The sequence below is a fragment of the Sceloporus occidentalis genome, unplaced genomic scaffold (genome assembly GCF_023333645.1).
Source record: "Sceloporus occidentalis isolate IW3139 unplaced genomic scaffold, rSceOcc1.0.p SCAF_454, whole genome shotgun sequence".
Taxonomy (NCBI): domain Eukaryota; kingdom Metazoa; phylum Chordata; class Lepidosauria; order Squamata; family Phrynosomatidae; genus Sceloporus; species Sceloporus occidentalis.
In genome coordinates this window covers 77,865-138,812 of record NW_028317434.1, presented here as the reverse complement: position 1 = coordinate 138,812, position 60,948 = coordinate 77,865, and the positions used below count along the sequence as shown (strand labels likewise).

The following is a 60,948-nucleotide window of genomic DNA, read 5'->3' as shown; positions in this document are numbered from 1 at the left end:
TAGGGGGGGCCATGGCCCCCCCTGCCGACGCCACTGCTGGCTCCCAATCTCCATTCCAGTTCATCCCAAAGGTGTTTGATGGGGTTGAGGTCAGGGCTTTGTGCAGACCAGCCAAGTTCTTCCACACTGGGGAGGGAAGGAAGGGGTCGCATTTCCCTCCAGGGAGTGCGACCCCCAAAGGTTTCTATTGTGGCCTCAAAAAAGTATTTTGGCACTGCTGGACTTTGTACGTATGTATATGTATCTATATATAATGATGTAGTGTGTTGCTGTGATTTCTGAATCCTCATAGAACAGCGTAGCAGTCTCTATGTACCAGTTAAAAATGCCACACAATGTCCTAACACAAAATTCTGCCCCACTCCATGCACATATCATTTAGGGCCTAAATACCACTTTTTTTTGTAGTGTGAACCTGTTACGCCTTGTTATGCGCAATTATGCCAAAAGTGCCACGTTTATGTAACATAAGTCAGTTATAGGGCACCAAATACATTACATTGCACATGGCTACAAGCAACAAACTAACAGGAGTGTCACCAATGCCCCCTCCAACTGCCTCACGTGGTATGAAAAGCCCTTAAAAACCCTCATGATGCAAGCGCAGACGCAAACTCCCACATTACATACACCACTGGCAGCCACATTTGCTACTGGCGAATCTCAACGAGGCTACTTATATTTACAGAGAGAAGGCAGAACCCGCCATACCGCTGTACAACAACAAGCCCCTTACATATTACACTCCGCATGCGCAGCGTTTCGAACAACTACATAAAACGAAAGCGTTGGCCAGTCGCATTTAACTGCTCCCGCATTCACTGATTGGTTGGCTTGGCATACTGGGCGGCTCTGCAAATCCTGTCACTGTTACCATAGTGTCGGACGCTAGAGCTGTGGCGATCGTCGTAAGTCTGGTTGTGCAGCTGCTTCGTTTGCGACCCCCCGAGTCTGGTGAAATACCAGTTAAAAAAGGTACTTTTATAAGTTAGCGTTATAAATGTGAACTTTTATGTGCTCTTGGATCATTGCTGAGGTAAGAACACCGGCTGCCGGGAAATCAAATCAACGCACTCAGTGTAATCCGCTTTGTTGACATAGTCTATGTATAAACAATTCAGACATTCAGTTTTCAGTATGACATTTCAGTTATTGTTAGTTTATGCCACATACATATATACATATACATATATATATTATTTTTATTTTTTTGCTATAATTAACCATATGACAGTTTTCAGGGAAAATGGCTTCCATACAGAATAACTATGTCAGGTGAGTCAGTCCGCTACCTGGGTCAGCATTTACCACAGAAAATACCCTCAATGTGTAACAGTCAATCGAGAGGCTTCCGTTGCACCCGTCACGTTCCAGACTGTGTGAGGGATGTATACAGGAAAGCCATGTATACATTGGTTGGCGTTCTACTTGTAGAAAAAACCCATGGAGTGTACATGTGTCGGCCAACACATTGGATATAGTACAGATAGGTTGTTAGCAAGTGGCCGGAATAGAGCATTAACTCTACTCCCTCCGAAAGAATGTTCTCTATTAGGATACCCTAAAAAGCTGTTCTTTGATGAGGTGGCCTAAAAACTGGGACCACGGCGTTACTGTTGCTTTGGTTGCAACAGCAGATAACGTAATTCATTAGGCAACTCTTTTATGAGCCAAATAGCTTACTTTCCATTTACGATGCTAACAATTTCTATGACTCTTTATAAACCAAAAATGAAAACTGTTAACTCAACGTAAATATTTCACAGCAAAATAATAGGCATGATCCTGCATAGTATGGTTGAGTTAGCCAGAGTGGGCTTTAGATGCCGCCCTTGGTGTGGTGAAAGAGAGTGGAAGTCGAATCTGATGTTTACATAAACTATTGGGAATTTTTTAGTTGTGAACTTTGTTTGAAGTACACTTTTTTCATTTTGACAGAGAAATTGATAAAAAACAGATCATTTTCAACAATGTGTTAGCCATTGATTAAAATATGTTTATCTGCCATTTTCAGATTTTTTAAATATAATCCATGGTTATGTAAGATTCCATAATGCAATAGAGTAGCATACATGTGCCTCCACAACATTTGTTAATCAACTTGCTCACCAGATCTGTTTGATCTATACTTTCCCTAGACCTTTTGGTAACACTATGTTCTCGATATGTAAAGTAGGTCTGATATCTGAGGATATGGATTACAGTACATTAATTTATATAGCGCCAGCAGATTCTGTATCACTTATACTTTACAGAGAGGGTGGTAAGTGAATGAAAAGCCTACCATCACAAGTGGTAGAGATAAATACAGTGAGGGAATTTAAACATGCTTGGCATAGGCATAAAGCTATCCCGAATATATGATAATACCAAGGACTGATTAAGGTCTGAGTCTTACATCAGGAAAAATGGGCACACTAGGTGGGCGGAATGAACAAAAGGTGACCTAGTTCTATGGTACCATGCCATCATGTGGACAATTTTGCCTTGTGAAAATTAAAAAATATAGTATTTTTATGGTTGGGGAATCAATGCAGCTTTTCGTTAATTTTCCATTCGTATTGTTTAGAAAGATGAGCACCTATGAAGAACAATCAAGTAATTCTTCAGCCGAAGAGGATGATGAAATGAAAGATAAACCATTGTGTGCTATTGCTCCAGTAACCATTCAGGAAGAAAGCCCTACGGATGTTTTCTCAAGTCCTGCTTTTCAATGTCTGGATGAGGTAAGGGGATAAAGCACCCTTGCAAGAAGTTTTTGCTCATATAGTGAAATGATTATGACACAAAGAAATCAATTTTTTTGTTGTAAAAAAGAACACTTTTCAAAAGTTACTTTATCCCCACAGCAACCACATAGCTGCCAACAGCCCACCAATGCCCAGGCTGGCTGTCCTATTGAATGTCCCATTTATAGAGATTCATGGCAACTTAGCATTTATAGAAAAGAGAGAGAAGACAGGTTCTGTGGTGCAGAATGGCAGCTATGTAACAGGTCAAATGATCTAATCAACTGGAACACTCCTTACGGTTCAGATTACTTTTAAAACATCACTTGCAAGTTTTTTTTTTAGCATCAGTAGCCTTAAATGTTTCTTGTCAGACCTCACCAACAGTATGTTGTTCAGTTCTGGGGACTGCATCTCCAGAGAGATATTGACATAATATGATTTACTGGAGAGAGTACAGAGGAAGGCTACTAAAATGGCAGAATATAAATTATTGGGAAAGACCAAAGGATTTTAATATTTATAGCTTGGAAGAAAGAAGAGAGAAAGGGTGATAGAAACATTTTATACATAAAAGGGTTTAACAAAGTAAGGAGAAAAATGTTAGAACACAAATCTAAAATTAGAATGCGGAAGGCTTAGATGTAATGCAAGGAACTTTTACTTTACATAGAGTGTGGTAGATAAGTACAACAGCCTCCCAGCAGAAGTGGTAGAGGCTAACACAATGAGCATGGAATAGGCATATGTGCATATGATGATCCTAAATGTTTAAAGTTTGAGTAATTACTACAGGAAAGATGGTTGGACTAGATGGGCCATATGATTTGTATCTGTCATCAAATTCTGTGTTTCTATGTAAACCAGCAGATGGGGCTAGCAGAATTTACATTTGCAACTAGAGAATTCTAAATGTATGCAAGTGTTTACCTAGCAGACATTCTTAAAAACTCCTGAACAAAATCTAAAACTCAATATGGAAAAAAGTGAGCGTGCATATATACACTCACTGGCCACTTTATTAGGTACACCTTGCTAGTACCGGGTTGGATCCTCTTTTGCCAAGAAAATGCCCCCCACACCATGACACCATCACCACCAGCCTGAACCGTTGATACAAGGCAGGTTGGATCCATGTTGTTTACGCCAAAGTCTGACCCTCATCAGACCAGGCAACGATCTTCCAGTCTTCCATTGTCCAATTTTTTTCAGCCTGTGAGAATTGTAACCTCAGTTTCCTGTTCAAGGTTTGACGTGTTGTGCGTTCAGAGATGGTATTCTGCATAACTTGGTTGTAATGAGTGGTTATTTGACTTACTTGGTATTTGCCTTTCTGTCATCTGGAACCAGTCTGCCCATTCTCCTCAGACCTCTGACATCAACAAGGCATTTTCATCCACACCACTGCCGCTCACTGGATATTTTATCTTTTTCGGACCATACTCAAGTGGCCAGTGAGTGTATATATATATATATATATATATATATATATATATATATATATATATATATATATATATATATACATATATAGACACCAGGGAGTCTGGGGATGCATTTGTAAGTCAGGGGCGGAGCGGAGTGGCATATCTGGGGGGCATAAAGCATGTCAGGGGAGCAGAGTGGCATGTCAGGGGAGCAGAGTGGCAGATCTGGGGGGGCAGAGTGGCAGACCTGGGGGGCATAAAGCATATCTGGGGTCAGAGGGGCATATCTGTAAGTAAGGTGCATTATGAATTAAGGGGGGCCTTAAAATGGCTATTGGTTTTACAAATTTCAGTTTGTTTATAACCTATCCTGACTAACTGCATAATAGATACCAAAATTGTTAAAATACATGTGTTCTTAGATAAAAAAAACTGTTTTACAATTCCAGTCATGTGTATTTTTTTTAATTGGATGCAGCCTATAATCGGATGCGGCCTATAATCAAGCCAATACGGTATTTTAAAGAAAGAATAGATTTTTTTTTTTTCAAGTTTATTTTTATGAGCAAGTGCTAAAATTAGCAGTGTATCTTCCCAACAATCCTGACATGGAAAGAGTTAAAATACCAGCATTTCGAATACCCAAGGGGTGTTACATTACGAAATGAATTGTTTGATTGGTTAAATTGAACTGACCGGGTTCAAAGATGTCCCAAATAGGGCATAGGCACAGACTGACCAGATGTCAAAATGAGAAAAATAAAGTACACCTCCCAAATGTGGCCTTTTAGCCCCCAAACAACCTGACACATGCATGGGTGGTATCACTGTACTCAGGGGATGTTGCTTAACACATATTGGGGTGTTATGTGACCAAGGGTTGTAAGTTCATACCTAAAGTACAATGTGTGTATAAAAAAATAAAAAACACAAAAAAGACTACAACAAACTTTGACTAGGGCTGGTCGTAGAATTGGTGTATATAAAGAGTGAAAATACCACCATTTGAAATACCCTGGGGTGTCTAGTTTAAAAAAAATATGGTTTAATTGGGTAAATTGAATTAGTCGGCTTCAAAGATGTCCCTAATAGGACACGGGGGTACCAGATGTCAAAGTTGAAAAATGCGCACTTCCCAAATGTGGTGTTTTTGCCTTACAAACAACCCGACAAACCCATCCATGGTTGGTATCAATGTACTCGGGAGATGTTGCTGAACACATATTGAGGTGTTGTTTGACAGTGACATATACAATGTGTGTGAATTAAAAAAAATACCACCACAAACATTGGCAAAGACTGGTGGTAGAATTAGTGCATGGAAGGGGTTAAAATACCAGCATTTGAAATACCTTTGATGGGGTGAATATAATTGGCTGGCTTCAAAGATGTCCCAAATAGCACCTGGGGCAGAATGGCCAGATTTGGGAAAAAAAGGGTTTTGAAATAGCAAAACGCTACTTTTACTTATTGCCCAATAACTTGCAAAAAAAACGCAAAAACATTGGGTATTCCTAAACTCAGAACAAATAGAAGAAACTCTTTAACAGGTTTTTTTTATTAGCTTTTGTAGGTGAGTAAAAGATTTTTTTCAATTTTTCACAATATTTTATTTTTTTCTATAGGAATTTAGATGATATGATCAAAACAATGGTATCTAAAGAAACCCTTCTTGTTCTGAAAAAACAATATATAACTTATGTGGGTACACTAAATGAGAGAGAAAATTACAGCTTAACATGAGCGCCGCAAAAGTGTTAAAAAAGCCTTGGTCACAAAGGGTACAAAAAAACCAGGGGTAAAGGATGACTGCTTGTTCTCTGAATACCTTTTTTGGGGTTTAATGTCCCCGTGTGCTACTTTACTGGATTAATGGTAAACACAAGGGGTGTTCTTGAGGCTGTGAGCCGTATTTATCCCATGAATACAGGTTTGAGACATGGGTTAGAGCTTGTCTTTGTCTGTGGGACACTGGCCTTTAACCCAGCACAAACCAAAATGAATATCAAACAAACGAAAAACCTGTTTGGAGAATTTACTAAACAGGGCCAAGGCTTCCCTCTGCCTGCTCAGTCTCTAGCTGTAACATGTACTCAGCTAGTCTAAGTACTTAAAACATAACATGCCATTCAGACACCAAAATAAAGTATATTTACATCGGGCCACCTCCAGCCAGCAATAGCAGAGGGTATACTCCTCTCAGGTGACCCACCTAATGCTTTCAAAGCTTCCTCTTGTTAAAATCCCTGACCACACCGTTCCCTTGAATGATAGATTAATCCTCATTTACACCTTAATAATTAGTCACAACCATACCTGAGAACTCTTAGGCTTTGACCAGGAAACGCGTCTTGACAAGCCACACTCCCCTCCCATTTCCCCCTTTTTAAATGTGGGTGTTTCATCAGCGGGAATGCCCCTGACATCATTGGGAAAGCCCCTGACATCAGTGGGAAAGCCCCTGACATCAGTGGGAAAGCCCCTGACATCAGCTGGCAGTCCTGGATGCGTCCCGCAAGGGCAGGCTCCGGGTAGCCCCAGCCCAGAAGTTCTTAGGTATGGTCACAGCTTTATTGTTTTCTTCATATTCAGGTTCTTCCATTAACATTACTTTGTGTTTTATACATACAAACATTGAATATATTAGTTGTACTTAGTGATTATATTGTACCAAGTAGGATGTTGTGCGTATGTTTGTGATAATGCTAAAACATGTCTGCATTGTTCCAGCCAAAAGGCTACCTAATGTATAACTTATTTCAAATAAAATATTTATTTACCTTTTTGTGACTTTAGCCTTGTGTGTGTATATGTGCAGCTGTACCTACACATCTTGCTAGTCTGTAGGTATCGATATTTTTAAGAGTACCTTCTTTTTGACGCATTATTTATACTAGAGTGGACCACTACCCCAGGGTAACAATGAAGGTCTGGAGGGTTTTGGGTCGCTATGAAGGACACTGTAGGGGTAGTTGAATATTTAGCTTAAAATACTCTGTTGGTTTGTCAAGGTGACTATTATATTTTGCACTACGGCTGTAGGAATTAATGATTATAATAAGCTTAACTCAGATGCTCATCTTTTGTCTGGACTTTGTTTTGATCTCTAGTTTATTTAAGCATTGGACTAAATGATAAAAACTCAAAATTATCAACATGAAGTAGTTATGATTTAATATTATACTCCAGGGAAGCAATGTAGCAAACACTATTTTATTTTGCTTCATTTATATTAACAAGTATTTTCAAAATATTTACACCTGTAAAAAGCCACAAAAAGTCACACAAAAAAGCATATCTTGGCAAAATAGAGTTATATCTGACTGTTAATTTACAACCCCACCTGTGCTTAAAGACAAGAGAGAAAAAATCTATACATTTGGAGTATTTGAGCACAGAACTTAAAAGGATTTTTAAGGTGCACTGAAAGTGACAAGATATATAATAATTATTTTGGTCCATCTTTCCAAAGGAGAACAAAGCAACATTTCATCTTGTTGAATTTCAGCTTGCATGGATCCCAAATTACTGAGTAATTAGAAACTTGACTCCCCCCAATTTAAGTTTTACAGCCCAGTTTGAAACTCCTTGATCCTGTGGCTCATAATGTATAATAAACATGTAGTACCTGGGCTTTTGTGTGGAGGATACACAATAACAAAATAAAAAGCATGTTAGAGGAGATGTAGAATACAAGTATGGTACGGCCAATAACATTTTGCATGCTATGGCTCTTAAAAAACACAGCTTTTTCAAAGAAATACTGCCCAGCATAAGAGACATTTAGCATTGCTACCCTTTATATAAGTCAGTAGAAAGCTTGACACAGAATACTCCTTGAGAACACACATTTGTATTATTTTAAAATATTCTTAAATAAGCATTAATGTTTTTCCTGTATGCTCATATATGCTATGTGACAATAATCTCTTCTGAAAAAACATGATATTATTAACATGATACCAGGGTGACATACAAGCAGTTTTGTGATTATTTAGGCAGTAAAAACTTTTGGTCTGATCATCATTTTGACAGATTTAAATGTTTGTCTTAATCCATTCAGGTGCTCATCTGGAATGCTGTGCCAAGTACCCCAGAAAATGCCATTGCGAACACCTTTATAGTCCTTCTCATAGTACTTGCCATTGAGATTGGCAGACATGCATGCATCAAACCACCATCCAGAACTGTAGTAGGCCCCACAATTGCCAGAGGGATATCGATCATTGTCCTTATCTGGGGTAGTAAAGAATTTTTGATCATGGTTATATTGCTTGCTGAAGTGTAGAGCGTCTCCTGCAGTTCCACTGTAGCCCCCAACTGTTAAACGATATTTAAGATATTCATTGGCTACATAAAACTGGTCATATTTAGCGTATTCTTTAATACCCTTAAAGTCTTCCAGCTCAATTCTGAGGATCATATCACTGCTTTTGGTCAAAAGATGCAGCTTGTCATTACCCAGCCAAAACTCTCTGGTCAGATTACCAAAACCATTTTTGTATTCATTCCATGTTCTGTTGAAACTTGTACTGCCATCTTTGCGGACTTGGACAACAGTCCACCCTCCCCCCCAAGACTCCATGTCACAGTATACTTCAAATGTTTTATTCTTGGGGTCGGGTGTGACTCTGTAAATCCCATTTATTCTCTTGCCAAGTTTATAGTAGTCAGAGCAGTCTTTATAGATGAGTTGTATACCTGTTAATACAAATATATTATTACTATTATTTTTATGGCACAATCATATTTTGCATACAACTTGGAAATTGGGGATGCATGTGTTACAAAATAACAAGCTAACTTTACTCATTTAACATTTAGCATGCAACACCCAGTTAATATGAAACTAATCTAAAAAAACAAATTGTGAGTGTCAGAAGTATGTGTGAGATCAAAGACTATTGCTGCACAAGACAACATAAGATATCCAGATTTGCCCAGTGGAGAGGCTTTCAAAGCAAATACCGTATGTGATGTCTGTGCGATGCGCGTAGACAACCTGTGCTGCTGCCCGGCACTTCCGCTAGGGCTTCTATGACAGAGCATCGAAAGGTCATGTGATGCCGGCGCTCCATCATAGAAGTGCCGGCAGTGGCGGAGGTTGTCTGCGCACATCGCCAGAGAGGAGGATCTGGGTCCCCTGCAGCGCTGCGGGAGATCTGGATCTTAGTCTTATAGTCAGACCTCAATTTGAGGTCAGATTATAAAACAACCTCGAATATAAGACGAGAAAAAAAACTTGTCTTATATTTGAGCAAATAGGGTATGTTATTTTCTGACATTATAAAACAAATTTTGTAATATCTTGTAATTTGCCAAAATCTGTTAAATATTTATCAAATAGAATAATTTCTAGGTTCTTTCAAAATGATCTTTAAGATCAAGGACAGATTAAGACCCGAGTTTTACATCAGAAAAATGGGCAGACTAGATGTGCCGAATGATTCTTACCTTCCATCAAATTATATGTTTCTATGTGTCTCTGAGAGTCATGGTATTAAATGATGAGACAAGTGAAGAATGACAGTTGGCATTTACACTAGGAAAAGGGCGGACAATGTAACAGACTCACCAGCTTCCTCTAACATTTATGGATCCATTAACCGGACATATATCTTAGCAGCTGTTTCTTAGAGATAACATGTTTTAAACCTATCACCACTCTCAACCTTCAGTTCCACAGCTTATAAAGGAAACAGAAAAATTACAGAACACTGTGTCCCATAGAAACCATAACAAGTAATATTTCATCCAGCTCTTATTGAGGAAATTCCTGTTAAATGTATATCAGTCTGTTTATTCCCCCACCTCATGATGTATATTAACTGTAGTGACTGGCTATGTGGCCCTGAAGTGCCAAATGTAGCATTTGATAGCTTTTAGATGTATACATAAACTGCGCCTTCTATGGAAACCAGTTTGTAGTTGACTATTTCATATCTATAATAAGACAGACTTGGGTAACTAATTGAGTAATGCAGTATGTCGTTGCATTGTTTTCAAATGAAAGAACTCAGTAACGTCATTTATAAAGCTACATTAACAGAACATTGACCACTTACCATCAATTTTATTGGCATTATGCACTGATTAGCCCTTTAGGCTATATTTGGTGCAATTTTGCAAATGTCAGGTAATATAAATGAAACATAACCTGTAACCGGTGACCATGTTGAATTGGCCCCTCAGATGATGATTTGTCATCTTGAATCAAAGGCAATTTCCAGTACGTTTAAGCTTTGCAATTGAGCATAAACAAAAGACTTTTAAGTAAGGCTGGAATATATTTGTCCCAACCCGTATTTACTTATTGACAATGTATGCCAGGTTTTCTAGAGCTACAGCTGACAAGGCAGTCAAGGTGAACATTCTTCATACTGTCACTCAGGGGGATGCATGGTACCTTTTTTGTTAGAATTACCATTCTGGCCACTAGTACCTCAGTACCACAGGCTTTATTATCTAGTCCAAAAGATAATTTGCATTTCTATATATTTAAGAAGTAGTAATAGAAATCTTTTGCAGGCAGCTGCATTATATTAGACAGTGGAGCATTTGTAGGTGGCTTTAACTATGTTGTTACTGCTTCTGAGTGCTCAATGGTTAACACAAAATGCAAATAATTGCTTAGAATGTTTTATTCCACATGTGTCTACCAGAGGACAGGACAGGGATGTCTGTTATAAAATATTGAAATAAGTTATGTTCAGCTCTATGCTCAGAACTCTACTAGCTGGTTTAAGTTCTGTTCCATCGCTTATCTTCACCCTGAACTGAAGGTCTCTAGAACGTTAATCCACCAGATCTGTAGAGATCTGTATACAGAGACATTATTCCTACTTAAATCCATTGCCAAAAACTTCTTTTGGAAATCACTTCGCATAATGTTCTGCTCTGTTTGCCAGTTTCTGTAGACACCTGTGTCTCTCATATTTAATTTTCTTCCTATGGGTTTTCTGTCCAATGCATGTGCTTTTTATTGACCATTGGTAATCAAGAAAATTTGATTCAACATTATGATCCTTTTAGTAAGAATGATAAATACAGAAATGGTCCTGTTTTAATTTTTTCTTATATGTACTATTTATCAAAGCACGTTACACCAGGCTCTGAAATGCAAAGGAATGTTCTACCCACTCAGCTTTGAGTGCTTGGTGTATTCACAAACACAGAGATGATTTCAATGCAGTTTGCAATTACGTCACCTTGGTCCATGTTTAATATCATCCTGCATCCGTACTCCCCAAGTCAGGCTTTATGCCCTATATTTTTTTAGAAAATTCCCAGAAATTATAATTTCCGAAGCTATCGGTTAACCATGAATATAAAAGAGTCATATTGAAAGAGTTGTCTCAGATCTCCTCTTTATTGTTTTTAAATTACCTTGGTTTTTTATTGCTGAACTAAACTAAGATCAAGCAGTACATATACCTATCCCACAGGTTGTAATTTCTCCTGAGCATTCAGCCTGCAGACATCATGAAGCCCTGCATAGTTAGGGAGTTGAGAATTGTTCTTCTGTGAGACTAACATCTAATATAGGATGTCTCAATTGGCAGGTGCATTGTGGTTGCTACATGACAACTTTAGTTACTTTTAACTCAGTACCAGCATTTAAGGTCCTATTGAGATGTTACACGCAGTGTTCTTTAGACAATGCCTGTAACTAACCTGAATGCCAAAAGGGTTTATGCTACATTTGTCTTCGCAGACTAAAAAATTATTCCAGCTGTTAGATGGTATACACCCTTCTTGTTCCAGTCCGATTCCCCACAGAGCAGTCTATAAGATTTTACTAATCCCTAGAGTAAATTAGCTCTAATACATCAAACTGAAAACTTCTCTCAAGCACCATTGACAAAAAATGATAATGAACATAAACCTATTGTTCTATAACAACCATAACATGAAGTTATTCTACATGTTTACATGTTAATGATGTCCCTGCAGAAAGTTGATCATGTTAGTATAGATATTTTTATCTAAAATCTGCTAGATTGCTAATGAAGAATAGAATGGGTTAATTCAAATGCCATTTCAATTTCATTAATAGTTGATTTTAATGAAACATTTTTTGTATAAATAACAGCATACTTACTTGGATTCGCCTCAAGCAATGGACAGTTACTGGAGCATTTGTTGTCCAAGTTGTTCACCACAAAAGACAGGTTTGCCATCTTTTTGTCCACATAATCCTCCACACTATTCATACTGAGTGGGTTCATCTTCTCAAATTGGCCTTGCAGAGTGTTAATCTGGGACCTGGCATTTTTCAGACTGATGGACATTTTCTTCAACTTGGACTGGAGGTCTTGCATTTGGTCGCCCTCTCCATGTTTAGTATCTAGAAGATCTTTGTTATCTTTTTCCAGGTTGTCATCCGCTTGTAGTTTACAGTCCTGACATGATTTTTTTAAACTGTTTACCATCTCTTTAAGGCTCTGAACCTCCTTTAATTTTTTTTCAAGCAGTTGAAATTGTTTTGGTAGCTGGATCGTCATTGCTGGTAATGTTAGCTGGTAGGGGCAGTTGCCATCTTCGTCACATTTGCCCCCATTTTTCATCTTTATAGGACAGCCATTAACCACTCTTTCTTCTTCTGTTTCAGCAAGTGCAGTTGACAGGGCAACTATACTTGTCCAGTAGAGAAAAGCCTTCATCTTTACAGATCCTGATCAGTGAGAGAGCATGCAGCCCTTTATATAGAAGCTGTGTGATAGGGAAATGTAGCTGTGCACAGAAATGGGTGGGAGTTCTTACGTAATCATTTCACATCTGAGAGAGAAGTTCCTGGCAAATTGACGTTCTTTTACATTGTTTTCACTTTCTATGTTGAACTTCTGCTAAAAATATCCCTGCCAGAAAGGGTTAAGACAAGTGACCTGCAAGATGAAGAGTCTGTGTTCACCAAATTCCGTCAAATATATTCTTAGTCGACCTTGTGTATTTGCATTTTTTCTGGATCTAGAAGTTATATTAATAATTTAACTGACTTCAGCAAAAGTAATTGTACCTTAAATGTGAAGTTATCTCTTGTTTTCTTACTTTGAGACGGACCAAAAACATTTAGCTTATTCTTTAATAATTCTTTTAGCAAACTATAATAATTCACACAGTGATGCTGCTGTTTAACTCCTTTAGTGTCACAAAAGTTTAATTTTGTATGCCCACTGGTGCCCAGACCATTTTTTTGACACCTTGATAATGTTTAAATTAAGTCAATTTATTTAGGCCTACAGATTACCTAAATAAATGTATATATTATTTTTAAGGACATTATTTTTCCAAATATACCCAAATGAGGTCGCTGAGTTTTACTTCTGAATATTTTTTGTCAGTCAGCCCTCAGTCAGTGCCATCTTACTGTTTTAGTTCATATATAAGTATATGGCGAGGCCTGTTCTGAGTGGAACCTGTCCTGTGAAACCGCTGTATTGTCTTGCCCACAGTGCTGCAGCTCAGTTTTAGGGTCTTGGCAATCTTCTTATAGCCTAGGCCATCTTTATGTAGAGCAACAATTCTTTTTTTCAGATCCTCAGAGAGTTCTTTGCCATGAGGAGCCATGTTGAACTTCCAGTGACCAGTATGAGAGAGTGTGAGAGCGATAACATAAAATTTAACTCACCTGCTCCCCATTCACACCTGAGACCTTGTAACACTAATGAGCCACCTGACACCAGGGAGGGGAAATGGCTAATTGGGCCCAATTTGGACATTTCCACTTAGGGGTGTACTCACTTTTGTTGTCAAGGTTTAGACATTAATGGCTGTGTGTTGAGTTATTTTGAGGGGGCAGCAAATTTACACGGTTATCCAGGCTGGTACACTCACTGCTTTACATTGTAGCAGAGTGTCATTTCTTCAGTGTTGTCACATGAAAAGATATAATAAATTATTTACAAAAATGTGAGGGGTGTACTCACTTTTGTGAGATACTGTACATTTACAGGAAGGTTATTGTGGTTCTGTTACCCTGTTGTATATTTGCATCTGATTGTGGCAAGTGATTTGTGACATATCTAATTCAATTTTAGAGGTAGGGTTAGACTAACAAAAGGAGAAAGTAAAACCTTGTTAAGTAGAGATGAAAATAATGCATAATTAGACTATAGAGAGGCTATAGATTGCTGGCTTATGAAATAAGGGGTGATGTTGGATCAAAAGTATTGCATATTGGTAAAAGGAGTATGGGATGGCAAAATTATACATTTAGTTATAAAGAACAAATTGCACATAATGTTTACTCACTAGAGCACTAGCGTTTGAGTAAGTTGAAGTGTACTTACTAAAGTGAGAGTTTTCAGATCATAAGAAGTTTGCCCCAACAGGCATCTGTGTTGTTGAACTTTTTCGGGGGTAGTGTTAGGGGCCAGCCACCGGACAAGAGAAATCTGCTGGAGAGGTGAGGTGCGGAAGGATGAATGGGTAAATGAGTGAGTAAATAATGTAAAAGTGTTTAGGAGTAGAAATGTCATTAGGCAAGCCTTTCAGGGCAGAGGTGCTGCCGGCAGGCTGTTTCAGGAGCAGATGCACATCAAACAGTGTGAGGTATTCCAAAAAAAAGAGGGTAGTAAAAAGACTTGGAACCAAAACACTACTCTAAGTAGATTTACCACATTTATGGCTAACATTTGGCACTGGAAGTGCTGTGCTAAAAATTATGAGATGTGCATTCCACAGCAGGTGCAGTACTAATGATATAAAAGATAACCTCTGGCTCTCCAGTTGTTGAGTACTCGTTTTCCCATGATACTTAAGATACCAGAATGGTTATAGCAAATGTAAACTCAACAGCTGGGGTCTTAACTAACCCTGGCTGCAATACATGTTTGAAAAATATACCTTGTGTCCCTGTCCAGGTGTGGACTCTGTGCCTGTGATTGAGCAGCTGCTAGAGTGAAAGGGAGAAGACCAGCTAGAGAAACATGAAGAGAGCAGATCAGACGGGGGGGGGGGGGGTATGTGTAGAATTAAATAAAACTTTTTTTGCTCCACCCTCCTGACTACCAGGTGTTTTTTCTTCTCTCTATTTCTAGTTAACATACTCTACATACCCAACTGTATAAAATGTTTGCCAAATCTTTGACTTTGATGACACTGCATTCTAAATACATAGACATTAATCTCTTAACGACCAGAGACGTGCCTGGCATGATCTTCAATTGCTTTCTTCACTTAAACTGTGTTGCTGTAATGCCTAGACGTCGAGGCATTTAGCAACACCGAGATCAGCATCATGGGCCCCATGTGGCCCCTCTTCAGGGTGTCAACGTCCGCCATACAATGATTGCCTAAGCTTCAGTGGTGCCACTGAAATACCTCGATAGCGAGGTATTTAGCGACTTTGGAGAGCAGTCACAAGCGCCACTGTGGGAGACTTTGCCTCTCGCAAGATGGTGGGGTTTCTCCAGACCATGAACATGTACTGCATTCAACCATGCAAGTCAATGGAGCCCAGCTTTCTAATCACCATGTGATTGGTAAAATATTTGGGATGAACTGGAATAGAGATAGAGCCTTTTCGTCCAACATTGGTGCCAGGCATCACACATGCTCTAATGGATGAATGGGCAAACATTCTCACAGAAACTAAATTCTTGTGGAAATCTGTTATAGATGTCATCAAGTCTCTGTTGGCGTAATGGTCAGATGTCCCAATACTTTTGTCCATATAGTGTATTTTTACCCAGGGCTGGCCTTTGGGGATATCACCTGTGTGACCGCACAGGACACAACATTTTGAAGGTGTACATCAAATAACTGATTCACGGAAACCCTAACTGAGGAAATGTTATTTTTCATAAACCTGATATGGTATGTGGTGTATAGTGATAAGGGGCAATTTCTCCCCACGGTGGTACAAAATTCTTCTAACAGGGCCGGTCCAAGTCGCAGAGGCAGGAATGCTGTGGGGTCACGTAACACAATGTTACATAACCATGTGGAAATATTGTGTGGCCGCTCGCACAGTGTGCGAACACCAAAAGAAACTGCCCCTGGTGCGATGGTGTTATAATAGAGTGAGGTATGCTAGAGTGAGCATGTTTGAGTGTGTAACATTGTTCTTGCTTCCTCTGTTGTTGCATGATTGCTAAGATTAGAGACAAAACATTGACATCATTATTAAAGAGAAATATTTCCACCTTAAAAACCCCCAAAATAACTTCTAGCAAGGTGTTTTGGGGGGTTTGGAGTAGATGCACTTTGGGCTACAGAAGTCACAGCAGTAGAAATAAAAGGAATTATTATTTCAGATGACTTCAGTAGGCAAATAATGAAGCAAAACAGCATGAAGAACCAGCTGGATATCAATGTGTACTTAAATAGTGAGGAGATGACCTTCAGTCTGAACATTGTGTTCCATTCTGGGCAAGAATAAATAAAGTGAAATGGAAGTCTTAGTAACAAGGAGAAGCGCAATAAAAATGTCTAGAATTTACATGACATTTTATTTATAGAACACCAGCAGATCTCTCGGCACCATTACAGTAGGGATGAACATAATTAACACTAACACGAAAACTGACAATGTAGAAAAGTAACAATAACATAAGCACACGTAATATGAGCGGAGGCACCTGCTCTTGTGAGCTAGCAATCTATGAGAGGAATGAGACAGAAGGGCTGTTTGAGTTTTGGGCTGATCTGGGGTTTGAATGAGCAGGTTATTGTAAGTTAGGTTGGGGTCAGAGGCAGGCAGAACCAGGGTCTTGGTTTTGGCAGGACAGCAAAGGTTCAGCATTGAAAACATTCTAAGACACCATGCAGATAATGTAGGAAATAGTAAACCTTTTTGATAATAATCGCACCGCTAACAGGTAGTTTGCAAAGCCTACCTGAGGAACTCCCACCAACTGGTTTTTTTTTGTGTCAGATTAAAAGTACATTTGAAAAATACTGTTTTTTTAAAAAATTGTTACCCAAAATATGATATGGCTGAAAACAGCCTCCAGGTCTGCAGATATAAGATGTTTAATGGTAGAAAAGGAGACAAAGCCAGGTATTTTTTCAAAGCTGACCAACATTACTGTATACATCACTGCATTTTATGTTCAATGAGAAAAAAATTTATTCCTATGGCACCTACCCGTTTCAAACAAATCTCCTTGAATAACACAGAAAATAGAACCTTCCTTTTTTCTCTGGTCTATATGAGCATTAACGTCGTCATGGGTTCAGAAGGCCGCCTTTTTGGTACTTTTTTGGTGTGTGCGTTTGACAGATTGTTGATTTAACACAGTAAAAGGAAATTGGATTAAACAATGTAAGTTTCTTTTGTGCCCATAATAGGATAGGATGGTGAGAATTAGACGTAGGTTGCTGGCACTTGGGTCTGTGTCAAATAACATAATTTTACATGGTTACTGATTTTTCAAGTTCCACATTACAGCTTCAATAAAATATTACGTATCTCATCATGAGTGCGAGAGAGACCTTTTTAGTGAAATGTTATCATGGGAACTTACATAGTATAAATAGTCGCCATACTGTTATTTTGGGTTTTGTTACAAAAAATGACACTGTGGCACTGCCCTGGATTTCTCAGAATTGCAAAATAATCAAAATATGTTTCTTTTTCGTAGCTTTTCACATCTGGAAAAATCCCTGGAGCCAGAGTAGCCGAGCTGAAGGCAAAGTATAATTTACTGTACGAGACACTGAAAAGGTACTGCTGTATATCATGAAAGGGATAGTGGGTCTTAGGGTACTTATAATGTATAAGGGAATAAGTTATCATTTCAAACATTTGAGAAATAAAAAGATAGATAGACAGTTTGTCCGCTACAAATCATGGAGATATATAGTTTGCAGGCAATAGTTTGCCTGTATAAAACTAAAAAAAAATGTCATTTTAATATTAATAAAAATTTGTATTTAATTTGCAGCTTTCAAGAATCTGAAATACAACTTTTACAAGATGCCAAACGGTTTACCCATGAATTGGAACAACAAAAACAAGAGCTGGAAAAAGCAGAGCAGTTCCCTGAGGGATCCAATACAGAAGTCTCCATGTTAAGGCAACAGCTACTTAAATATAATAATGACCTAATGCAAACTGAAGAAAGGGAATATCATCTCCAGTATAAACTAGACTGGTAAGTATGTCTCAGTGTAATAGTCTTCATGAACATGAGCTGTGGAGAGTCCGGTGACAGCTCCCTGAAACTTAACAACAAGTCCATGTTTAATGAATAAAACGCTAAAGTCTCCTTTGATGGCATACATGAAATTGGGAGGTATTTGTACATCTGGTTTTTTGATCACCTTTACCGGGTTATTGGTAGAACTGAGGTAGTTGTCTCCACCTCTGGCACGTGAAACCTGTAACATGGCAGACTTCACATTAGTATAGTTTCATAACATTAGATGAATATCATTCTTAACAATGGCAATCTCAGTATCGGCAAGCCAACTGGTGCCGCCTCCTGATATGCTCAGTACAGACTCTATCAAACATAAATGTAAATCAAAATCTGCCCTTTTAAAGAAAACCATAAGATACATATACAGTTTATTATAACTTTGGAACGATTTCCTGGTTGGTATTCGTATTTTAGCCTAAAAATCATATGACCTTTGATGATAGCTGGTTCCTCCTCTACGTCAGCCTACTTATTTCACTCAGCTTGGAACTTCTTCAAAGGACCTGTGATGTTGATTCCCTCCGTTCCTCTTATATAGTAAATCCTTTTTTAACTATTTATCTCCCACTGTATTCATTATTTATAAAATGTTAGTATATCTGTATTTTTCAATTAAATAAAATATAAAAATGGAAATATTGTATTGGGATCAATTGCGTAGAGTTTTTGTGAATGATTACAAAAAATATCTAAAACATAAAAGTATATAAAATAGATAAGGTATAATATAAATGTTAGAAATGTATGCAAAGACATCTTTATATATGCGCAAAATTAAGATTGTATAGAAAAAAGTTGAAAGAGCTGTATATCTCCACAATATCTTCACAATATTTTACATAAATTAAAAATAATCAAATCTTACAAATTGGGATATATTAATATATTTACTATGCCTAGTGCAAAATCTTCATTCATAATTTATTACCTTAAAAAATCAGTAGAGGACATAAAACTCTAATATTTATAAAAAAAATTTTTATTTAATTCATATGAATTTAATCCATATGGATGTAAAGAATTGAGAGAAAAAATCCATCTCCTCTACATTTGACCTAATTTTAGTTTTTCTGTGCTTATTTCTTTTTACATGTTCCAATAAATTTAATATGATGTTTGTTTTCTACAATGTCTTTTTATGTTTCTAATATGTTCTTCTATCCTTATATGGAGTGGCCTAGTTGTCCTCCCTAGATCACGTAGATCACTTTCTAAGTATAATAAGTAAATGATTGATTTACTTTAAATTGTTTCTCTTTCTCCACTTGAAAAGTGTCTGTCTTTTTTTTTAGATACAGTTTTCCTGCAAGCTAGGCAAGTGCCACAGACAAAAATAACCTTATGTAGATGAAATAGAGAAATATTTAGCAGGTTCTTCTTTCTTATTAGTTCTACCAATATAGATTTCAGATGTGGTGCTCTCCTAAATATAACTTTAGGTTTTATTGGAACAATTGTTTTAAAACTTGAGTTTTTTTAAAGTATATGCCAGTATCTCTTAGCCCTTTAGTAATGTGTCTACTCTATTTTGTTTTTTTCATCTCATACTGAGAAAAATGTTCTCTCCAAAAAGATAAGTGGGTTGTAATATATGTATATATGTGCACCATCACTTGATTTATATACATTTCATATGCACGGTGGTATTAAAAGTGACATACACCAAGAATGATTATGCACATTTAATAAGTTGTTTCCCATTTGAGAGAGCACCTGCACTAATTCACATTTATTAAAGTTTTGGGGTTTATTAAATGAAAACATGGCTTTACATGTTTGTTGCATTCAGTTCAATCATTTCAACTCTCCAAATTCAATAGGAATTGTGAATGATGAACAACCCGTTTTAAGTAGGAATAGTGCAAGATAAAGCTTGTTCATCAAATGGGTGATGACAAATGCTTGACATTTCAATCTTTGGATCAGATGAAAATTAAGTCCTATGATATTTAAAGAATTTTTGACTTCACTGTCAAACAAGAATGTATTGTAGTATACATGCTTGGTAGAATGAGTCAATTCCTTGTTGTATTTAGATTTAGTGGGCTACACAAATATCAAGCTATGGGTAACATAACGTTGACATCATTTGTGCCACAACACTTTAATGGAGAATGAAGAATATTATTGCGATGACAAAGAGTTTTGTTTGGGGACATTGAGGATGGAGGCTCTTGGTATAATTGCTATCATCCAGAGTTACTTTTACTTTGTGGCCAAAACCATATTGACTGCTTAAGAATATGTCTGTTAATATAGTATAAGACAGAATGGTTCTTACACTATATGATCAAAAGTAAGGGTATACCAGACCATCACACCTGTAATAATAAATGCAACAAGCTTGCTTTACAACCCATTCCAAAAGCATGGGCATTAATAAGGAGTTGGTCCCCTCAACCCTTTGCAGCCATAACAGCCTCCAACCTGGGAAGGCTTTTCACAAGATTTTTGTGTTTGTGGGAATTTGTGCCCATTCAGCCAAGTAATTTGTGAGGTCAGGCACTAATGTTGGACAGGAGGGCCTGGCTCGCAATCGACATTCCATTTTATCCCAAAGGTGTTCAATTCAGTTAAGTTCATGGATCTGTGTGGCCACTCAAGTTCTTCCCCACTAAACTCATCCAACCATGTCTTTATGCACTTTGTGCACTGGGGCACAGGAAAGGACCTTCCCCAACTGGTGCCACAAAGTTGGAACCATAGAATTGCCTGTGATGTCCAATGCTGTTCCAATAACATTAACCTTCCCTGGAACTAAGGAGCCTGGCAAACCCTAAAAAAAGCAGCCCCCGACCATTATCTCTCCTTTACCAAACTTTACTGTAGACACCATGTATTCTGGTGGACAGCGTTCTCCTGGCATCTGGCAAACCTAGATTTATCCTTCAGACTTCCAGATAGAGAAGTGTGATTTATCACTCCAGGGAAGATGTTTCCACTGCTCCAGAGTTCAGTGGGGGTGCTTTACACCACTAGATCCAAGGCTTGGTTTTGCGTATAGTGATGTCTGACTAGTATGAAGCTGCTGATGCACAGTGCTTGTGATAATGTTGCATCCCGAGGCAGTTTGGACTTCTGTAGTGAGTGATGCTGAGGACAGGGAATTTTTTACGTTGCGCACTTCGTCACTTGGTAGCCTCACTCTGTGAGTCTGCATGGGGAGCTGATGTTACTCCACAATAATAGCACTTTTAGCGGACCGGGGCAAATCTAGCAGGGCAGGCGTTTCACAAACTGACTTGTAGTGAAGGTGGCATCCTGTGCCAGGGCCACATTTAGAGGCACTGAGCTCTTCAGTATGACCCATTTTACTGCCAATTGTTGTCTTTGTAAATGGCTGCCTATGTTCCTCATGTTATATGCCTGTAAGCAATGGGTATAGCTGAAGCAACAAACTCAATAATTAGGAGAGGTGTCCACATACATTTGGTCATATAGTGTACCTGTCATTAAATTCTATGCTAAAACTGTTAAGTTCCCAATTTATTCAATCATGTGACCTTATTGTTTTTAGAACCTATTGACTATAGTGTGACACTATCATATTTCTGAGTGTTTTGCACAGTAAATTGATAATGGATATTAAATATTTCATTTGCACGGTGATTGTAGCATATAATATTCAAATGTTTCTGTTTTCAGCACATTTTCATTATCAGTAATTATCCCAATAGCTGTGCTATTCTCCTGCTGTTTCAGTTTTTTTAATCATTCATTTGCCACAAAGATTACATCTTGCTTGGCTTACACACCCATATACTTTATTTGGTAGTGGGGCTGGATAGGGCTTTGGAGTGCCCCTTAATGATCACGAGATTTCTAAACGTAGTTATTTGCCCCAAAAAACAGTATTATTGCCTTAAACACTGTTCTCTAATGTTAACTTTTCTTTGGGGAAATTTATCAGGTTCTTGGTAAATGTTAAAATGTTTCTGTAACCACAACTGTGTCACTTGGTTCTGTAATTCACGCACTTGTGGTTTGTACTTTGGAATTTCTATTATGCTGAAACGACAAAATGTCAGGCACAAAAGTTATAGGTACAACTTTAGAGTGTATGTTGTTATGAGGGCAGGCGGTATATAAACTCTGTAATGTTTAGTAATTAGATAATGTATATATGAACTAATGACGGTTTGGCCAGGACCACCAAAGCATTATATATGGCTGTAGTAAGAATTTTGGATTGTAGTCTGGAGTCTAAATATCAGGTTACGTCCAATTCATGTAGATGCCGATCAGTCAACAGCAAAAATTATTGTGTTATATCTAAATGCACAAACTGGGTGTGCCAACTGCATTTTAATGTTGATAAATGAAAAAAAATGCACTGATTCTGTGAAAAATACTTTAGATATAAAGTATAATTGCTGCCATGGAGCTTAGAACCTAGGAAAACTGATTTGTGAGCAATTATTTCTGATGACATTAAGGTAGACAGGCAATGTAATAAACCTGCAGGTGTATGTTAAGAAGCATTAGTAGTTCAGGGCTTCAATGTTTTTGTTAGCCCGTAGGATATCTCATTCTCCTACGTTTCTCAACAAACCATCTTTCTGAACAGTATTTCATTTTTATTTAGTTTTTGCTAAATATTGTGAAAGAAAAATGAATGCAATCCGTTAGAATCAGTATCAATTTGAGCTAAACACAATTTTCCCTGTGAATGGAGTAAGTCCTAGATGGCATTATTTTGGTTCTGACATCTAAATAATGTTCAAATAAATAAATAAATAATGAGTCAAATAAAATTTAACGCTTTTAAATGACATATGTAATTGCAATGTCTCCTTTTCTAATAGCTATGACACATTAAGCGTTTCCCGAGCCAAATATGCGCTAATTGCTGTGAAAAATTGAGTAATCTAAGCCATTACGATTTCAAAATGAATTTACCCACTTTAATTAGTTGTGAAGATAAAGGTCAAAAATACATCTCCCACTCAGGAACATTCTCGTAAAGCTGCTTTTGCTTGGCATTTCATTAATGGATAAAGTTCATGAACTTACTTGGCTACACAAAAGGGCATTGTGTGTTATCTTCCGTCACAGTAGCCTTACATGTTGCTATGAGCCAAAGCCTCAGTATTTTTGTATTATTCAACCCCTCAATTACTAGTGTAAAACAAATGATGGGTAGCAGGGGTTGAATTATAAGGGTAGGGGTTCACCATTGGACATAGGAATGTAGTGTTTAGAAGCCAGATAGCACATTTTAGGAACCAAGAAGGGGAATGTCTGCAGACAGGAATCTGAAACAGCACAAAATGTTTGTGTTTTTATTATTGAAGCCCTGAGGTTCAGTGGCTCCACTGTAGAGGAGAAAATAAAGTTTTCCTAGTGCCAAAGTGCCATAAGGCCACGGTGATGACCAGGTCCCCCCTCTTCTTTTCTGCCGAGGCCACACACCTGATGGGAAATGCGGCCCCTTCCTTCCCTCTCCACAGCCAGAAGGCCTGCAGGATGGCCAGATCGTCTTAGCCCTTCGAAGCAAGGAAAAGGACCGCTGAAATCATGTTTAGAGTGAAGGCTACCTATCTTCTCCCTCACCAGAAAACTGTGTGCTATTAATTCAAATCCATTTCTTTTTGTTATTTCTAATTCAATGTTTACCATAAAACAAGCAAAATAAAATACATTTATACCGAGATGTGCTTGTGCATAGAAGTGAAAACAATGGTTAAAATACAAAATGATACAGTTCCAAACACAGGTACAAAATTATAGTTTTAACAAATACACAGTAATTATACATTAGAACATATCAAAATGCGGAACAATACAGAGAAACTATAACAGAAGTATAACCACAACATGTTGTGCTTTCTCAAAGGTACCGTATATACAAACAAAAAATAGACATTTTATCTATAAACAAATAAATAAATGCAAATCCTTAAAAATTTTTTTACTTTTTCCCCCCAAATGTTTTTTCCTACAGTCTACAGGAGGAGAAAAGTCTTCTAGAGAGAGAGTATGAACGAATCCCAAAAGCTGGGGTAAGCCGAAAAGACTATATACAGTTACCATAAAACCTAGAACGACAGCCCAGTTAAAAAAATAATGCAACAGAAAAATCATAATACTCCTCACAGTACACAACAAGTTAATATTCAAATATTTTCAAACAGAAAAAATATTTTTCTACAGACGTTGAAGGTTTTATAGTAAAAAGCAACTCGGGTTCAAATATCCTATTGGTTGCCATGGCAGTTGCTCCAGTTTGTGTGGTTAATCATGTTTAGTGAGAGTATACAATTTGCTGAAAATGACTTTTGGGCTTTTTAGGAGCTTGAAAAAAGAGCCAAGTTGCTGAAAGAAAGCAGTGAGGAGTTACAAAAAGAAAATGCCCAGAGGAGGCTGGAAATAAAAGCTCTGAAGGAGGATGTGGAAAATAAACAACGGGAGATCCAGAAAGAACAGAAAGAGCTAGAAAAGAAACTGCAGCAGCAGAAAATTGTAAAAGTAGGAGCAATCTTTTATTTTTACTGACTAGTCATAGTTCTACTTTTGTAGAATAACAGGTAGCTCCTGGTGTAAATACCATATGAACTGTGTATAATACTAACAAGGATGGACAGGTTTTGTGTGGATTTAAAAGGTGGTAAGCACCATTTGTTGAGTGAAGCAAAGTGCTTTTGGTTTTCAGAAAAAATAATATACTCCGCAGACACGGTACTTGAAGTCAGTACACACCATAATGAAACATGTTGTTGAAGGAAGGAACAACAACACCTTTCTGGAGTGAAATTATTATTCTGTATGCAATTTCATAGACTGCTGAAACAACCTCAAGACGTATTCAGGTGCTTCACTTGGTTATAAAAATGTTTGTGGAATAGAGAAGCACATCAGAGCATAGCATACAAATAACCCCCTAAAAGCATCTGCTTTGTGCAAGTAAGCAATAAGCAGTCTTCAGTCTTTAAGCAATATAACGCAGGAAATAATTGCTAAATGTGTGTCGTAAAGAATTTCATCATTTTAAAATTTACGTTATGATTTCCTGCCCAGATTCACCCTCAGCAAAAGTCCCTTAATTTATGATTTAAAGGTCAGAGAATATTAAAGATAGATCAGGTAGGGGAAGTCTCACAGTATGTGATTGTGGGGTGTGGGGATGTGTGAACAGTGTCTGCACTGAATGGTGTATATCCTGGGGTGTATTGTTTTTGTGTAGGATGCATATAGGGTACATGTGTTAATATAATTGAGAATTACTAGACTCACACTACAGATATGATTTGAGTCTTGCTCTACTCCTTATGTCACAAGTTAGCTAAGTAAAATAATTCTGTATACATATAGAATGCGATACAGAAATGGACACAAGTGGACCTGTGATTATAAACACATTCATTTTATCCAATGGAACATTAAAACAACTGTCTATAAGGTTTATTCCTAAAAATCTGAAACAAGTGAAACATTTGTTTTTGAAGTAAAAATCAGACATTATTTTTAGATGATAGGTTGACTTCTTTTGGGTATTGTACAATATTACTGAATAATAATAATGCTACGTTGAGCTTTCATACAATGCTGTAAGAGTCGATGAATGCATTTCCCTCTGCAGCACCAAAAATGAAATTCTTCTTCTACCTAAAGCAAGATTTCACATACGCACAATGTACACAAAGTGTAGTTCGGGATTTACAAAATGGTCGCTTTGACAAAAGCTGATCTCCTAATGCCCGCATACTGCTCTCTGACTCTCTCGCTACCTTCTTCAATTGTACGAAGACTACATTTAGGAACTTGAACATCAAGAAAGAAATAACCCATGGTTTCATCTGGTTTTGACAAAATTCTTCAAAAAAGCTTAAACATATTTTTTTTTTCTTTACTAGGAACCCTATCTCACTTATGTTTTACTGTAATCTTTCAAAGTATTGCACTGTGTTGAATATGTTGACAAAACCATGCACGTTATACATACTACAATGCCATTATCTATTATACTATTATCTTCAAACACGGCAATTAGATAATTTGAAGTGTCTTATATAAAAAAATAATGTTAACACTATATTGTTGAGTATTATCAATCTATAAGTAACAATTGGCGTCATTTCCATACCACATTTGTTGTTACCTGTGCATATTTTCCAGAATAAGTATATGGATACCATGTCTCATGCTGTTTCTTACGATACTGAAATTATTCCCAATGTCATGTAATACACATATATACACATCTATATTGCTACAAAATATACGTCCAGAACAACATTATTGCTATATTTACTCCTGTTACTCATTTAGGTATAATCGCAACCAAAGCCTGTCATTCTGCTCTGTGTTTTCTTTGCCGTACTTGAGTAAGCTTAGTTTCATAAAACCGTTTACTTCTGTATACTGACTTCATTTTGACCTCTATTTCTAGGAGGAACTTGTACAGATCCATAATATACCTGCGCAGCTCGGCAAAGACATGGAGAAGATTAACCGCAAGATAATGTATGGAATTTGGAGGCAATTTGCATTATATAACACAGATGTGCAGTCAATATAATGATAGATAATAGACATAATCTTAATATGTAGTGAATTGTAGATTTGTAGCCATTATGCCTAGATCTGCCTGGATGTTGACTAAGCTTAGTACATGTACTGATTAGAAAGTAAATAGCTTGCATCTCTGTAAAGAATGTATTTTTCTTTTGTTGGTAATTTCCACTAAAATACCTGGCACAAGTGCAGTTATGTATTCCACATATCCGGTTTTACTCAAGGAATCATTTTATTTAGGTGGCTCTGGATTTGATAAAGTGCGAAGAGTTCAAGATCCAGGTTTTGGCCCGTAACTAGCTTATATTACTTCATAAGAGCTCAAAGATTTGATTTTGTTGGAAGAGTAAATATTCCCATATGCTTTGGTTGCTGTGTTTTAGACATTGTTGTGTGTGTATAATAGCCAGGTCTACACATTCTTATTGGGCTTTTGGCTTGTTCGTGTTATTTAACTGGGCTTTTCTTTACTCTAGGGTAACAGAGAAAGAAAAACTACAGCTAGAGGAACAGTGCCAAGACCTAAACCACAGCCTGAAACAGGTAGAGCAGAAAATCAATAAGATAATGGAAGAGAAAGAAGCAGCCATCAAGGAGGTAGATGGGAAAAGGATTTTGTTGGAAAATAAAGAGCGAGAATTCAACCATCTGAAAAAACTGCTTGAGATTTCCAAGGAAGACGAAGCCATGGCTTTGGGAGAAAGGTGAAGAATGTCAATTGTGGGTCATGTGGGTTCACGAGGATTCCTTTCATATGTTGGAATGCTTTTCTCTCGTGCTGTACATAAATATATACGCAGTGAATGCAGATTCTTGGAAAATTGAAATGAATAACCAAACTATGCACTGATGGTATTAATTAAAACATTATATATTAATATATATATATATATATATATATATATATATATATATATTGCCTGCACTTTATAATCAGTGGTGTATTCTGCCATAGGCGAAATAGGGCTAGGGCAACATGACCAGGGGGCAGCAGCTCCTCTACCATATTATGGGTGATCAGGCTTCCTGTAATGCCACTGCTTAAAAGGGAAATTACTGATCTTCTTTACAGGACCATTAACACTATGGAGGGCTGTGCTGAGTCAGCACAGCATCCATAGTTTACTTTTGAACTGCATCATGCATCCTTAAAAGACAAAGAGCAGGGATATGACCTCATATGCTGGTGCTCAGAAGAACGATCGTGGGGCAGATGGGAAGGCTGGTGGTTAGGCTTAATTCAGCACCAAAGATTAATACGCCACATGCGTATATTATGCCACAATCAAACCACCCTCTCGATTGTTTACAAGTTTTCAATTCCCAAAGTGCTTTTTATGCGATAAACCGAAATATATGATCGGACAAAAATAAACAACTCTAGTTTATTAACAATGCCATAACGTTGCTGTGTGGGCTACTTTACACGCTAAATCCCTAGGAAATACAGGAAGATAGATTAACATCCTTTCTTTCTGCATGTGTGATTGGACACTTGACTTTAGGAATCTGACTGTGTGGAAATGGCTGGAAATTCAGCCATTGAGTGGATGATGTAGTGTAACAGGTACAGTGCTTTTTTAATTGTTTTTGTAAGTATCTCCATAAAAATTAATACAGTGAACAGTTTTCATGTACAAAAACGCCTGTATTTTTGCATGTGTTTATGAGCCAATTCGTGTTACGTTTACAGAGCAGCATTAGATCTGAACTTGCGTCACACCTTATTGGAGAAGCAAACGCAGCATGATAACCTCACTTGTAAAAACAGAGAGAAAGACAGGGAGCTGAGGAACATCAAGAAAGCAGAGTTACAGTTCAAGTCAGCAAATGATGCTTTAGCACAAACTCAATCCTTGTATGACAAGATCAAAGCAGAGGTATGTAGTGATATAGCCACTGGAAATATTTCTGTAACCAATAGCTTTATCATAGTGTGTTTTTATGAATTGGTACACTTGGTGGTGTGCGGTAAACGATCACCAGAGCACCAGATGAGTACCCTTACTAATAATAGTACTCTGTGTCGTCCTAAATAATGCTGAGGTAACTTGTAAATATCATATATATGACGTGTTTGCACCCCGAAAGCTATTGTGAGTGATCTCTTTCTGGGTGACTTTAACATTCTCTTAGATATATCTAACAACTCTGCTAGCTCCAAACTCCTCTCCCTGACATCCTCCTCTGGTCTCTCTCAATGGACTAATTCCCCTACGCACACCGAGGGACACTCACTTGACCTGGTTTTCTCCAGATCATGCTCCCTTTCAGACTTCTCCATCTACCCGTTCCCTCTGTCTGACCACCACCTTCTATCCTTTTCTCCAGTGCTAACCCCTAACAAGACATACTTACAGCGCTCACCTCATACTTGTAGGCCATTACCAGACAATACCATTACCCAACTGTCAGCCTCACTTGAACCTCTCTTACCTTCCATGTTAACCCTTTCCTGCCCAGACACAGCTGCCTCTTTTTATAACAACACACTTGCTTGGCATACCAAAACCACACGGTTTCTTCAGAAGTGCTGCCGCACGGCTGAGCGTTACTTCAGAAAATCCAAATCCAGCGAAGACTTTAATCACTATAAATTCATGCTCCACACCTACAACTCTGCCCTCTCTCTCACCAAACAGCTCTACTTCTCCACTCTCATATCCTCTCTTTCTTCCAACCCACGACGCCTTTTTTCTACTTTCAACTCCCTTCTCTGTCCCTCCACACCCACACCACAAACCTCTCTCACTGCCCAAGATCTTGCTACCCACTTCAAAGAGAAGATCGAGACTATTAGAAAAGACCTCTCTTCCTTACAACTCCCTCCTACACCACTCAACACCACTCTCTCCACTCCTACTATACTAACTGCCTTTTCCCCTACAACCGAAGAAGAGATAGCCACTCTTCTTTCTTCCTCTCACCCAACAACCTGTCCCCTCGACCCCATCCCTTCACACCTCACAAAGTCTCTATATCCATCCCTTGGTACATCACTTACCCACCTATTTAATCTTTCTCTATCATCTGGAACTGTACCATCTGCCTTCAAGCATGCGCTAATCACACCAATTCTAAAGAATCCTTCCTCAGATCCCGTCTGTTTGACTAACTACCGCCCTATCTCTCTGCTTCCTTTTATCTCTAAGCTGCTTGAACGGATTGTGTACAACCGCCTCATTAACTTCCTCTCCTCTAATTCCCTCCTTGACCCTCTACAGTCTGGTTTCAAACCCCTTCACTCTACTGAAACAGCTCTAACAAAAGTCTCCAATGACTTGCTCTCTGCCAAAGCAAAAGGTCACTTCTCTATTCTAATTCTACTGGATCTCTCTGCTGCTTTCGATACTGTTGATCACCACCTTCTTCTACACTCACTTACTTCTATAGGCATTCGAGATACAGCTCTCTCCTGGATCTCCTCATATCTGTCTAACCGTTCCTTCTCTGTCAACTTCTCTGGCAAGACATCATCACCCCTTCCACTTTCGGTTGGTGTCCCCCAAGGTTCAGTCCTTGGCCCTCTGCTGTTCTCTCTTTATACTTCCTCTCTTGGCAAACTAATCAACTCATTTGGCCTCCAGTATCACCTATATGCAGATGATACCCAAATCTACCTGTCTTCTCCTGATCTCTCTCCATCTCTCCTGTCCCGTATTACCAATTGCTTGTCTGCTATTTCTTCATGGATGTCACAACACTACCTGAAACTTAATCTTTCTAAAACTGAACTCATTATCTTCCCTCCCTCCATCTCCACTCCACTACCTGAATTCTCTATCACCATTAACAACACGACTCTCTCTCCTACTAACCAGGCCCGATGCCTTGGGGTCATCCTTGACTCAAACCTCTCCTTCATCCCTCACATTCAGTCCCTCGCCAAATCCTGCCACTTGCACCTAAAAAACATCTCTCGTATCCGCCCATTCCTCACCCAAGAATCCACAAAAACCCTGGTTCATTCACTTATCATTTCCCGTCTTGACTACTGCAACACTCTTCTGGTTGGCACTCCACTGTCTCGACTCTCTCCTTTACAGTCTATCCTAAATGCCGCTGCTAGGCTCATCTTCCTTGCACGTCGCTCCTCTTCTGCTTCCCCCCTCTGTGAAACCCTCCACTGGCTCCCAATTACCTTTAGAATTAAATTTAAGATCCTGGTACTGACATATAAGGCCATCCATAATACTGCTCCTCCGTACATTTCTGACCACATTAGCAAATACTCTCCTACTCGATCCCTACGTTCCTCCCATGGGCTAAGGCTCTCCTCCTCACTCATCACCTCTTCCTTTTCCCGTCTACAAGATTTCACTCGAGCTGCCCCATATCTCTGGAATCTACTCCCAAGGAACCTTCAGCATTCACCCTCCCTCCCGACATTCAAGAAACATCTAAAAACCCACTTCTTCAGAGAAGCATACCATCTTAGCTGCTAGAACTTCCTTGTCATCGATACGACCCCCACAATACCTCTCACCCTTTCTCTATGCCTTATGTTTGTCACCCCATTTCCCTCTAGATTGTAAGCTTGCGAGCAGGGCTCTCTCTCCACCAAATGTATCGGTTTGTCTTAGTCTGTCAATTCTTGTCTTGTCATATCCCTTGAATTTATGTATTGTATTAAGCGCTGCGTAAACTGTTGGCGCTATATAAATAAAGGATAATAATAATAATAATAATCTCATTGAACCTTGCTTATGGTTCCGTCAAATACCTGCATGGTTATTTTCTTGTGAAATGAAGCTACAGTATAAAAAACAATCCTTCACATCACTTGTGAGACAAATATAATGTCAATGTATTATGTATTATGAATTCTTCTTCAAGCTCAATAAAATATGAAGGGAAAATTGTTAATTTTAATATCTGCCATTCGTAAGCAGCAGTCTGTCTAATAATTGTGTTCCATTGCTTTATGTTATGCAGCTAGACAATTTTCTGTCACCAGAAAATGGTACGCTTATGGAAAGGAGGAAAGAGCTACACAAAGAAGTGGAAACAACTAAAAGACAATTGGCAGAACAGGTTGGCAATACTTGCACTGTATATTTAACAAAGGTGTTCTCCAGTATTTGGCAGTTAGAAGGTTAATAGTTATTGTAAATTAATTGGAGGGCTATTACAAAAATAGTTTACCAATTCAACTTATGTTCACATAATGTAAGCATTATGTCAGGGACAAATTTAGGAGCCAACTTCTGTTTTTATTTGGTGTTTTTTTTTTTCTTCCCCAATAATGTTTTTAATTTAATTTATTACTCCCTAGTCTGCAGTGAAAGGATGTTTATTATGGCAATACAGCATAAAACACTATATGCTGATATACACGCCCATGCTAATGCCACACTCCGCATCATACATGCTAATACCACATGCACACACTTACCAACAACATATACACACTGAAAATGAAAAATAATGCTGACCACACATTTTTCACTTTTCTATCTCTGTTCTATAAGATATTAATTGAGACTTATCTTGGGTGAATCTGCCGCACTTTGTGCACACCACTGGTTAGGTATTTATCTTTTATTCACATTGAGTTATATATTATATAGGGTCAGCAGAGCTGGAGAAAGCTGGCAGTGTTATCCCTTTCGAATAAACAGCGAAATGGGAGAGTGGAAACTAGAGTTCTCCTGCCAATTCTCTCCTTATATGAATAAACTCCATCTAAAGTCCTTGTTATATGCACAAAAATGCTATATGTACATTAGGCTAATTGGTCATCTGCACCGTATAAAAATTACAATCTAAATGCAGCAATTACTGACTGAGGCGGAGGTCCGCGAACTGGAAAAATGCATTTCTGAAGAAGAGAAACTGGTGAAGGAGCAGGGGGAACGCAGGGAGCAGCTAGTCAACCTGACGCGGCTTGTGCAGATCAAAGCTGATGAGAGGGAACAGAAATCCAGAGACCTCATAAAAGCCCAGGTGATGATTCTGTTAAAAAAAAAAACTCTTGAATATAAACACTTTCCATAGTTTAGTATGATAGAATTAATGGCGTTTTCAAATGTTACATTTACATTAAGTACTTGATTTGTAAATCGCATTTGGTAAACTGCAGTATTCAGAGCTACTATGTATTTAGGCTAAAGACCTTCTGGAGCAGTTGTTTGCTTCTGTATATTCAGAACGTATAACTTTTGAGTCGTTACAAGAATCCATGGTCTTTAAATCAATTATGAATTTATTTGTCAGGTTTATGTGAAAACCTGAAAATTGTGTCAGGTTTATGTGAAAACAATATACTTCCATGCAGTGTGTTACTTTATGAAAGGTATGCTTTATTATACGTCAATAAATATATACGTATATTTTATAATAATACGTCAAGAGAAAGCTCTTGTGAAGCCTGCTATGCCTTTACAAATGGTTTCAATCTTAGAACTGTTGATTACTACAGAAAAATACTTTTATGATTCTTAAGATATTGAGACCAAAACACCACCTCCAACCTGAATACAATTGTAAAGAGATGTTTTTATTTCAATAATAATGCGTAATGAAATTACTTTCATAGTATGAAGATTATTTCAAATTTTGTGAAGTTTAAGGTTTGGTTTAAATATTAATTAATGCATATGATTATTTATTTAAACAGCAAAGATATAAGCAAATCCTGCAGGAAATCAAAGCAAGAGATCTGGCTATTGGAGAACATAAGAAGAAAACACAAGACATTAATAAAAGGTAAAGTTGGGAAGTCAGAAGACTATCAGCAGGTTGGACGATTTTGTAGAACACTCTTACGTAATTTAATGGTTTCCTTCTTATAGACTGAAAGATTTTGCCAAGTTGTATGATGTTCTACGCAATGAGAGGAATAAGTGCGTTAGTCTAATTCAGATGTCCAACCAGCGAGCCGCAGAACTGCGTGAAAAGCTCACAATTCTTGGAAATGAAATAGAGATCCTAAGAACCAATGTTTCAAACAAAGACAGGTTTGTAAAATAAAAGAATAAATAACTAAGATGCAGCAGGCCACATAAGACAGATGTGCTTTTTGTGACCCCGACTGAGCATCTGGGTGTTGCAGTCCCATTGTCTTCTAATTGCTATATTGCTCTAGAGATCCCAGATATGAGCATGCTTTCATTTCACAGATGGCAATTCACTACCTGCAGCCAATGAAAGTTGAATGTTATATACATACTTTCTGTCATTATAGACAGCTACAAAAGACCAGGTTAAAGCTGAGCAATAATCACATGATTCGTGATAGCCTTCGAAAGGAAGTCGGCAGAGTAAGCCACTACCTTCAGGAAATGAAAGAAACGAAGGAACAGCAAAAAATGGAAATTGGCCGTCTGACCAATATGATCAACCAGGCAGAGGAAGACATGGTGCAGCTTCGTAAGAAGTATGAAACTGCTGTCCAGAACAGAAATGAAAGGTGAGGAGGGATTTGGAATCACTGCCACTAGTCAGCTATACAGGACTAAAGGGCTTCCTGTAGAATATATGTAATTTGAACCTATTGCAACGGTGCATAGCCCAACTAGAATTCAATAAGTGAAATAATCACCAGTCGCTTTTTGTTCCTCATTCCCACCTCCACTGGCACCGATACATTAGGGGAAGTGCCCCATTCAGTTTGCAAGATACTCCTGACAAATTCAGTAACTCAGATGTAAATTTGTGATCTTAAACTTCAGCCCGAAAAGCATAATTTCCAAAAAGACAAAAGAACTGCAAAAAAATTGGATGAAAATTAAGATCACTACAAAAGTGTATAATGGAGTCATTAAAGAGCTTCCCGTGCAGGTAGTGTATTAATGGTGTGTTGGTGGGGGTAAGAACATAAAAGCAGTTAGACGGTATTCACAGTTAACTATGGAGGGCAACAAATGAATGAATAAAGGAACTGAACAGGCCTCTGTCGTCCAGAGAATGTGCCGCATATGGACTCTGACTTCTGGAAATGAGTACTAGAAAGTAAACATTGCTTAACTTTTCTCTTGAAATTCTGTTGAAATTACTAAAGTGAAAGTGTTTTATGTCTGGATATAAAAAAAAAAAAACTATTTCAGTAAGTATTTTAGGGAAAAAATGATGACTATATTTAAAGCTGTCTGGAAACACCCGAAAAACACCAGCCACACATCACCTTTTATACGTAACACTCAGTTGTCATAATAAGACAACCACGCAGTATGAAAGCACCTGGGGAGTATATTGTCCATTTAAATTGCATTGGCATAACCGTAATGGTAAAAATATTTACCATTTGACATTTTGTGCATATCACAGTGGGGTTCAGCTTATTGAGAGAGAAGAGGAGGTCTGCATTTTCCATGAGAAAATTAACATTCAAGAGACACTTCTCAGAAAAGGGGATATTGAAATAATGGCACTGGATGAGAAAATTCGATTCCTTAAGATGAACCATAAAGAAAAAAAGCGGCAGATTAAACAGGCTGAGAAAAGCCTGCCAAACAAGCAGGCATTGGAATCAGATCTTGTGACTCTCCAAATTCAGGTTAGTAGCATGCAGAGACAAATTCATTCTGAACCTGTATAATGTAAGTATTACTATAGAATGGCACTGTACTACTACATTGCATGCTTTATGGTTTTTTCACGAGTTGACAGGAGAGCTGTAGCTTCAGCTTTTACCCTTCGCTGTTTATTTTGAAGAGTCAACTGTGGCATGTTTCTCCAGCATTAGGTGATGAGCACCGCTTGCATAATTTAAGTTAATTGATGAGGATAGTGAGAAAGCTCGTTGATTTAACTTTATATTATACCGAATCAGCCAAGAACTTCTGAGGATGGATCTTCATGGTGAATAATGAGGTTAAGGCACTAAAACACCACTGTTTCTTCAGTGCAAGGGTCTCCAAACTACAGACCGTGGGCCACATCCGGCCCACCACAAGTTTTTATACATCCAACAGCCGCTTGCCCAGACGGCAGGGCTGGACTGGAGTACTGGGAGATTTCCCAGTTGGCCGACGCACCTGGGCCAGTCTTGAGGCTGCCCATCCGAATATGTGTGGCCGTGGTCGCAGCCATAAAAGTGGTTGATTGAGGCACAGGTCTCCTATCCACTGCACATCTGCCAGTCAATGTCACACTGGATATGACATCATATATGGTGCAACACTGATGGACAAACACACAGAGCAAGACCACACCACAGACCTACGGGCAGGCATACTGATAGACTCGGCTGGGGACACACAAAATATGAATTGGTGCATTCTGAGAGAGGGTAGGAAGGGGAAATACTGCTAGGTATTGAAATGTAAGGGGATGATTTTGATGCAAAAGCGGATGATAGGTGATGAAAATGATGGTGAGGAGGAATATAATGTTGATAGTGGGAGGTATGAATATGCAAATATGGTGGTTGGGGGTTATGAATTATGATGTGGGTGGGTGTGATGATGGTCAGGGGCAGCTGTACACTTACCCATATATGCACACACATTAATACGAACACCTTCCATATACATTCACGCATTCACATTTGGAGTCCCATGCTTCAGTGAATAGATCCCTTTACCCATTTTGGTTACACATTTTACTTGCCCAGGTTGTGCACAATTGTGTATCTTTCCTTGACAATGGTAAAATGACAATATGAATAATAATTAAAAAAGAACCATGTACCAGTGGCTTAAACTGACAGAACAAATGTACTATAAAGCTAGCATTAACCATACATTGCAGATGTTCAGTGTTGAGTTGGCCATGTTAATAAAGAACACTTGTCCGCTGAATCCTTTTGACTCTTGTCACTTACAATCCCTCCTTCTGTTCCATGCATTATTTTCTATTTCCATTTTGTAGCTTCTGGAAAATAATGTCCACTGGAAAAAACTATTTATTAGCTTCAAAATGAACTCAGACTTGTATAACCTTGTTACCCCTTTTTGAGGAGAATTGTGCTGATTTTCCAAATTAGGTGGTATTTAAACAACAATTCTAAATTCAAACTATAATTATGAATTAAGATTAGTGGTTGTTTCCTAAAAAAATCTCATGTGCAAATTGTAGGATATTCTAAGAATTGTTATTATCTTTAATACAGTGCCAAAATGTAGGCAGCGCTTCTTACGATACATACATTGGGGGTATGACAAACCTAGTACTGATAGACTAAAACAAACATTAGGTAACGAGCACCCTACTCGCAAGCTTACAATCGAGAGGGGATCCAGATCCTACAATGCCGTTTGGCGAAGTCTGTATGCCGCTTATGTGAGATACTCAGAGTGATGAACGCTCAAAAATAATAAATCATCTCTTAACATAACAATAAAAATTCATTATTTCCATAACCACCTTCTTTCAGCAATTTGTAGTAAACATTGTAGACAATCCTGTTCAAGCCTAAAGAATTAATTAGTCTTGGATGCCATATCTGCTTAACAAAAAAGGACACTGGGTCACAACCTTCATTGATAATCATATGTTCTAATTATATCACATTTCATTTAACAGCTTTCTCAGTGCAATGACCAAATACAGGAATTGGAAAAGAAGGCAGAGAATCCCAAAACAGAAAACCGGATTCGCCTATTAAAAGGAAGAGAACCTACCTTTCAAGAACTTATGAAAAAAATTGAGGAGGTAAGAGTAACATACTGCAAGTAATTTAGTCACTGACAAAGTACTCAGTCTTTAAAGAGAAGCTAGTCAGTGCCAGGGTGCTGCCTGCTTGGAGAACAAGGCAGACCAGCAGCAGCCAATAGGAGCCACTGCCGTGCATGCGCTGGCTTGAGGAACCAATCACATGTAATGTTGGCGTTGGCAGTGAATGCAACCTGTCTCTGCCTTACACTGATTGCGAGGCAGAGAGAGGTAAAGAAGACAGCTGGGGTAAAAAAAAAAATTTACTTTGATTTTACACTTAGAGTTGGGAAGGGGAGAGGTTAAGAGAGGCTTATCTTACTGCAGTCATAGATTTAGGGTACAAATTCACAAAAATAAACATTTGGTTTTTTCTTCCAAAAGAGAATTCAACCATGCTGCATCAAAAAAACTTAATATCATGGCAAATGGAGTGTTTCCAAAATCAAACAAAAACCTAAACTGATTTTTTTGGGGTACTCAAGTATCTATATCTGTGAAGTTTTCTGATAAACTAGGTGAAATGTGACAAAAACATGATAAATATTACATACAAGCACATAATTACACAGTGTAATGTAGTAGTTATTTAGTAGAGATTTGTTATTTCCTTTGTTTTGTTCTTTCTTCATTCCCTGTTCACACTTATCTATTGCCCATATATTGTCCTTTGTATGTTTTTGTTAAAAATAATAAAATAATAATGTTGAAGACTTACATGGGTAAAATTCTACTTCTGGGCAGTATTTTAGGCTAGAAGTGAGTTAAGATGGATTAGGCCAGACTCTGGCCTGTATAAAATGGGACTTCTTGCCTTCTAAAGACAAATGACCCAGTTAGCAAAAGTGCTTCAACCAGTTCTAGCTTGTCTCTTGTTCCTTCTGTTGAACCAGGGATCCGGTTTAAGCCCACACTGGCTTGCCCAATATGATTGTAGGGCCTAATACCAGGGTACCTGTGAAGCCCAAGCATGTTAAGACAGTATCAGATCAGTATAACAATTTGTCTGTATTACCTGTGCTGACAACCACTATGTATTTGCTTATAATGCACTAACTATGCTTAGATGTCAGAGAAGAAAAGGTGAAATGGGCCCTGTTCAGGCAGTCAGGGTATAGCTATACAATATTACAGGTAAAAGGTTCAAGTGGTCCAACCACCAGGAAGATTATCAGGTTAAAGATTTGTTTCTGAATACATAGAATGTATATTTATTAACTATAATATTAATGGTATAGTAAAGTGATCTTTAAAATGATGTGCACTTTTTTTTTCTCTCTTACTTCTAACTTTTCTCTGTTTCCCTCTGAGAAAGAGAAATAGGGAGAAAACACAAGCAGTTCCAACATAGGGTATGATAGATATGATGGATATGACAGATATGATAGGTATGCAATGGGCTTGAGAACAATTGGTCGCCCTGTTATGAAATACAGCTACAGTCATGTAGCAGTAAGGCCTCATATTTGCTTATCTACAGTCCTCTGTGGTGACTTCAAGTGAACGATAAGGTGTGCTTCAGTCGTAGAGGAGTTAGTTACTTGAGTTGGGAGCATTTATGGTGTTGTGTGAGAGAACAGATTGGAAAAATGCAGCTTCAGATAACAATGAAATGTAAGGGATGGGTGTGGGATTAAAAGATATACCTGTAGTGCAGATTTTATTAAAGAATGTTGCATACCCTTCTTACTAGTGAAGTTACTCAGTTTATCAATGAAAATCTAAACATGGCTGTTAGTTATCTAATATTCCAGGGGAATTTGAACGATGATCTCCACTGCTAGCTCTGTAACTCATTTGAAATGTACCACGGCATGAAGGGGATGGTTATTTAATCAACAATCTGTATCTTAACTGTTGTCCCAAATCAGCTGGAATTGGATTTGACAGAGAAGGAACAGTGCTTGATGGAAAAGGACTTTCTGTATGAACATATTTCACAACTTTCAGACAAACTTCAGCAGAAAACAGAGAGCGGCAAGGAGGACACCATATCCCTTGCTAAAAAGGTCAGTGTTATTCCTTATATAAAACAATTTCAGCACCAATGAAATGAATATCCAGGTGCAATCACACACAGTATACATTGCTGGGTCATCCATATAATGGTATCATACAGAAGAGGCTGCTTCAAATAATGCCCTATAAATGCAGTTAATTGTATGTGTTTTTTTTGTTTTCAGATGAATGAGCTCAGAAAGATGATAAAAGACACTAATCGGAAAATGATGGCACTCATTGCGGAGTTGTCTATGCAGCAAGCTAACTGCATAAAACTTCAACATGAGGCTAGAGAAAAGGATAGGTTTGTGGAAACTTGTTACAAAAGGTTGGATGAAGGATTGCCACCCTGCAACGAAATGGATCAGGAGTGGGAGAAAATAGTGCGGGACGAGCATAGACGCCGCCTGGACAAAGAACAGAAGGCTAAAGTAAGTGTGTATCAGACATGGGAATATCGTGCAACACTAACAAGAGCAATTCTGATGCGATGTGCTAAAAGTGAGGCACATTCCATTGGTTGCTATGGAGATTGCACCTTCTATCACTCTGCATCAGAAGAGCAGTTTATACAGACTCATCAGCACCCCAAATATTTCCTCCTCTGACACACGTGGGTCAGTGCACTTGTACTCATTTAAAAAGAAATGATTCATACGCTTTAGTTTCACATGACTTAAACGTCTGGAATCGCTGCCATGTATTCTTACGAGTAAGATGCTTTATAAAAGGACTCTACCATGTCTAGGACCCCTGTTCCCTTACGCTACATTCACTTCATCAGTTGCAATTTTAATAAAACAAAAATATCTTGGTTCCAAGGTACATGTAGTGGTTTAAGGAAGTGTCAGGCACCGTGAGATACTGTATCTGTCTGCGTAAACACTTCCTTCTCAGTGTGAAGTACCAGCCAGCCCCAGCTATTACCATTTATCAACAATCTCGAGTGTTGGAGACAGGAAAGGCCTCATATAAACCTTTGGTAAAGTTAGTCTGTGAAACTGTCAAAACAGAGGAGGAAACTAAAAAAGATATAAACAAAGCACATAAACTAAAATAATCCAATATATTGCTCTTATTGTTATTCATCCCATATGGGAAGGAACTTGTGTCTGCCACGTACCCAACATCTACACCAAATCTTTATGAAACTACTGCGGCCAAAGTAAATTAGAAAGTCGTGAATAGTTTAGTAACCCACACAGTGTTTAGCTCCGTTAAATGTGAGCGTCTCGTAGCTTCACCTACCCCACGTCTGAAATGAGAAAAGCAAATAAAACAAGCGACATCTGAGAAGTGTGAATATTCAATTCTTGCAGATAAAAGAAGAGGAAAATCAACAGTTGCTGCCCAGTGGCGTCTACACAACAGCAGAGCAACGTCCAAATGCCTATATACCAGACGCTGAAAGTGCTCTTCCTCTGCCCCGGCCGTACGGCAGTCTAGCTCCATTCAAACCAAGCGAGCTAGGATCAAGCATGAGGCACATCAGAAGGCCGGTTATCAAGCCCATAGAGATTTAAAGGAAATGTGTATTACATCCAGTGCTTTTAATATACGCTCTATACCCACGGTGGATCTTGGGTGGGTATTTTGCAGCTTTGTTTCCTCTGTCTCAGTCAGAAGATTATTAGTATGTTCCATACTTCATCTTTTGCAGAATTTTAGTGCCTCCAGAGCACGGCAGATTAGTGCCCGTTACACTTTTGGGAATAGACCATGTGCCAAATGCATTTTGTTATAACACTTCTGAACCAATTCTGGCAGTTTGCCTGCCTACTTCTACCAGTCAAATGGGTTGTGTTTAATATTTTATATTTAAGCCCACAGCTCCGAGTGCCATCTGCAAACATTTCACTGTACAGCACCTCTGACATTACTGATGATGCAGATCACATTAATGAACAATCTTACTGTTAATTTGCAATATTATATTTTACAATAAATATGTAAAACACCCACTTATGTTATTTCTAAGAGCTGGGCAAACTGTCTGAATATATTTTACAGAACTTGCCCAAAAGCCAGGCTAACTCTCTGTAGAGACGGGCCAAAGGAAACCAATACCCAGCTCAAGGCTAGCCTTAAATTTCCAAGCATCTTCAGTTTATATTATAAGGATATGGTTTTTTTTTTTTTTTATATAATAATCGGGAAACTGCTCTCATTGAAATCAATGGAAGCTCTTTCTGTGCATGAATGCAGGGGGAGCGGTCATTCAGCAGACGGTAGAACGTATACATCCTATAAAAACGGAATGGATTGTTCCTTACATTATCATCACTTTAATGGTAAGGCGGTGTAGAGAAGAAAAAAATTACAACCAGTCATTTTGTTTATAAAATATTTAATTTACGGTTATTTTTTTTTTCTTTCTTAAGGATGTCATGTTATCAACATTAGTATAACTTAGAGCAGTGGTGCACAGTTCTAATCTTCGAGGGCCTCAAATAAGTCACGGCTTTTTTGGATATTCCTGTTTGAACGCATTAAACTACTTGTCTTCAGGTAGGAATACACTTAATTCCAGCCCTTAAGAGTTGGAGTTACGCAGCCATGAATTAGATATATGTCAGAAACAATGATCAGGTATTTACGATGCAAAAATCTCACTACTTGATTGGGATGAGCAAGCAGTATAAAAAAACCCTGTATCTGTACAACAGTTTGCAATAACAAATCATTGCCCCTTCCATACATACAATAAATATACAAAGCTTTATTTCACTAAAGAAATACTCAGTGTCTAGTCTTAAAATCCTTAAACTAACCTTTTCCCAATGGGGTAGTACCACCCGATATTTCGTGAGATTCTGACATACAAGGCATTTACTTGGAGGAATACATTCTTTATTTCTTTAACTGCATCCAGTGCAAAGATGGTTTTCATTTTCAGATTAAAACCAATGTCTTTCTAGCACTCATTATGCAGCAATAATAATAATAATAAATAATAATAAGTCTGTAAAAACTGACTAGATTAAGAAGGAGCCTGTCTATAATACCAGTTATAGCAGGCATGTCAGCAATTTCTAGTTTACACTGTACCTGTACAAAAACAGACAACCTTTACTTTTCCATACCGGTGATATTTTAAAGAAGGAAGATACATTAGAATAAAATTTTTTTTTTTTTTTTTAAATCTAGCGTTTTTGTAATCTCAGGGCAATGGCAGTTTGTTTTAGGGCAATTTCTTCTAGGAATGTAGCATCTATGTTGTCATCTTCAAAAGGATTTAATGCTAAAAAAAAAACCCAAAAAGTAAAACAGAAAATATACACTAACATAATGAATTTAGTAATATACTTGCTGGAGGCCTCCATAATTAAACTGCACATTTTAAACATACAATAGTCCAGATATACACATCATGTGTAGCTATATTGCGCTGTATAGTAGGGAGCAATATTAGATTTCATGAGATTACCTCTTTATGCAGTAGGACATGCTAAAATATACATAATTGGCCAGAATGCATACAGAGGTGATAGTATGCCCTGCGATATTTGCAGCGGTAGGTGGAATGTCGGGCTATCAGTCTGTAGTCTCTGGTCATCAGTAGATATCTACAGTGTAACGGCACCTTCACTGTTTAAATCCTTAATAGTATAATTTGGCTATTCCCAATGACATTAATGCACCACCAGAAATACTTTATTTCTATCCAGACCCTGCTACCCAAGTACCGGTCACACAGAAAAATATTTTCTAAGAGAAAAAATACGTTTTTAATATATTATTCATACTAAATGACAGACTATACATAGAAATGTGTATCTATATAAATCTATCCTTCACACATGATCAATGGATTAGTGGGGAATAAATAAGTGAATTTGGAATTTCAAAATATAACTCTAAAAAACAACAACACTTACCAGTTTCTTCTACTTTTGACAACATCATAATCAAATAATTGAGAGGCAAAAAATTCATGTACAGCGGGGACCGATTGAGCACTGGCTGTCTTGTAAGCTGTGAAGCAAAAACATAAAAATAAAAAAGCAACAACTTCTCCGTAATTCTGGGAAGGTAAAGGTTTAAGGGCATCATTTAAGGTTTATAATGGGTTATTTGGAATAGGTTATCCTGTAGAATACCATGTTCAGGCTTGTACAAGCTCCATTTTATTCAAGTGTATATTCCGGCGCTCAGCATGAAATGCCGGCACCGAGCCATAAGCCTCGCAGAGGAGAGCGAGAGGTGCTGAAAACGTATTCCTCAGCAATCGCTCGGTTCCTCTCTTTCTCCTCCGGCTGCGCAAAAAAAAAAAAAAAAAAAAAAAAATGGGGGGCACACGGGGTGCCGCACACCACTGGTGTCACCCCCTGTAAGGTGTCACACCCAGGTGTGGTACTGTACATAAAATGTTTTTCCTCATAGGGTGGTCTTATATTCAGGCCAGTGTTCCCTCTAAGCTGTGCGCACGCACATAACTTTTAGAGAGCGCACACACGTCTTAAAATTATGCACACAACCAGTAGCGAACCTAACAGGGAGCTGGGGGGCGGGCAGTCCGTCCAGGGTGCCGCTCATCGGGGGGGGGGCACCACGCTGGCAAGCTCGGTTGGGGAGATCAAGGATCTCCCTCCAACTGGCTTAAAATTAATCAAGGGAGCGGGAGGTCTGTTAATGCAGGACTCCGATCCTGTTCCCTTGCGATGCGCGCGGCAACTGATGCTGTGCGTCGGGATTTGATGTCAGATCCCGGCACACAGCACTGAAGCCACGCCCACCGCCTTCACTGCATGGGAAGGACAGGACACAGAAGAAGAAGAGTCAATAGGAAGAACAAAGAGGAGGAGGAAAAGTAACTAACAGAGGAAAGGTAGGAAAATCATTAAGTGAGAGTGGATTAGTAAGTGTGTGTGAGAGTGATGGGCAGGGGCGTGCTGGGCCGGGGGGGCAATTGCCCCCCAGGCCGCCCGAAATCTAATCTAAACGGCCGCTGGGTGCTGATGCTGCCGGCATATTATAAATAATATATTTTTTTTTAATTTAATATGGCAAGCCGATTCGTATTAAAGTATTAAAGTAGCGCCGGCATCAGCACTGCTGTTTAGATCAGTTTTCCAGCAATCTGATGGCCACATAGTGATGGGAGCAGCCTGAGGGGTGAAAGCTCCGCCCTCTGCTATCAGAGGATGGAGGCCGAGACAAACCGCGCCCCCCCCCCCCCCCCAGTAGAAGAAGTAGAAGGTTAGTAAACCTTTTTTTTTTTTTCCCCCACAAACTATATTTCTTTTGTATTCGTTGAAAACAAACAAAAAAAAAAAAAGGTGTGTGTGTGTGTGTGTGTGTGTGTATGTAAGCGTGTCCGTGGGGGACAAACAGTTCAGGTCCCCAGTGTCACCTCTGTCACCAATCAGCCCCTCCCAGTGTCACCTCTGTCCCCAATCAGCCCTTTCCAGTGTCACCTCTGTCCCCTTTCAGCCCCAATGTCATTGCTGTCCCCATTCACCTCCCCAATCAGCCCCTCCCAGTGTTACCTCTGTCCCCTTTCAGCCCCCATGTCATTGCTGTCCCCATTCAGCTCTTCAGTGTCAGCTCTGTCCCCAATAAGCCCACTTTAGGGTATGATCCTGGTAGGGTACTCATATTGGCCTTTACAATTTCCCTGCTGCTGTGTACTATACTTCCCATAATCCTCAGCCAGTATCATGGGGGACATTTAACTGGCTGAGCATCAAGGAGGACATTTTTACCATCATTTGTTGCTATTACATTTACTTATGTTGAACCACGTTTGAATCATCTTTGTATTTTTATAATCAATATGCATTAGAAAATCAGGAAAAGATGGGCTGATTCGGTGGCGCAATGGGCCACTTGACTTGCCCCCCAGGCCTTAGGCTGCCAGCCCTCCCCTGGTGATGGGTGTTATGCTGTAGTTTATGCTGAATGTTTGTGAATGAGTGTGTCCAGGTTCCAGCATGTACTGGCTGCCTGGGCATGATAGGAGTGTGATTGCTGTTAGGAATTATATTATATATATAATATTGTTGTTGATTTTTTTTTTGTCCAATTTTGGTGTGTTACTTTTAATAAAGTGGGTTGTTTTTTTTTTTTTGTGAATGCTGAATTTTCGGTTTTGGTCCAGAATTCTCTTTTCGGTGCATCCCTATATACTAAGCCAGACACTGAAGCGGTAGGCCTACATCACATCAATGTTTGGCTTAGTATATAATGATAGGGGTTATGCTGCATTATGACAATGTCTGGCTAAATATAAAGTGATAGGTGTTGTGCTGCCCCACCGTCAATGTCTGCCTCAGTATATATAATAACAGTTATGCTGCACCACTGTCAATAGTTGCCTCAGTATATAATGATAGCAGTTATGCTGCAACACCGTCTATGTCTGCCTCAGTATATAGTGATAGGTGTTATGCTGTACCCCTGTCAATTGTTGCCTAACGACAGAAGCTATGGAGTTTTAAAGTGTGTGGGGGGGGTGCCACTCTAGGTACCCCCCTGCGCACAAAAGTTTGCCACTCATAATTAACTAACTTTTGCAGTGAGAATTTCACCTTTAAAATAGACCATGGAGTAAAAAGGGTTGGAAATATATAGCTCCACCCCCCTTGCAATGGGATTTTTTTTCCAGCTCCACCAACTTCGCTTTATATGGACTGTAGAAGCATATTGTGCGCACAAAATTTGGGCTCTGGGAAAATTTTTGCACAACAGACATTTTCTGCGCACACCACCCAAGAAACATTAGAGGGAACATTGATTCAGGCCTTTCTTTCCTTCCAATAAGATCCACATTTTGGGGGTCATCCAAATCAAAGTTGTCTCATAATCAAGCAAATGGTGAAATCAGGGAATATAGCGTTCCTACCTCCTTTTTTTTCAGGTTGCACAATTGTTGTTTCACATATTTCATGCTGATAACCTTGTTGCTGATTGCATGATCCCATAAGTGATGCACTTTTTCAATAATTGCCTAAATATATACAAAAACAAGTATTTTATTAAAGATCAGCTTGAGAACACTCAATCATAATGCGCAAGTCTCATGACACCTCAGCCAGGGTGATTTCCTGATACGTAAAGCGTTTACACATCACTAAAAGGATTTCCTGGAACCCGACGTTCCTATACCCTTTAATTTGGCACAAAATGATGATCACAATAGACCGCTACCAGTATAACCATTTTGTTTTAAAAGGAGTAGTTATTATAAAATTTGGTCTACTTGTTAACTTAATAAATGTATCCATGTAATGTCTGCTTAAGTGCAAAATTGCAATTTATTGGGTTTCTTCACTAAAAATGAAAGCTGTAATGAAGAAAGAAGAAGAGTTTATGGAAGTGGAGCCACAGGGAAAGGAGACAGGGACATGGAAGTAGTCGTAGGCGTGGAAAGGTGAGCGTGAAAAAAAATTCAAACAAAAATTCAGAGCTTTCCTTCATTTATGCTGGAGTCCCTCCTCATTTTCAGAGATTTGCATGAATTGACATTATTTCATAACAACTGACATTTGTACTTATTCAAATGCACAAGCCCAATGAATTTGCATGCAAGTTGATACATTACTCCAACTTCACTATCCACTATGGACCACACACACACATTTCCCAGCAAGAAGTCCTCAGTTGCCCATAACTCAACCTTAATTGACAGCAGCGTTCAAGAAATCTCGCCAATTTAACTATAAGGCTAGGTTTCCACTTGGTTTTTTTTTTGCTAAAAACGCCCATAAAAACGCCAATAGCGCCACCTGGCGTTTTTTTAGTGAAAAAACGCTGCAGCCAGATGTTAGCTGTTCTTCAATAGGAAATCGCACAATGCCATATCCACTTGGCGTTTTTTCAGTCCTCTTTGGCGTTTTTCTGCTTTTTTGGGCTCTGTGGCAGTTTTTCAAAATCGCAGCATGTTGACACTCTGGCGTTTTTTGCAAGGAAATCTTGGCGTTTTTCTCCAATAGAAGTCTATGGGAGAGAAAAAACGCCATGAAAAAGCCATGTGGGTTTATTGCCTTGGCGTTTTTTCCACAGTTACAATGCAGAGGATGGACCCAGTATCTGTGTGTCCTACGAAAAATAGGCTGGAAACAAACAGTTTCATACAAAACAAAGTTCATATTGAATTCTACACCATTTGGAACAAACATGCCATTACAAACAAACATACGCGACGCATCAACTGGATCCTGCATGCCAAAAGCAACAGCAAACAATTTGCACCATCATTTGGGGCCAATCTTCCTAGAGGAGCAGACATTCGGAATAAAGCATGCCTTACAAACCACAGAAAAGTGACAAAAGGGTCCGCCGGGGCGTTTAAGTAGAACTCTACCAAGTAAATGACATCAGGGGGCAGATACTTGCCATTTATCCTAATCCCTTTTAGCTGGGTGAAACTTCTAACTTGTAAAGGCTGGAAAAACTGCCTAAGGTCAAAAAAAGCAATTTCCACAGAAAGGCTAAAACGCCAGAAAAAACTCCAGAAAAAAAACGCCAAAACGCAGAAAAATGCAGTGGCAGTTTTCTTGGCGTTTTTCATCAAGAAAAAAAACGCAGGACAAAAACCCAAGTGGAAACCTAGCCTAAGGATGGTAGTTTGAACTCCTACAGGCTCACGGAATAGTGAATCAACTCTAGAGAATGCAGTTCACAACCAGCCTTGTGTCTAATAGAGATTGTGGTACTCAGCTCTGTTCCTGCAATGTTAGAGTTCAGCAGACCTGCTCTACAGAATATAATATTTCATTTAGAACACAAAGTACATTGTAAATTAAAAATAAGACACTTTGAATTTCCCAGCTTTGGCGTCATGTAGTGGATTTCAATAATGGAAAGAGGAAATGGGAAAGATAACAGGAAGATAATAGAAGTTTATATCAAATCAAACACTGGAACAGTACATTCTTTCAATATGAATCATGACAAAAGCTAAAAAAAAAAAAAAAAAAAAAAAAAAAAAACACGTTATATCGATCTATATATCTCCTAATCAGGATTTACCAAGCTACTCCTCATGCGTTATGAAAAGAGCAGAAGGTGAAGTCTTGAAAATGGCATCCTATAAAAGCACCGGCTTTTCAATTTATCGTGTATTAGCCCGTCACCTAGTGTAGCATCCCAGGACCTCATTCACAGCCAGCCAGAACTATTCATATACAGAGAACCTGGCAGCCCCGTACCATAAAGCCCTGCCCTAATCAAAATAATTCCAGTCTCTCCACTATAGCCAATATAAAAAGCCCTTAAATCTCCAGGTAGATATCCTGATAGAAAAACGAACATCTAAAATTGCTGAACATGTAAACCCTTGGCGTTGCTCCGCTTACCTCAGGAAGACGAATAATTATACTGTACTTAATTTTCTCATTGTGTCCATCGTCATCCAATTCTTTAAATAAAAAAAGAAGCCACATTATAACTGGATACTATATTTTTCTGGAGTAGTTACTTTTGCTTGTAAGGGAGATTTATAGGAACCAATTTCAGTCATGAGTGTGTAATATATTATATATATATATATATATATATATATATCACACACACACACACACCACACGTGTGGTATCTAGCACTAAGACGTTAGAAGCAGATCCTTTAAGTTCTGTAAGTTGCGATGCATGGATGCATCCTGGTTTTCCATGTGGTGGAAAACTTAATTCATCAAACCAGGACACCCTCTTGTCACCGGTTCACTGCCTTTTCTTCCTTAGACCACTTTTGAAAAGGTACTGACCACTGCAGACTGGGAATAGCCCACAAGAGCTTAAGTTCTGGAGATGCTCTGACCCAGTCATCTAGCCATCACATTTTTCCTCCTTCTAACATCAACTTTGAGGACGAAATGTTCACTTGCTGCCTAATATATCCCACCCACTGACAGATGCCAAGATTATCAGTGTTATTCACTTCACCTGTCAGTGGCCATAATGTTATGGCTGATCGGTGCGTGTATTATTTTTATATATAGATATACAATTTATTTTTGTATTGTTATTTTAACCCAAAGGGAAAGTTTAAATAGGTGCATAGGTACAAAGTTCAATCCAACTGAGAAAACAGAATTAACTTCCATTATCTTTCCTTACAACATGCAACACACAGCGTTTCTCCAATGTACTCTGCAGATTAGTCTTAATAGACTACATTAGTCAATAATAATGTAATATGCAATATAATAATCAATAATTTTATGGAACAGTAAGAGTTAGCTCTCATTCTGTATCTGATAGTTTTGTCCTACAGATCATATGATTTGAAGAGCACTGAGAATGTCCTCATGACCACATAACAAAACACTTAAAGTGTGTACATGACCAGTATTTCAGTCAAAAACCAAAATGCTTCAAGAAGGAAACAAGAATCAAAACAAACATAGGCCAATAAATACCTTTCAGAAGCTTGACAACAAAATTCTCTGTAAGGTGTAGGACACCACTATCTATATAATGAAGGAAGTTTCCAAGAGGAAGACAACGAACCCCAAGAACCAGCTGTAGTGTATGGAAACCTAGAGCAGAGCACAAAACATGAACAGGCACATAAGGGTGTCTCCTCAATAGCTTAGTTCTTCCAGCAAGAGCAACACTGGAAGCACATCTATGGTTCTACAGTACTGTAAGTCCAGTAGGAGCCAAAGACATAAATAGATTAAAAAAAAGGCACAAGTACTTTTACAAAAATATATATGCACCACTGTATGTTATAGAATGAGCTATAAAGCAGGATTGCGGCATTCTTTGACTGCAGTTATCAAGAAGGAGCAATATTACGGTCAGGTACCAGCGGGCCCATGTAACTTACCAGGAGGCAGAGGCATAGACATTTTGCTTGCAGCTTCTGAAATGCGGCACATGACATGAAAGGCAAAATACTCTGTGGAACTTCCTCTCCCACTGCTACATGAGAAAAAAGTATGCATACAGTGAGCGCTTTGTGTTCCAAATATACAGTAATGCAGTGGAATTCCCTAATGTAAAAATACAGAGCAAAATGAGCAAACTGATCAAGTTTTTCATTGCCAGAAGAGAATGCAGCTCACCAAGAACCAACTCATTCATCATGAACTACAATTGAGGGGGAAGAAAAACAAAAATATAAAAAATTACCATGATTGCCAATTAAGGACATAGCCATGCATTTTCTTCACAGGAATTTAAAAAAAAAAAAAAAAAAAAGCCCATGAATATCATTAAGCGGTGGTCAGGTTATATGTTTGGGGAGACTAGATGGCCACTGAAAGACTCTTACTTGCCATTAAACTGTTTCTCAAATAAAGCAGCCCTACCCAGTGAAAGAGCTATGATGTCATGCATATGATCCAACAGTGCAAAAAAGAAATTGGTTTTTACCCACTTACAAATTGAACACACATGACTCCATGTTGAATTTTCTCCACACAACCTCCAGTATTAGACACACAATGTCCAGCTGCAGTTAAAAGATTTTCAAATGACACTTTAGCAAAACATTTTTACACTACAAGTAAACACATGGGAACGTTTAGCTCATAGTACGTATGGTGCAGTGTTATCTTCTCGTATAACTAGAATACAGACTCCAGATTTACTTGGAAGCCTATGAATAGTGCAAGATGAATTAAACGGACACATATACTTAATTTACTCAGGAACCATGATAGCCCAATACCAATCATATTAACGGATTTGTTACAGTATAAGTATATATTCCTTTATTCACTATTCAACAGCTATTTAATTTCTGCAAGATTCTCTAGTTAAGAGAATACTCATGTTTATTATTTAATGCTTTATATAATAAACTACAAAACTATAGAAACATCAGTACTAAATCCGATTTGTTGAATTCAATTCAAAATCAATCCTGCACACACAAGATTATTTATACACAAATTACACACACACAGATGGCAGATTTTACCTGTCTTGAAACATAATCCAGAACAATTTTGTCGATTTTGCTTTTTCCAATATGAAGATACTGAGATAAGTGATCTTTTAATTTAATCACCATCTGCAATGGAAAACAAAACCACAATCATAGTATTCACATAGATTAACAACATTTTCTAGAAGTACATAAAACTCTGTTAATTAACAGAGTGAGACTCTGCCCATGTTCTAATGGGGTTAAAAATTGCCCCCCAAATTTGTGCTGTGTATACAATAGAGGAACTAATAATTACATACCAGGCCCATGAGCTCTTTGTGTTGATATTCCTCCTCTTGATATAATGGTACAGTTCTTTGGTCTGTTGACAAAGGGGATTATATTTTAGGGGAAAAAATGCTTTCAATGGACAAATGTATTGCATAGTAATGTTAGGGAAATATACCTGATCTCCAAGTTTCCATGTTTAAAAGAACCCTATAAATACAAAGAAACAGAAAAGGTTTTTGTTCATTTTCAGGAAATATCATTAGCCTGAACACAGCCCACACAATGTTCTCTAGGACTGTATTGTGGCTTTAATAATGTTACAGGATAGGGGCAATCAAGCCTAGTTTGATTCAAGTGTGAGGACTGCAAGAGGAGACAAGTAACCAGCTGCTGGACCACAAGGGAAGAGCCTCCTTATAAGCCTACAAAAGGTAGGGTTCCTAATTGTAGGTGTGTGTGTGTGTGATAGATTTATGGGCGCGTATCATACATATATACTTATTTTTTCTTCTTAAAATGTAGGGTAGATTTGTACCGGTGTGTTACACCTTAGATTTTACAACACATAATTAAAGACAAATGTTGCTTACTTCTTTACATTTTCCAATACGCTGCGTTGATAAACACCATTTCGCTTCTCTTTGGTGTCCTGCATTATAAAAACATATCATCAATATCCATGTATTTAAACTGTATGGGAAAAATTGCAGTAGGCCAATACAGTGAGGGAATTTAAACATGCATGGTATAGGTATAAAGCTTTTCTGAATCTTCGACCGCACCAAGGACTGATTAAGGTCGGGGGGGGGGGGGAATGGACAGAGTAGATACCATCAAATTCTGTGTCTCTACGGCGACATAAATCTATGCCACAGAAAGTGATTCAAAGTGTTTTTTTAATAATCTTACCACTTCGTTAATTAGTTTGCACCAATCTCTTCTATGTATATAGTTAGCGTAGCGAAAACGTAGCTGAGCAACTTTCATGTATTCAAGCTCTGAATGGAATTTTTCCCAGAATCCTTTCAGGATTCCAACCTATTCAAAGAACGAAAAAATGTGCAACATACATTCTAAACAAACACATCATTGGCAAAAACTGTATGACAGAATTTTCAAACAATGCAAATTATTTGTTGTGCAGTGTGAAAAATTTAGATAGAAGTACTTATATTTTGGGTTATTACCTGAAACCCATTCCTAGACAAACCTTTTTCTTAGGAAGGAGACCTTATCAGCCCTAATATAAAGGATGCTTTAAGGATTACAATCTGTACTTTAGTAACTGTTTTGGACTGCATGCTACAAGATGTAATAAAGTATGTGTTATACATATATAATTATATATATTACACACACGTGTACGTGTAGCTATATCAGAAAGCTGGTAGACTAACACAAAATACCTCTCAACCCACAGACGGCATTCTTATTCGGTACACAAATGTAAATAGGATCGTACCTTCACAACTGGCATATCCGTTATGTCTGTTGCGCATGACACACCATCGATATCCTTAAACAAAAAAAGCATACTTACTGAAAATCCCATTAATTGCAGATCAAATACTGTAGCCTACGCAGCATAAAGGGCATATTCACTACATAGAGTTTGCAGCACATGTTATCCTGATCAGCACAGTGCATTGTGAAGAGGAAGCTGGAGTAACCTTAATCAGGTGGGGGGGGGGGTTTCTGGGGGGGGGGGGGGGTTATATAATGCACAGAAATGGCTGGTGAATCTGGACAGCAACTCTTCTTCAAAATCACATGCTATGAGTTAACCCCCCCTTGCATGATCCGACCACTACAAGCAAGGAAAAGTAGATTCAGCACTTCGTAAAAACGCTTCTACTTTTGTTACACAGTAAATTTTTGTTTGTTATTTGCGATGAGATGGGGCCCTTGTCTTCCTTCCAAAACAGCCCCTTTAAACCGACTATACATGTGCATATAGGGGGGCGACGACTGGTATCCTAGGGTACTATGCAGTCTTAAATCAACATTGAAAAGCATAGGTGGTCCCTATGAGCTGATACATACCTCATTCCAAAGAGGCACCGATGTATACGGCAAAAGTTTATCCAGATACACAGCCTCTGAACTGAACTTCCTATACAGAGATGCTGCAAAGGTGGAGTGTTAAAAGGGAATCTAGGTAGCATGTTACAATCAGATAATCGGCACCAAATATAATGCAGTCATTTATTATCACATAAAAATTTTCAGAAAACTGCCCCTGAGGGTCAAAGTCATATAACTTTAGTAACATTTCCAAGCTATAACCAGCTAGAAGTAATAATCAGAATTTAATATTTTTGTAAAATATGTGGCATTAGAACAGATATTATAACACAAAACGTTACTAAAAAATTTCAGCAGGTAGTCAGAAATCCTCGCTGGTAAACAAATACACATTTAAATACATGTTGATAATTATTTCCACTTATCGGTTATAAATATCCACCTGAGCTCCCAAAAGCAGCTCTTTCTAGGTTGCCAAATAAAATCTATTTAAACTTAACATTCCAATATCTCTAATACAGCTATATCAAATTTCCTTACTAGCTTACCAATTACTCTGTAAAAACACAAACCATGCAAGCAGCTGGTGTAAAATATTTTCTTTAACATATTTAAATTTAACGTGCACTATAACGCTTTGTTCCAAGGTTTGGCATAAACTATAAAATTGTGTATTTTGCAGCTTATATAAATGAATTTGTGAAGTTTTGTCATATGACAAGGAAACAAAACTACGTACCAGTGATAAATTCTTGAATGGGATCAAAGCTTTGACAAGTGGATAGGTTTTCACAGATCCATTCGATAAGCTAAAAATCAAAAGACCAATTGTTAAACATAGGTTTCCAAACATATTGTATTGGGGGGGTGAATTTAAATCGCAAAATGAGAGCTGTGAATTAGCCAATTTATTTGATAGTAAATTAACAAATCATACTTAGAACAAGAAAAACAAAAAAAGAAGCATAGAAATTAAGGTTTGCAAAGGTAAAATGATATAACATTTACATCAAATGCATTATTTCAAACAGCAGTGTCAGCTTTGAATCTGGTTACCGCTATCAGACGTAGAAATCTAGGTAAACTGGCTTGGAATAAACAGGCTATGAAGGTGAAGTAGAAATGTGTACATTACTTGTGTTTCCAAGTGTGGTTGATAGTTGAGGTTGAGTAAAACACAGTGAAGAATTGCCAACTTGTCAGCGTCCAGCCTGGTAAGTGATAAAAGTTTTACAAGCTGCGACTGGTTGATTCTCACAGAGTAGAGAATGCCGGTACAATACTCCAGAACACAACTCTTCAGTACAGACTGCAGCGGACAATCACAGCACATACCAGGGATCCTGGCATCATCTCCTGTACAAGGAAGAAAACATGGTTTATGTCACCAAACCCTAGGAACGAGGTGTAATAAATGAGCCGTTTCCAGTTGGAAATGGTCGTTCATCCCAGATACGCCACGTACACATGACTACACACTACTTACAGATCTACACACTGCACTGCCACGTTTTAAAGAATAGAATCTAATATAAAAAAAATCCATCTCTGAAGAATAAGCCCACAGCGTTGCAATTTATTACGAATCAGAGAAGTAGCATAAAATTTCCTATTTGTATCCTGACCACCTGCCATTCCATTATGTACAAAAGTTTCATGCTTACTTAAGGCCTTTTGCGTGATCAAATGTTTATAGAAATACTTGCCACACTACCAAAAAAAAAAATCAAAAAAAATCTAACAGATGGAGTAAGATCACCACCTAGAGGTGGACAGATAGGATGGATGACGGTTTTGATTTTTAATGAGTTTACCACATCACATTAAATTACCAATAAACATGGCAAGATAAATCAGTTCCCCAGTGGTATAGAGAAAGGTAAGTAGGTCCAGAAATTCCATGTTTGGTATACCTGTGTCTGGAAAGCTCCTTAAAGCCAACCAGCTTTTACATAAGCATTTCCATCAAAGAAATTGATAGGACCTCATTGGTTCCTAGTCTGCAGAATATATTTAGAACCACACATATCTACTGAACACATAAGCTTTTCACACGCTCCTGAAAATAACCGTAAATAAAAAAAAAAACAAAAACACTTAATACTTCAACTGATTAGATATCTCCCTGAAAAGGATATAAGGCACTGTAGCTTATTCTATGCAATTTGCTGACTCACTAAACATTACAAACATGTACAGACAGACATTAACATTTCCTCCAGGCCATTCTTTTAGGTTTCTGGGTATAAAGTATCTGTTTCGGGAGGTATTCATAGCAGAGGCTGTACGGGCAAGTTTAGCCCAATAACCAGCCTTCTTTAACAAGTAGTTTCTATTTTCATTAACACAAGCTTTCTGTCCAACACAAGTGTCACACACACAGCGTCCAGGGCTTTTGTGCCGCGTTATATCAAAACGTATGTATCATATTACCACCCACCTCATTGTTGAGAGTTAGACAAGATCGGTTGCATCAGCATGAAAATTTAACTCAATAGAAAGAGTAAAAAAAATTGTATCCGATAAGATCTTACCAGCCAGGAACAAGTGATAACACATCAGGTCAGGATGTCTCGTGTTTATCAAGTGTAAAAATTGATCAGGCAAGTAAACCACAATATAGCTATCTGAAGAAACCATTAAAAAAAGAGACAATTAGTAAGCGTCATGTAACATACTATAAACATTTCAATCGTAAGGACAGGGCAGTCTGCTTTTAGTTTGAATCGCCACAATTATAAACACTAGAACAGTGTAGAAACATATAAAATGTCTCTTTTTGCCAGGAACAGTTTAATGTCATGTGGCACAAACACAGGCACTAAATGAATGTTGCCCTTAAAATTATTATTTGAGGTTTCTGTTTTTGTGCGATTAAACCCAGGTTGTTGCCAGATTTGGCAAACATTTTATAATAATTTATATAAAATCATATGTAATTTAGAATACATATATGAACTATGAAACAATGTATACAAACTATTGAAAACCAGGTTTTACTTTTACGTCCACATTTCCTACACTAAATACATTTGCTGATGAATGAAATGACAGGCGACAGAATAAAGCTGAAAACACAATGTATTTTACCGTTATACTTTCAGGAAGCAGAAATAAGATGCTTACCAAGATTTATGAACGATACATTCTTGAGCGGCGTGGAATGTTCCATTGCCGTTTGAACTTTAAATGTTTTGCTGCACCCTAAAAGAGTTTGGATGGAAAAACAGAGGCATGTGTAATTTATTTACTGTGAACAAGGATCTATAGCAAAAAGAAAACAATTTTCCTAGATCACCAATTTGCCTTTTCATTTTGTTTTTTAATTAACATAGCACAAATGCAGGATATAAAACGGACCCAAATGCGTTGTGTTCCTATGTTTTTAATGATCTAATCCTTTTTTGACTTTGAAATTACCTGTGGAGACTCATGGTTATTTATTCACTCATGAGTTAATTCCAAAATCACCCCAGCACTCTAATGTGCAGAAAAAAAAAAGTACCCCTAATTTGTTATTTGCTTGTTATAGACTCCGACTATTCAGAGGACACCATCAACAGATCTAACAACAACTGGATAAGTTAATTATTGTTAACTTCTGAGCTTGCGCGGCTATCAAAGTATCCTTGAGTACATGGCCTCCAAGTGAGAAACGTAGAATCCTTCTGTGGCCATACAAGCTTTAGCAAAAATGTATGTACTGACATTAATGTGAGCAAAAAACCATGGTTGGGTTTATTACGCATAAATCAAATCCATAAGTCTTACCCTTATGTAAAAACACAACCATGTAATTTACTTCATGTGCCACTTGGGATGGCTGAACGTAAATCAGACACAAGCCACCTACAAAACAAACAAAACCATGAAAGTAAAAAAAAAACCTCTACAATATATTCAGATTGTATTATTACAGCTGTGTAGCAGATTTAACAGTGAATGAATATAACTTTTCCTCTTCCAGAAATGTATTGTTCGTGAAGCACACTGGAATAATCCCTCAATGTAATAAGTTTATAACAAAACGCACAGTTGTTTCCATTTCTCTATAACTGATTAAACACAGTAACTAAGATATGTAGGCTGTGAAATAAGCGGGCGCACCTGCACTTACTATATGCTATTAGACACCTATTTGTTCTAAAGGCACAACCCATCAGCTTGTTTATGAAGCTATTGTGTCTCTTATATTATTATAAAAGAGTGGTCACACACCATAGCCCCAAAGAAAAGATTCAATTTAACTGGGGTGCGTAAAGTACCATAAACGGGCCAGTTCCAAAACTGTGAAAGAATTTGAAGGCAGATATTCTGCGTATTTTCTTTCCCCATTGTAATAATGGTGCTATGATTCAGGAGGCTCAAAGCTTCTCTTTTTGAAAAATGGTAAAGGCAAGGATCTCTGACTACTGACTGGTCTGCTCTTATATCCGAATCACTGGGCTCAATCTCAATTACTTCTATGCAGGGATTTATGCTAAGGCAGATTGGAAATTAAGCAGAATTCTAGAATATGGTCAAAGCAGACATTACATACCCATGTTATTTGTAAATACTTGTAGAGTTGGAGATTTAAGTTTTGATCTTCCTCTCTCTTCAAGAACATCAATCCCCAGGTTAACAAAACTAAAACAATATGGTGTGTTAAGCTTGAAGAACAGTAGCACCGCATAAATCTAGCAATAAAAAAAACACACATTTCCTATTAAATATAGAACATAGAATAACGTATCAAAGCTTTTCCCGTTTTCAACTAATGCCAGTTTGCAAATAAAGAATGCAATGGCTTTTGCTACCAATGCCTGAGAATGTGTTCAGCTCATCTAAACACGCAGTTTTTACTTTCCTATTGGGTACACATCCGTGAATCAAACAGTTTACTAAAAAGTTTCCTTAAGGGAAAAACCACAAACAAGCGAACAAAAACACAAATACAGCTGAAATTGCAAACTGCATTTTGATATTTACTGAATTATCGAGATCATTTAGGATACCTAAAAGATAAAAAAGAAATCTCACCTTATTACTTGGTCAGAAAGAATTATTTCGAGAGGGACTTCAAACTTGTGAACAAAAGCAACAAAAAAAAAGTGAATAATTACAATGCATAGAACCAGTAACGTAGTTTACAGATTGTAGGGAAAAAAGTATTTATAACATGCACATTTTGGAGCAAGTTTCACCAATGGAAACCGCCTGCAACAATTGCAGAGACATTGAAAAGCAACAAAATGCATCTTAAAAATGACGCAGCTGGTAAAGTTAGTAATTTTACTATATAAATAAAGGCAACAACTTGAGATGTACACAGCAAAGCAGAGGGGCACATTGCGTGCTTCAGAGAAAAGCCCTATAGTGCTACCAACCCCAACCTGATAGCAATAGATCTATATGCATCATATCTCTTATATACTGTAAAGCTACATTTAAAAAGAATTAATGTGAAGTAGTCATGCATAATATGTTTAAAATCAAGGGAGAATTAAGAGACAAAGTTGCCCCCTCGGCTCATATCTATCTGGATCCGAATTCCTGTGCCTGCAACTATGGCATTCTACATGTGTGAAACTCAGTTATATTACGGAGCTTATGTTATAATAAAAATAAATAAATACACTTGGGCCCTCAAGGCCTTCTTGGTGCACCTCTGCACCATGGAGGCCCAAGTTAAAACTCTGCTTTGTATGAGAAATACACAGCTCTTACCACATTTTTATAATGGTCTTCAGGGTAAAACTGGACACAATGCAAAACACAGCTGGAACGCTAAACGGATAAAATAAATAAAAAAATAAGTGTCCTTAGGAAGCCTGAATTTTTTTTCATAATAAAATTTAAAAAACCCCAGCAGTGTAGTGCCTGGAAGAGAATTGTGATGCAAAAGGGTTAATAGTGTGATGGCATGTTGGTATGCAGGTTAATTACGGAAAGGGTTAATTTTATTTTTCTTCTTTCACACAAGCATAACAGGAACTTTTATCGAAATGGTATGTCAAAATAAGTGTGTGGTAATACAGCGTAACGTGTCCTTAAAACTGGGATCTGCAGAGTAAAAAAGCTTCACCTCTCTATTCATAACCCTGTTAACCCCTGCCTGTCCACACTGACATGCACAGTTGTGATTTCAAACAAGCAGCCGTTTGTCTTAATAAATGCTACCTGCTATGGTAAAAACTATCCTCAAATTTAAATGAGCGGGCAAAATGAAGTGTGCTCTCATGTGCGCTGCTTCTACTTCGATGAAAACATGACATACAATTCTTAAAGATAATCTGACCGCAGTTTATACGTTACCTTACAGAACAGTCTACTTGAAAAGAGCCAAGTTGTACCAATTGTAGACCCAAGATGTAACTTTTTATTGGCTATTCACTAACAAATACAAGGCTTACATAAGCAAATCTCTGCCTAAGTGAAGAGACTCCACTGACTGATCTGAGAAAATACTTTGACATTTCTTTACAGAATAAAATAGTGAGACTCAGTCCTTTACCTTAGGAACAATATAAAACAGCCTCTGCTCGGATGCATCCCACTGGACCCACACAAAGTCCTCCGTTATTCTATCTTTGGGCAGCTGACCCGAGTTGTTAATGACCTATCAACAGGAGAAAAATAAATAAATAAATAATAAATAAAAAATCTGTAGAAACCAAATGTTTTATATATTTTTTTTGGTGCCAAGATTGACAAACACAAATCTGCAGTATTTATCAAGAGCAAATCTAGTGCCAAGAGATGAATGTGGAGCAATCAGGAAACACTCTATAGGATTCCATGCCCATTATTAACAAAAAGACATATTACCAAATCAAACAAGGAAAAAAAATTCAAATATTACCACTTTGCCTTCCTCCTCGGTAGCTACACATATGTGGTACTGTTCAATATCTGTTAAAGAAAGCGACACAGTTCAGGTCTGTATAACGGGACAACAAATGCTTGCCTAATTTTGATCATGCATGGGCCACCAAGCTCAACATTATGATGAACTTTAAGAAAACTCTACAACTTGCTTGACATAGTAAGTATCTTTTGCCCAAATAAATGCAAATCGAAATAGTAACAATGACATGTAAGCATCTTAAAATTGTTGAACACCTGCACAACATTAACTCAATGATACCCATCTCTATACATAAAACTCGCAGGTTTAATTGGTACAGTATTATGAAATAAGTTATATTTAGTAGCATTGCACTAGCGTAGGACTTGGTATCATTGAATAAAAATGAAACCGCACAGAAGAACAGACTGTTAAAGGAGTGGGCTAAGTGCTACCTCAACAAGCATGGGTACTGTGTGCTTTCAGATGTCTAATACTTACATCTCTCTTCTGAAACCACTAGAAGATGACTTTCAGGAAACCGACACATCTCTTCTGTTGGATATAAG

The 60,948-nt window shown here is 38.0% G+C and overlaps 2 protein-coding genes across 2 annotated transcripts; one reads left to right on the top strand and one right to left on the bottom strand.

Annotated features, from left to right (window-relative positions):
• Positions 1 to 1,246: 1,246 nt before the first annotated feature.
• LOC149271872 (coiled-coil domain-containing protein 146-like) lies at positions 1,247 to 40,937 on the top strand. The gene is made up of 19 exons (XM_089507042.1): positions 1,247 to 1,275; positions 2,570 to 2,726; positions 17,743 to 17,825; positions 18,046 to 18,255; positions 24,248 to 24,305; positions 24,595 to 24,771; positions 26,693 to 26,766; positions 27,294 to 27,521; positions 28,511 to 28,697; positions 31,753 to 31,851; positions 32,593 to 32,763; positions 33,437 to 33,525; positions 33,612 to 33,776; positions 34,004 to 34,228; positions 35,086 to 35,314; positions 37,285 to 37,413; positions 39,285 to 39,422; positions 39,597 to 39,845; positions 40,734 to 40,937. The coding sequence occupies exons 1-19, from the start codon at positions 1,247 to 1,249 to the stop codon at positions 40,935 to 40,937; spliced, it is 2,901 nt and encodes a 966-aa protein (XP_089363168.1).
• LOC149271873 (fibroleukin-like) lies at positions 8,151 to 12,819 on the bottom strand. The gene is made up of 2 exons (XM_089507049.1): positions 12,258 to 12,819; positions 8,151 to 8,857 (listed from the first exon to the last, which is right to left on the bottom strand). Exons 1-2 carry the CDS (start codon positions 12,817 to 12,819, stop codon positions 8,151 to 8,153), a joined length of 1,269 nt encoding a protein of 422 aa, XP_089363175.1.
• Positions 40,938 to 60,948: the final 20,011 nt, after the last annotated feature.

Excerpts from the sequence above, each read along its gene's own strand:
- LOC149271872 (XM_089507042.1), top strand. The coding sequence starts at position 1,247 with ATGGCTTCCATACAGAATAACTATGTCAG. Across the intron at positions 28,698-31,752 it reads ATGACAAGATCAAAGCAGAG|CTAGACAATTTTCTGTCACC; the intron begins GTATGTAGTGAT and ends TATGTTATGCAG. Across the intron at positions 35,315-37,284 it reads TTGTGACTCTCCAAATTCAG|CTTTCTCAGTGCAATGACCA; the intron begins GTTAGTAGCATG and ends TTCATTTAACAG.
- LOC149271873 (XM_089507049.1), bottom strand. The coding sequence starts at position 12,819 with ATGAAGGCTTTTCTCTACTGGACAAGTATAGTTGCCCTGTCAACTGCA. Across the intron at positions 8,858-12,257 it reads ATTGCTTGAGGCGAATCCAA|GTATACAACTCATCTATAAA; the intron begins GTAAGTATGCTG and ends TTGTATTAACAG.